We start from the raw sequence: 72089 nt of genomic DNA, 5'->3' as shown, positions 1-72089 counted from the left end.
GTTTGTCTCTTTGGATAATTCATTTCTGAGTGCTAGACAGGAGCCCATCCTTGAGGCTCGTAAGGGGTCCCCCTTCCTGCAAGAAGCGTTGAAATAGGATTAGAATTCTCTTTAAAATAAATCATTTTGGAATGAACTATTGCCTATAGATTTGATCCCCCCCCCTTTTAAATTATTTTGTTAGTACGAATTTTCAGAAAACAAGATTTTTGAAAGCAGAATTATTTGGCATTAAGTCAGAAATGCAAAAACCTTCTTAAAAATTTATAAGAAATTTTATTTGCTTGTTTCTGGCCTTAATTTCTATGCCAAAGCACTATTAAATAATAAACTACATAACAATTACCTTTAACTTTATTAGCAATAACTTTCTACATAAACAATTGACTTACATCCACAGCTACCATCTGCATCTTACTTAACATTATTGTAATGAGTTTTTCTTTGCACGTGGAAAACTTCAGTAAATTTACATAAATTTTCCTGTATATATTATTTATTTTAAAAGCAGAGGGAGAGTTGAGGTGATCTGACATGTGAATGGCCCCCTGTCACAAAAATGTCTCTGAAAAACTGAAAAAAAATTTCAAATTCTATCTGACTGAGATAATTACTGATTTACATGAATTACAAAGCACCGTTTATAATGATTTGAAGTTTAAATATTTAATAACATGTTTTGGCCCAGTTTTAACATTTTTGAAATTAGCGAATATTTCAAAGCACTTTCTTTTTCAGAAGCACATATTAGAAAGAATGTTCCTTGGAGACCTTACATTTCTCTTAGCTATAATTCTACTACTGACACTACATTTTACTGCTGTACACAGTCAATAATGAAATAAAATATAATGAAAATAATGAAATAAAAAATATGTGTTCTCTTTATCTACCTTTCTTCTGAACCTAGAATTTGCCTAGGTTTGCCTAATTTGCCTAAATGTTTGCCTATTTCCACCAGTATATTCTGCCGACTAAGAGAAGTTTTCCTTTTCTCCAATACAATTTTACCTTTTGATGTTTTTTATTTGGTGGTCATATGCTTGATTTCTCACCTAAAGGTCAGACCTCTGAGTTGTAACTGAAGTTGATTGATTGTAAGTGTCACAGCAATTAGATTTTAATCTCTGTTTGATCTGGACTTTTGAATATCCCAGTCACTTGTTCTGGCTTTGCCATCTCCATTTCACTGACTGAGCTATAATCAGGAGTGGGCCTACTTAATGAGTGCGTGCTAAGCTGCTTCAGTTGTGCCTGACTTTTTGCAACCCCATGGACTGTAGCCCTCCAGACTCCTGTCTATGGTATTTTCCAGGCAAGAATACTGCAGTGGGTTGTCATGCCCTGCTCCAGGGGATCTTCCCAACCTAGGGATCAAATCTGCATCTTTTGCATTTCAGGCAGATTATTTACTGCTGAGCCACCAGGGAAAAAGAGGTCTACTTTAGGGCCTCTTATTGCCTCAATTCCTTCTGGATTCCCCAGGGTGTTCTATCCTGCATGCTCATGGTGTCCATTTATTTGTTTAATCAACACATACCTTTGGAAAACTCTGAACCAAAAGTGTGTTTGTGATAGACTATTGTCTATCATTACAAATGATACACAAAGTGAAGGATGATTTTTATAACCAGATTTCTAGGCACCAGCATTTGCTTGACAAGGTTTCTGTCTGTGACTGGAATACCAGCCACTTCCTGGGCATGGACACACCCAATTTCATTGTCCCTGCATAGATGTGAAACCATGTAACTCAGACTGGGACTGGAATCCATGCAATCATGGCTCAGACTGGCCAAAACCCAGATTGGGAATTAAACCAATGATTTTTTAACTGAAATTACACACCCTAGTTTCAGGATTTAATGAAACTTGGGTATTTGATGTCTCATGGCAGGGAGAATTCAGTGAGAGACAAAGTGACAGGTAAAAAATGGATTTATTAAGATAGAAACACACTCCATAGATGGAGTGTGGGCCATCTCAGAGAACGAGACAGACTGTAAATATGGCACGGTTAGTTTTTATGTGGGGATTAAAAAACAAAACAAAACAAAACAAAACTATTCCCAGATATCTCAGCTCATAAAGAATTGCCTGCAATGCAACAGTTCAGTTCAGTTCAGTTGCTCAGTCATGTCCGACTCTCTGTGACCCCATGGACTGCAGCACTCCAGGCCTCCCTGTCCATCACCAACTCCTGGAGTTTACCCAAACTCATGTCCATTGAGTCGGTGATGCAAGACCCTGGTTCAATTCCTAGGTTGGGAAATTCCCCTGGAGAAGGAATAGGCTATGCACTCCAGTATTCCTGAGCTTCCCTGGTGGCTCAGATGGTAAAGAGTCTGCCTGCAATGCAAGAGACCTGGGTTTGATCCCAGGGTTGGGAAGATCCCCTAGAGGAGGGCATGGCAAGCCATTCTAGTATTCTTGCCTGGAGAATTCCTGTGGACAGAGGAGCCTGGCAGGCTACAGTCCATGGGGTCACAAAGAGTTGGACACGACAGAGAAACTAAGCACAGCACAGCACAGTTTTTATGGACTGAGTAATTTCATAAGCTAAAGAGTGAGATTACTCCAACTATTTCAGGAGAAGGGGAGATTTCCAGGAACTGGGAATTTGGTCTTTGATGCTTGGCCTCAGAACTGTCATGGCACTGGTGGATCTGTCATTTAGCTTGCTTATACAGCAAAAAGTGCATATACTGAGGCTCAGGGTCAAGTGGAAGTAGAATCATCCACCACCTTGGACTTATTTGTTGCTAATCAGTTTATATTATGTTCTCAGTCTTTGTCATTCATTAAAATAAAGGTTGTACCCTTCCCCCTTTCCTCCTGTTTCAGCTGGAGGTCATCTGATGTTTTCACATCCAAATCTTAAAGATTTTGGTTGCAATTCAAATCAGATTCAACTCAATATTCAAAAAACTAAATCATGACATACTGTCCCATCACTTCATGGCAAATAGATGGGGAAAAATATGGAAAGAGGACAGACTTTTTTTTCTTGGGATCCAAGATCACTGTGGACAGTGACTGCAGCCACGAAATTAAAAGATGCTTGTTCCTTAGAAAAAAAAGCTATGACCAACCTAAACAACAGGTTTAAAAGAAGAGACATCACTTTGCTGACAAAGTTCCGTATAGTTAAAACTATGATTTTTCTAGTAGACAAGTATGGATGTGAGATCTGGACCATAAAGAAGACAGCACCAAAGAATTTATGCGTTTGAACTGTGGTGTTGGAGAAGACTCTTGAGAGTTCCTTGGACTGCAAGGAGATCAAACCAGTCCTTGGTGAAGGACAGGGAAGTGTGGCATGCTGCAGCTCGTGGGGTTGCAAAGAGTCTGACACTACTGAGAGACTGAACAACAACAAATCAGATTCTAATCCCAGGGCACAAATCAATAGAAAATAGTGCCTTAGAAAGTGTGCTTACAAGCAGCAGCCTCATTGTGTACTCTGTTTATTCCTATGCTGTAAGTTTATCATCTTGGGTTGAAAACATAACAGAGATATCATCCTTACACATAACTCAAGGACACGAACTCAAGGACAAAAACACACAAGGAATATTGAGGAACTTTTAGGAGCTAATCATTAGGTATTATCTAGTCAAAGACCTCAGGGAGTTCTTCCAACTTCCTTTCCTCTTACTGAATTCAGAAACAATGTGCAAACATAGTAGAGATGTTTCTAATTGAGTTTCTAGCTAACACCAAACAGATCTCTTGGGAAATATAGAAGTCTGGAGGAAGGAATGAAAGTATGGGGTAAGGAATAAAACTCACAAAGAAAGAAATGGCTTGAATAAACACAATCAGGTAAATGTAAATCATTTTGCTTAGCAGGCAAAAGGTCAGTGCAAATGGAAGAAGATGTAAAGTGATTCCCTACAGCTAGCTAGAGAATGTTTCTTATATGGGAAGACACAAAGTGATGAATTTACAATCTGAAAATGAGGTTTTAGCTATTGTCTATCTGTCTTCTGGACATGAATGTTGCATTCATTCAATTACTTATTTATTTTCTTGAACATATTCTTTGAAAACCTACTAAGCATTAGACATTGTGATCAATCTTGGAAAGCAAATGAATAAGAGGTCACAATCAAGTGTTTATGTCAGAAATAAGCACAGGTTTACAATAGAGTGAGATAAATACAAGAGAGAAAAGATAAATATTGGGAAATTGGAGAAGAAAAGAGCCAAATGTTTCTTGGCAAGTCAAGGATGGTTTTGCAGCTGAGGAGATAAATAGGCTGTGTCTTAATGACTATACATGTGCATTCTATATAGAGAAAAAAATTATAGACATGTAGAGTTTGAAATTGCAGACATTTTTTGGATCATATAAAAAGTAAGATATTTCCAGAAAAAAAAAATCTACTTCTGCTTCATTAACTACACTAAAACCTTTGACTGTGTTGGAACACAACAAATTGTGGAAAATTCTTAAAGTGATGGGAATACCAAGACCACCTTAGCTGTCTCCTGAGAAACTTCTATGTAAGGTCAAGAACCAACAGAACAATGGACTGTTTCAAAATTGGGAGAGTTGTCCGTCAAGGCTGTATATTGTCACCTTGCTTATTGAACTTATACGCAAAGTACATCATGTGAAATGTTGGGCAGGATGAATGACAAGTTGGGATCAAGACTGGCAGGGGAAATATCAACACCTCAGATATGCAGATGATACCACCCTAATGCCAGAAAACAAAGGGAAACTAAAGAGACTCTGGATGAAGGTGAAAGAGGAGAGTGAAAAAGCTGGCTTAAATCTTAGAATTAAAAAAAAAAAAATACCATGGCATCTGGTTCTATCACTTCATTGCAAACAGATGGGGAAAAAACGGAAACAGTGGCAGAATTTATTTTCTTGGTCTTCAAAGTCACTGCAGACAGTGATTTCAGTCATGAAATTAAAAGTTGCTCACTACTGGAAGAAAAGCTATGACAAATCTAGACAGCATATTAAAAAGCAGAGGCATCACTTTGCTGACAAAGGTCCATATAGTCAACGTTATGACTTTTCCAGTAGTCATGTACAATGTGAGAGTTGGACCATAAAGAAGGCTGAGTGCTAAAGAGTTGTTGCTTTCGAACTGTGGTGCTGGAGAAGGCTCTTGAGAGTCACTTGGACTATAAGATCAAACCAGTTAATTCTAAAGGAAATAAACCCTGAATATTCGTTGGAAGGACTGATGCTGAAGCTGAAGCTCCAATACTTTGGCCACCTGATACAAAGAGCTGACTCATAGGAAAAGACCCTGATGCTGGGAAAGATAGAAGGAAGGAGGAGAAGGGGATGACAGAGGATGAGATGGTTGGATGGCATCACTGACTCAATGGACATGAGTTTGAGCAAACTCTAGAAGATAGTGAAGGACAGGGAAGCCTGGCATGCTGCAATCCATGAGGTCACAAAGATTTGCACATGAATTAGAAGTTAGATTGCAATAGAGTTAGAAGTTCTGTGTAACTTGTATATAATACATGTGATAGAATTTGACATGGATGAGACAAAACCTTGGGGTTCAAAAATATGTAATTTAAACTATTTAAAAGAGAAATTTTTAAACGTATAATAAAACATGTAACTGACACCTGAAACTGACTTAATGTTTTATGTCAACAATTCAAATTCAATATTATTTGCTCAGTTGTGTCTGACTCTGCGACCATGAATTGTAGCCTGCCAGGCTCCTCTGTCCGTGGAAGTTTCTAGGCAAGAATGCTGAAGTGAGTAGCCACCCCCTTCTCCATGGGATCTTCTTGACCCAAGGAATCGAAATCATGTCTCTAACATCACAGGCAGATTCTTTACCATCTGATCCACCAGGAAAACCCAAACCACAGTATACTTCAATTAAAAATAATAATAATAATAAAACAAAGCAAATACACCTGAGGAGAATAATCAGTTTGGTAAGCAAGCATTCCCAGAAAATCAAATACAGACATGTTGTAAGTTACTAAATTTTAAACATAATTATAGAAATACAAAATATGACTAGTAATTAAATATATCTCAAAATCACACTTTCTAAGGTTTTTGCTTACATTGTACCTTTTCAGAGAGATTCTACTCAGTCCATGTGAAAGTAGAAAACCACAGCCTCCTACCCTTTTAAATTATTTTATTTTTTCTTCGAAGCTTTATACAGAACTTACCACTAGTACTCATTTCATTTCATCATTATTTGTTTGGTCTTTATCCTCCCTGAAGCTCCGTGAAAACTGTATCATTTTGCTTACCACTGCATCATAACTGCAAAAATGGTGCTTATCAATTGATAAACACACCAAAAATGTTTGTTGGTGAATAAAATACATACACAAATTAAACCATCTTTTACTCATAATATTGATAAAAATTAAAAATAATGATAATGATGTCAACTGTTAAAATAAACTATTTACTCATACAATTAATGTGAGTTTAAGCTGAAATATCTGCTTTGGAGTTGAACTTTTTCTGTCAAAATTAAAATATATAACCCTCCTAAGAATCTTTCTTCAGTTATATTTGTACAAATGAGGGAAAACATACCAAAATTCTACAAATTTAAGTATCACTGTAGTATCAAAATACAACTATTCATCTGTGTGGGTAAAGAAATATAAATTAGAGTATATTTTTAAAATATTGGGAAAACATTACAAATAATGATAGCTACAAATAAAACTGTTCATGGTAATTTTTAACAAAAAATGCAAATTCAGAAATAGCATTACCATTGAAAAATGAAGTTTGCTTTATATAAATATCACAGCATATTGTGACATTTCATAACCAAAGGAAAAACAGATTCCTTCTAAGTAATGATGTGCCGATGTGTATTTGAGCCAGAACACAAAAAATATGATTTAAAAACACAACCTGGGAGCAACATTGGCAGCTCCAGCTACTTCACACTTCATCTGTGCCTTAGGATTACTAGTATTCTTGAAACTATTTGAAAAGCTTTATATTGGATAAGATGTCAGATGGTTGTAAAATTGAATTTTGTTTGACAATCTAACCCTTTTTTTGTAATCTCATATGTTTCTTCATATCCATATATAAATACTTATGCAACTGTGCATAAACTTGTGTGTGTGTGTGTGTGTGTGTGTGTGTGTGTGTGTGTGTGTATGTGAGTTTAGAATATCTTTAGAGAGATTCATGGGAAACTCTCAAAAGCGATTACCTCTAGGGGATTTGACCAGCAATGCAAATTGTGAGAAGGACATTTTGTTTTGTCTTTACTTGAGTGTGTTATATGTTTAAATGGGCTTGAATTGAATTTGCAAAAATAATAACATGGTAGCAAAGCTGAAGACAATTAAAATATATATTCTAAATTAAGAGTATATTCAGGAAAGAAATTTTTTTCAGAGGGTATAATTACATTTGAATTTTAGAAAAAAATATTTTGGAATTGAAGACTATGAAGTAAATGAGATGGTGGTAATAACATCATAATATAAAAAAAATTGGTCCAATAAACCAGGAATGAACATGAAGAAGAAATCAAGTTCTTGTAGGAGACACAGAACTATGGACTTACTGAGTTAGAAATGTAAAATATTAACTGTCTGCCTGCAGTAAATGAGAACACAGAAAATACTAAAAATGGCTTTTAAATTTCTAGAGTGAGAGATAAGAAGAATTACTTAGTAACTCAGAAAAATGTAGGCTAGTTCTGTCAGTTGTCTGGAGAAGAGGAAACCTTCCAGGTGAAAAATTACAATAGAAAAGCATCAGAGCCAAGATTAAGCTACCAGCTAAAGAAAATGGAATTAAATTGATTGTGTTCAGAGGTTATCTGAAGTCATTAAAATGATGGAAATCCTAGGTTAAATTAGATCTAGAGATATTAAACTGGCAACATTAGGTTAAGCAAACCTTATCCTTGAGCAAAAATCTTGATTTTTTTATTACTGATGATATTAATATTAGTATGCTTCTTCTTACAGTCAGGTTCATACATCTTCTATCATTTGCTGTATACAAAATTTACTTTGTAATAGGAATAGTTAAGTTATAGATGGAAAACTGAGGCCCCAACAGAATATCATGTAACATATGAAGCAAAATTACTGAGTGGTTAAACTGGAGTTTAAACTTAATCAATGAAATTGTCATCCCACACTCTTAAGCCTTGTGCTCATGATTGCATTGAGATTTAGAGTTATTTTGGATGCCTTCAAATGGTATTAGAATATTTCTATCATCTCTAAGTAAGGATAAGCCATTCATGGGTATTTACACAGTGACCTGAGCACCAAAGCCCTTTAAGGATCTCATTTAGTTCTGAACTCAAAGGGCTGGAGTGTAAAGGGAATTATTTTATTCCTGTTTCCAAATTTCATTTTTAATAGCTTTCATTCAAGGTTTAGATGCCTCCAAGAAACCTCAAGTCAACAAAGATCACTTGTGATAAGGACAATGTGACAAACCACAAAATCATTCAACAGGAAGATAAAATGAATCGTGATACTTAATAGGATTTGTTTGAAACATGCAATTTGCAGTGACAGCAAAACTTCTAGATTGTCCTTGCTAATGAGAGAAAAAGGAAACTGCATTATAAATTTTGCCCATATATTTCTTTCTGATCTAATTCTGATATTTTGTCTTGTTTTTATCCCATTTTTCAAATGTCAGTTCACAATTTTTACCCTAAGCTTTATTTTTTGTTCTCTTTCATTTTTATTTGCCTAGCTTTACCTTTAATTCATATTTATGAATAACACATAATCTGAGATATGAATGAAACAAAAGTGAAGCTTCCAGAATGTTTCATATAAATCTTCTTGAGGAAGATATGCATGTGGAAATTGAGACATCTCAGAAATTAGTTATTAATAAGTGACTAGATCTCTAAATTCAGAAAAGCTACCTGGCTCTCTACTAACAACTAAAAGAAATTGTTTTTCCACTTACAGAATAGCTTGAAAAAAATATTTTCTATTCAGAGTGTGTTTTCTTCTATGCAATATCATTTAAATTAGATTATAGACCTCCAGTTAGGGAGTTTTCCTTTTGGAATTTAGGAGTCTGAGTTTAAAAAGATGAAGATAAATCTATAAAACCTCTAGTGACAGTGCTTTAAAAAGTGGCGTGTATGCTTTGCATGCTAAGTCGCTGCAGTCTGTTTGACTCTTCGCGACCCTCTGGACTGTAGCTCACCAGGCTGCTCTGTTTATGGGATTTTCCAGGCAAACATACTGGAGTGGGTTGCCATGCCCTCCTCAAGGGGATCTTTCTTACCCAGGATCATACCCATATCTCTTAAGTCTCCTGCATTGGCAGGTGAGTCTTTACCACCTGGGAAATTCACAACCTGGGAAGCCCATAAAAGAGTGGTAGTTACTTTTAAAGATGGACTTGATAGCTAATTTGAGATTGTAAAAGAGAACAAAATTATCTAATTTCCAGAAATTTAAATTTACATTAGCTTCAGTGAACATCTGAGTTAACTAATCTAGCAATAGACTCTAGTTCAGAGGTACCCTAAGTTCTCACCAGAATATGAGTACAACATGTGATTATTCATAAAGTAGTGAAGGTAAGGGAAGGCTGTTTATTGTCATCCTGCTTATTTAACTTATTCACAGAGCACATCATGTGAAACACTGGGCTAGAAGTGTTACAAGCTGAAATCAAGATTGCTGGGAGAAATATCAACAACCTCAGATATGCAGATGATATCAGTATGATGGCAGAAAGCAAAGAGGAACTAAAAAGCTTCTTGATGAGGGTGAAGGAGGAGAGTGAAAAAGCCAGCTTAAAACTCAATATTGAAAAAAACTAAGATCATGGCATCTGGTCCAATCCACTGCATGGCAAACAGAAGGAGAAAAGATGAAAGCAGTGTCAGATTTCCTCTTCTTGGGCTCTAAAATCACTGTGGATGGTGACTGCAGCCATGAAATTAGAAGACAATTGCTTCTTGGCAAGAAAGTTATGAAAAACCTAGATAGTGTGTTAAAAAACAAAGGCATCGCTTTGCCTACAAAAGTTCAAATAGTTAAGCCTATGGTTTTTCCAGTAGTCATGTACAGATGTGAGAGCTGGACGATAAAGAAGGCAGTGCACTGATTAACTGATGCTTTCCAACTGTGATGCTGGAGAAGACTCTTGAGAGTCCCTTGGAAAGCAAGGAGATCAAACCAGTCAATCTTAAAGAAAATCAACCCTGAATACTCTTTGGAAGGACTGTTGCTGAATCTGAAGCTCCAATACTTTGGCCAACTGATGCAAACGGCTGACTCATTGGAAAAGACCCTAATACCGGGGAAGATTGAAGGCAGAAGGAGAAGACGGCAACAGAGAATGAGATGGTTGGTTGGCATCACCAATTTAATGGACATGAGTTTGAGCAAACTCTGAGCGATGGTGAAGGACAGGAAAGCCTGGTGTGCTACAGTCCATGGGGTCAAGAAGAGCCATACATGACTTGGCAACTGAACAACATCAGCAAAGTGGTGAAAGATTTGTTTTTAATAATATGCTGAAGAAGGTTATTATGATAGCTAACTATGAACTTCATTAGAAAAAAAAATATGAAGTGTTTTACTCATTCAGTTTACAATTATAAGTTAACACTCAGTTGAGTGAAAATGCAGAAGCACATAGTATTATCTTAGAATGAAAGGTTACGTTTTATTTAGAAAAAACCCAGTGAATTCAAATGTGATGGTGTCATAATTGATAAAAAATTTCCCACTTAGAGATCTTAGAGATGCTTTCCTTGTGGTTCAGAGGGGAAAGAATCCACCTGCAATGCAGGAGACCCAGATTTGATCCCTGGGTCAGGCCTATCCCCTAGGGTAGGGAATGTCAACCCACTCCAGTATTCTTGCCTGGAGAATTCCATGGACAGAGGAGCCTGGCAGGCTACAATCCATGGTGGTACAAAGAATCAGATACAACAAGCAACTAACACTTTCACTTTCAGAATGACATTTATGATAATCATGGCAATTCAAATTGTTTTTCAATGAGGCTTAGACAGTTTAATATTCAATATCTTTCCTAATTTCAGAGACATTTGAAATAGAAAAGTAATATAGTAGATGAAGAATCAAAATCTGCATATTGCTTATTTTGTGTTTTGAGTTTCACAAGTATACATAAATTTGATAGTACCAAGTGAGTATGAAACTGGTATCTTTTGGATTTAAAAAAAACTTTATCAAAAATAAGATAATAATTGCATCAGTCAAGGTGAGATATAAGTCAACTGACCTTATGTATGGAAATTTTACATCTTCTGTATATGATTATGAAGGATGGGAATATCAATTAAGGGAAGAAAATGGTTGGCATATTGCTTGACACAGAGTGTATAACACACACACTGTGTATTTAGGGTAACACTGTATTATTTATTCAAAAACATGTACAATAAATAAACCCATGTTCTTTTAGTATTATTGCCTCAACTCTATATATATTATAAAAATCTATGAAACAGATATTTTGAAGCTGTTTGATATAAAAATACATTTATTAACATGATTTACTTAATATAATTTATTAAAAGTAGATGATTTTTATATGTTTGAATATAGAGTTTATAATGTTTTTGGGAAAAAATACAGAATCATAAATCTGAGATTTGAAATTCAGGTATCTTAAATATAATAGTTTTATAGATGTTTCTGGGGATTAAAATATCAGTGCTATTAACTGAAATAAGCATTTAATACAATAACATATCTATTACATATGCAAATTATTTTGTATGGCAGAAACTGAAGAGGAATTAAAAAGCCTCTTAAATGAAAGAGGAGAGTGAAAAAGCTGGCTTAAAACTCAACATTCAAAAAACAAAGATCATGGCATCTGGTCCCATCACTTCATGGCAAATAGATGGGGAAAAAGTACAAACAGTGATAGACTTTATTTTCCTAGGCTCCAAAATCCCTGCAGATGGTGACTGCAGTCATGAAATTAAAAGACACTTGCTCCTTGGAAGAAAAGCTATGACCAACCTAGACATCATATTAAAAAGCAGAGACTTTACTTTGCCAGCAAAGGTTCATCTAGCCAAAGCTCTTGTTTTTCCAGAATCATGTATAGATGTGAGAGTTGGACTATAAAGATAACTGAGTGCCAAAGAATTGATGCTTTTGAACTGTGATATTGGACAAGACTCTTGAGAGGGCCTGGACTGCAAAGAGCTAAAACCATTCAGTCCTAAAGGAATTCATTGGAAAGACTGGAGCTGAAGCTGAAACTCCAATACTTTGGCCACCTGATGCGAAGAACTAACAGTTGAAAACATCCTGATGCTGGGAAAGACTGAAGGCAGGAGGAGAAGGGGACGACAGAGGATGAAGTGGTTGGATGGCATCATCCACTCAACTGACAAGAGTGAGCAAACTCCAGGAGTTGGTGATGGACAGCGAAGCCTGGTGTGCTGCAGTCCATGGGGTCGCAAAGAGTTGGACATAACTGAGTGACTGAACTGACTGAACATTAGCTTTTACTTGTGAAAAGATGTACCATTATTTTTCTTTTCCTCCCTATAAAAGGTACAAAAGATAAAAGCAAAAACAATGCAGTCAACTGATGAAACAAAAGTTATGCCTTTAAAATCTCAGCTTTTCCAGATTCCATCCACTCTCACTCATTTTCAACAAATCGCAGGTCCTAAAATAATGCAATAGTTTATTAAATTTCATCTTTGCTCTGCTGTCCTTCTATTTAATCCATCTTCAGTATTCTATTGTTAAAATAAATTAATACATTCTTAGAGTTGTTAGGATAAAGCCAAACCTCTTTTCTGGCTAAGTTGTTTTTTTTTTTTTTCATGTGCCAACTATCCTCTGTTCACTTTACTATTTTTGTTTCTAGTCATTAATGGATCTCATGCAACATTACACACATGCCCTGATATGTGAATTTTGTTACCCATGTCTTAGACTGTTTCTTTAATTTTGAGGTACCACTTTTCCTTCAAGGTCTTCCTTTTAAGCCATTTTAATATTCTTGGTCCAGTTATAAGCTTCTCTTCAGATAACATAACACAGGTCACTTTTCTTTTTCACATAGAATATCACTTTTAAAAAACTCAACTCTCTCTCCCCTTGTTTCTAAAGTACTTATCAAAAGCAAAGACTGCAGTTTCTTTCATCATGGTGCTTCTATTAGCTAGAACAATGATTAGCTTTTTTTTTTTTTTTTTAATAAATTTATTTATTTTAGTTGGGGGCTAATTACTTTACAATATTGTAATAGTTTTTGCCATACATTGACATGAATCAGCCATGGGTTCACATGTGTTCCCCTTCCTGGACCCCCCACCCACCTCCCTCCCCATCCCACCCCTCTGGGTCATCCCATTGCCCCGGCCCCGAGCCCCTGTCCCATGCATCGAACATGGAATGGTGTTCTGTTTCACATATGATAATATACATGTTTCAATGCTATTCTCCCAGAACGTCCCACTCTCACCTTCTCCCTCAGGGTCCACAAAATTGTTCTATGCATCTGTGTCTCTTATTCTGTCTCGCATATAAGGTTGTCGTTACCATCTTTCAAATTCCATATATATGCATTAGTATACTGTATTGTTGTTTTTCTTTCTGGCTTACTTCACTCTGTATAATGGGCTCCAGTTTCATCCATCTCAGTAGAACCGATTCAAATGTATTTTTTTTTTAATGGCTGAGTAATATTCCATTGTGTATATGTACCACAGCTTCCTTATCCATTCGTCTGCTGATGGACATCTAGGTTGCTTCCGTGTCCTGGCTATTGTAAACAGTGCTGCGATGAACATTGGGGTACACGCGTCTCTTTCAATTCTGGTTTCCTCGGTGTATATGCCCAGCAGTGGGATTGCTGGGTCATATGGCAGTTCTATTCCCAGTTTTTTAAGGAATCTCCACACTGTTCTCCATAGTGGCTGTACTAGAAAATTACTAGAGTTAATCAATGAATATAGTAAAGTTGCAGGATATAAAATTAACACACAGAAATCCCTTGCATTCCTATACTCCAATGATTAGCTTTTAAGATGTGTTTCATAAATGTTACCTGAATTAAATTAATCTTAAATAATCACAAACTTAATTTCTCTAACAAAAGTCTCATACAAATCATTTCCCCAAGAACTTATATGAAACTTGAAAAACCTCTGTATTTAATTTTCCAAATTGTGACTAATAATGACTGACGTTTGTTACAAGATGTCATGTTAATACTTCTTATAAGACTCCAGGAAAAATAACAAAAAGAAAAATATTTTTATCCTTCTGTTACACAAGTTTTTATCTTGATTAATGCTTGCTATTTGGAGACGTACACAAATGTTTACCTTGTTCATTTAAAGGAATGCATGAGGATGCCAAGATAATTTAAATAAGTACAAAATAATATGGAATATAATAATCCTTTTTTATTTCTTCAAACTTTAGTCATATTATCTGAGGATGGTGAAATGATGAAAACATATTTCCATTTTTATTCCATTGTAGTTCTCTTATAATACCAAATGTTGCACTTATATTCCTATTTCTTGATGTACAAACTTAAAACTGATATTCTGACATATAGAATGAGAGACAATGAAATATTAGCACATGCATGGCTTATTTTTGGTATTTTCTGCTTTCCATATTATTTTAAATATATAAAATAGCTATAAATATCATTAGTAATATGACTATAAAATTGTAGTCACTTAAAATGATTGGTGAAATTGGTTCTGTAGAGAAAAAAACATGATCTTGAATTATTAAACATGTACCTTCTAAAGAAGGTTTGCAAAGAATATAATTCTATCTATATACTCTATTTTCAAACATAATTCTATGAATTTTAAAGGCAAATAGTAAGACTTCCCTTGAAGTTCACTTAAGAATCTTAAGAATAAAATATGTTGGAGATGTCCCAAGTTGGGATAAAGAGCCTTCTCACTTATCCAGCAAAAGAACTTTTTTTCAGAATTCTATTTTATGAAATTATTAAATACTTTCCAAGTATGTAACATATTTAGCCACCACTCCAATCACCTTAATGCAATAATATATACCCATAATGGAAGAACAATTTTGTTTTCAAGCTTTATTTGTTGTCATTATTTGTTGATATAAAATGTTATGGGCAAGTCCTTCTAGATATGGTATACATGTGTCATAGCAAATAGAATAAAAGAGTAGATATACATCTCTATCTATGTTCTATTAAAAAATAATGTTTTAATAATTCCAAGCTAAAAGGAATGACAAATTCAAAGAAATGTGGATCTCAGAGAACACCAGTAAAGTGAACAAGAGAAAGTAGAGAAAGGCAGAATAGTTGTAAAATCTTCATATTATAATTCCACTGAATTCACCTTAAGTTTAATAAAAATTTTATTCAAGAAATCAAGTATTAAATAATATAGGATATATAAAATTCTTTGAAATATAATGAAGTTCTATTCAATACCATGAACTCTTCATCCCCCTCTTATAGATATGACTGAAGTTTTCCAACATTAGCAACAACCCCTTTAACTAGAAGTGACAAAAATGTATGTATATGTGTCTGCACATGTGCTGTTTGTTAGCGTGTATATATATATATTTGTCATTTAGTCATTTGCCTTAAACAGAGAAAATAGATAACATTAAAGGAGATTCAAATACCAGTCAAAATGGAATAATTCCACTTCAAGTTTTCTTTCTAAATGATTATTATTATTATCTGTAGAAAGATTACACAACAAACCACCATAGGACCCTAAAAAGTAAATAGTAACAGAGGATTTGTGAATGAGTTAAGTCAAAACTTGAAAACTACCAATACAGTGGTGGTGATTTTTTCTTTTCTTTCTTTCCTCTTTTCCTCCACCTTGACTCATGAATGGGTAGAGTGAGCATTTGTGTATCAAGCAAGGATATTAAAGTCTCCAAAAATGTAACTATCTTTTTGGCAAATGAAAAATGAACATCTGTAAGCTTAAGAGTTTGGAAAATATCCTCATTTTTGTGTGTACTTTTTTGTTTGTTTGTTTTTTAGTTTTTTTTTTTTTCTCGTGTTCCTGCCCCTGTTACACGAAACATAAAAACATTGCTGTCATAGTGAGAAAGACATTTAAAACTCTAAGAGAAAACATATCTATGTGGATTGGAAAAAAAAAGGAAGAAAATCATGATGAGTGTCAGGAAAATGCCTATGTTTCTTTCTTTATTTTAGCACCATTAACCTGAGAGCTACTCAGTATACAGTTTGTACATGGTTAAAACTCAAAGAACCCCATAATTGTAGCTAGATGACTCAGGAAAAGCTACTATGGAAACAGAGAGGAAGCCACTTAGGAACACAATCCCTTAAAACTGTATATGGAAAAAACACAATTTCTTTCAATTTTGCATTAACATTATATACACAAAAGAGTTTACTAAAGCCTCTGATAATAGAATTTTAACAGCTATCCAAATTTAAGAATGAACACAGAAATGGCACATAAGAGGGACAACTGCAAAAATCATAGCAAAAGATTTGGAAACTGAACTGACGTTGTAATCCATCACCCATAGTAGATGAGACACAAGTGACTGGTTGAAGTTAGGTTTGATTCCTTGTTAAAATAAACAAAAGGATTCAACATTCTCCAGATTAAGTGTAACAAAACGAAAGATCAAAACATAGTTTCAAAACTAGACAACAATCCAAATTTACTTAGTGTACCAACAACCAGGAAACCTGACCAATTCAAAAGGGAAAAGACAAAGGGAGTGGCCAAGATGGCAGAGTAGGAAGACCTTGAGCTCATCTCCTCCTAGGGACACACAAAAACTACAACTATTTACAGGACAGCATTTATAAGAGCAACCTAGAGAGTAGCAAAAATATTTTCTGCACTGAGATATAAAGAAGGAATCATGATTAGATGAGTAAGAAGGTCAGAGATGCAATGCAGTCAAGATCCACAAATGACAGGATAATTTCAAAGGCAGAGGTTCTCCCCAAGGAACAAGGGATCCAGGCCCCACATCAGGCTTCCCATCCCACAGGTCCTACATCAGGAAGATGAGTGCCCAGAATATTTAGCTTGGAAAGCCAATTAGATTTAATCTTGGGAGAGTCAGATAGCTGGGGGAAATATTGACTTCAGTTTTAAAGGGTACACACAAAATTTCACATGCTCCAAGACCCAGGGCAAACATAGTCACTAGAATGGACTCTGGAACAGACCCACCCTCACCTGCTGACCTTTGAGAGTCTCAGGGAGAGGCCAGAGACACCTGAGCCTCACCCTGAGGAACATAGATCCTGGCAACATCCTTTTGGGGGAGCTCGTCCCATGTGAGTACATTGTTTCTGGTGAGTGCCATTTTAGCATTTTCTTACCAACTTATCAGTGCCAGGACCTGGCCCAGTCATAAGCCAGTCATCACGAGTCCTGGAATACCCCAGGCCAGGCAATTAGCTGGTTAGGCAAATGGCCCCACCTACCAACAGACCAGCTCCCCTGGGAACCCCTGAATTCCCAACTGTTGGGAAACTCACGTCCACCCACCAGAGGGCAGTTAGTAGCCCTGAGAACCCCAGATCTCCTGAAGCTGGACATCAGACACAATCCAGCCCACCAGCATGCTGGCACTAGCCCAATCACTGGCTTCATACAGCAGGGGCTATGAGTTGCTGGGCCCTGGTCCCATCTACCTGCAGACCAGCACTGACTCCAGGAACCCCAGGGCCCTACAGTAAATATCCCAGGCCTGGCTCTGTACCAACACTAGCCCTGAGTCCCTCTAGGCCTCAGCACTGCTTACCAACAGGTAGACATTAGCTCCAAGACCCCCTACCCTTCTCCATAGCCAGAGAACTTAGACACAGCACAACCCATCAGTGAGCTGACACTATTTCCAGGACTCAGCTTCATCCACTACTGTGTGGACACTACCCTGGCACTTCCTGGATTCTGACCATGCTTACCAGTAGATTGCCACCAGACTCAAATTCTCAGTCCTACAACCAGCCATGTCAAGACCTGGTCAACCACTGGCCAGAAACAACCTAGCAGGTACCCTGGATTCCAGTCTGCTCAACAGCAGGAGAAATAGTTTGGGTCTGTTAGTCAGTCTTGTCAGAAATTGGCTCTGACCACTAGAAGGCCATAACCAGCTGTAGGTGACGCCAGACACCATAGCCAACCTTGTCAAGAATTGGCTCTACCTACCAAAAAGTTGGTTCAAGGCCTGGGATCCTCAGGACAGGATCCCACACAACAGCAGGCTGACACTAGCTCTGGGAACTTCAGCCTTCATAACCAGTTACCTTGCGACCTGACACTGTTCACCTGTGGACCGGCATCAGGGTCAGGACTCCCTTGGAGGTGCAGCCAACTACATCAGTGGTCTGCATTCACTGCACAATCTCTGGCAATCAACCAGACCACGGCCCAGCTACATCTGTTAGTATGCCCATAGTAGTCAGCCCACCAAAATAAACATGCAGCCTCTATAGAGGGCATATAACCTCGTAACAAAAAAGGAGTATGCTACTGGGCCCCACAGGACATTTCTTACAGAAGAGTCTTTCTGCAGGGTCAGGAAATTAACAATTTTCCAAATAAAAACAATAAATAGGCCAAACGAGGTGACAGAGAAATATACGTTCCAAAAGAAAGAATAAATAAAGCCCCAGAAGAAGAACTAAGTGAACTAGATAGGCAATCCACCCAATAACAAATTTTAAGATAATTATCCTAAAGATGCTTCAAAAACTTGGGGAAATGATGGATAAACAGAATGAGAAGGTGGAAGTTTTTAACAAACGGAAAATCTAAAGAACAACCAAATAGAACTGAAGAATACAATTACCAAAATTAAAAATATGCTAGAATAAATCACAGCAAATTAACAGAGAGGACTAAACCAGTGAACAGGAAGACAGAGTAGTGGTTTAGTAGTTCACTAAAGTAGTTCACTACTTTAGTAGTTCACTAAAAGGAAAAAGAATGCAATGAAGGCAGTTTAAGAGACCTTTAAGAGAACATCAAACATACTAACCATTGCTTTATAAGAGTCCTGCAAACAGAAGAGAGAGAAAATATTTGAAGATATAATAGCTGGAAACTTCCCTAACCTGGGAAGAAGCACAGAGTCTAAATGGTGTCATCTTAAAGAAAAAACAAAGGCAAAACGAAAAAACACCAAGACACATTGTAGTTAACATGACAAAAAATAAAGGTAAAGATAGAACATCAAAAGCAGCAAGGGAAAAACACATTACATTCAAGGGGATTTCCTTAAGGCTATCAGCTGACTTTTCAGCAGAAACTTTGCAGACCAGAAGGGAGTGACGTGGTATATTTAAAATGATGAAAGAAAATATAACTTACAAGTAAGAGTACTCTACCTGGCAAGGCTTTCATTAAGATTTAATGAAAAGATCAAAAATTTTAAGACAAGCAAAAGCTAAAAGAGTTCAACACCACAAAAGCAGCTTTAAAAGAAACAAACAACAAAAAAGGAAATATTAAAGGCATTCTTTAGCTCTTTTTTATTTCTATTTCAGTGCAAATTAATTTCAGTCGCTCTACTGAGAGTATAATCTGACAATTCCAGTAATACTATGTGGAATAGGGGTGGCAGAATGCCAAGGAATTGATGCCTTTGAACGGTCATGCTATGCAGCCATCTCATCCTCAGATGCCCTCTCCTCCTTCTGCCCTCGATGTTTCCCAAATCAGGGACTTTTCCAATGAGTCATCTGTTCACATCAGATGATCAAAATACTGGAGCTTCACTTCAGCATCAGTCCTTCCAGTGAATACTCAGGGTTGATCTCCCTTAACATTGACAGGTTTGATATCCTTGCTGTCCAAGGGACTTCAGGAGTCTACTCCAGCATCACAGTTCAAAGGCATCAATTCCTTGGCATTCTACCATCCCTATTCCATATAGTACTACTAGAATTGTCAGATTATACTCTCAATAGAGAATCTGAAATTAATTTGCACTGAAATAGAAATAAAAAAGAGCCAAAGAATGTCCATCCTGTGTAGAAATTCTGATTACTTCTTACTGTTGTTTCAAGTGTTACTCATTATATACATTTTATTTAAGATAGTTAATAGGAAATAAAGTCCCTGAACCCTTTAGAAATCATTTGATTTTAGAGATAAACTGAGATGATTCCAGTAGACTATTTCAGCTTTATTTTTACATCCTTAAGCTCTTTCTTTTCTCCTCATATTTCCCAATTTATTAAAGATATAGAAGGACACATACAAGTTAGAATCAAATCATAACTTAGCTGTGGATGTCAAAGCATTTGATATTTTTAAAATGCTTGTTCCTAGAAAGACAACAATCTTGATAACGAGTGTTGATCCTCAAAAGAGAAGCAGAGAATCTATTGATCAAACAGAGTTAAGCCTTTAAGCCTTACTGTAGTACAGGAGAAAAATCCCTTAGTAGAGAATTAGTAGAATTCTTCCTAGAAGGAGAAAATCAGGAGAGGATATCATTAGAGTTTAAGTTAAGATAGAAGGGAATTTGTAAAACAATACTTTTGGATTGTGAGCCCAGGGCGGCTAATGTCTTGAAGCTGTGTGTATTATTAAGCTGTTCATCTTGGCACATCAGTAGTTTAGATACTTCATACTCTTATCTTTCAGAAGCAAGTGTTAAACTTGCTTAAATGTAGCAACCTTTTTTTTTTTTTTTTTCAATCCTCTGTGCTGTTTAGCATAGAGACAGGAAAGGATGCCTAGTCCCAGCAATAGGAAAATATGTTGGTTTCAGTTTCCACAAGGCTTTCTTGAGAGATAAAAAATTATATGAATTCTCTGCTTTCCTTTTCATATGTCAAATGACAGACCAGAGGACTCTATCAATATGATTATTATAATTCAATGGACAAAAACTCAAGATAAAGTTTTTTTTAAAAATCCAGATTATTTTGAACAGGATAAGGGAAAATTAAGTAGGAAAAATAGACAATGGAGTTTATTTTGTTTGTTTTCTTGGTTTCCTCTGCATTCCCCTTGGATATGACAAAATCCTGTATGGGATTTCTTAGAAGTGAGGAGCAATTCTTTCAGTATGCATAACAGATTTATTCAATCCCCAATTGAAGAATATTTGAGTTGTTCCCGATTTTGAGTGATTATAAACATAACGTTCATGGGTTGAATAGTATCCTCCAAAAATTCATGTTCACTGAGAAACTATAAATGTGACCTTATTTGAAAAGAGGACCTTTGTGTTATGTAATCAAGATAAACGAGGTCATGCTGGATTATGGTAGAGTTCTACATCTAATGGATGGTTTCTATGTCAGGGGCAGGAGATTTATATATGCAGAGACACAAAAGACTGAAGGGATACAAGCTCATGTGACAACAGATACAAGTTAGAGTGATGCAGCTATAAGCCAAGGAAAGCAAAGGACTGTTGGCAACCAGCAGAAGCTAGGAGGAGACAGGAAGGAATCTTTCCTAGAACCTACAAAGAAGGATTTCTTGTCTATTGAACTTAGAATTCCCAAGGGAATAAAAGTTTACCCCCATCTCTTAAAAAACAGTGTGTGAAAAAAATTTAAATGTGTTTCAAAATCATCATGGAGGTTAAGTGTCTCAAGAACAATGACTGAGGATGATGAAATCGATCATGACTCAGGGAATGAAATTTTATTCATATTACATGTAAGTTTATACCTTACTATCATGGGTATGCAGTCCATATATATGCATTGTCTACATCGTTATAAAATACAAGTTAATTTCAAAGAGAATGTATTTTTATTTTTTAAACTTTTTAATAAAAATGAAGCCATTTATTACAAACACAATTAAAAGAGTTAGGTTTCTGACTCAGAATTACCAATTAGAACAAAACTGATGAAAATAATACATCTCAATTAAACTAAATTATAATTAATTCAAACCTGTTTGAGTATAAACACCTAAAGTATAAACTGAAGAAATTATACTATATATCTTCCTTTTTTGTTGTTGGTGCAGCAATAAATGGATTATCATTGTAAGACAAGTAAGTCAGACAAAGAAGACAAACTTTATATAATATGACTTATATGTGAAATCTAAAATTGTGATTCACATGAACTTATTTACAGAACAAAACAGACTCATAGACATAGAAAATAAATAAGCCAAAGGAGAAAGGTGGGTGGGTAAGGGATAAATTAGGAGGTCGGGACTAAAATATAACATTACTATACATGAAATAGATAATCAAGGATCTATTGTACAGTACAGGGAACTCTACATAATACCGTGAAATAACTTAAATGGCAAAAAATCTGGAAAAAAATAATATAGGTATATGTATGACTGAATCATGTTGCTGTATACCTGAAACTAGCACAACACTGTAAATCAAATATACTCCAATATACAATAAATTTTTAAATAGGAAATGCACTTTTAAATGTTTATATTTTATCATAAATTTCTCATTAATCTCCACCTTAATATATATATAAGTAATTTTGGAGAAAAAAAACAAAAAACAAAAACTAGACCTGGGGTGCTAGAAAAGATGGTGGGTTAAATACATACATTAAACTCTGACCTTTCCCAAAACTCCATTATCACAATATTAAAAGCATTAAATGACATAAATTCACTAAGTGAAGATGAGAGGACAAGAAAAATACAATTTAGGAAGTGGGGAAAAGAAAAATAAGTATAAAAAGATATAATCCAGACATCTAGATAACAATATTAAAAATGCTCAACATAAAAAATGCTCAACATCATTAGTTATTGCATGTTAAGTCACTTCAGTTGTGTCTGACTCTTTGCGACCTCATGGACTGTGGCCCACCAGGCTCCTCTGCCCATGGAATTCTTCAGACAAGAATACTGGAATGAGTGCCATTTCCTTCTCCAGGGGACCTTCCCAACCCAGGGATTGAACTCCTGTCTCTTTAGTCTCCTGCATTGGCAGGCGTGTTCTATACCACCGGCACCACTTGACTCATTAGTCATTAAGGAACTGCAAAATTGAAACCACAATTATAGGCATTGACATATCCATAACAACTGCTAAAACTGAAAAGCTGATAACACTAAGTGTTGCACAGGATAAAGAAAAACTTTCAATTTTTTTTTTTTTTTGGTGCAAATGCGAAATAAGCCATTTGACAATCTACAAAAGTTAAATACATAATTATATGACCTAAGGCAGCAGCTATGTTGCAGATTTGTAGGGTTGTTGTAATAAATTACTATAAACTAGGTGGTTAAAACAACAGAAATGTGTTTTCTCATTGTTCAGTAGACTAGAAGTCCTTCTCTGTAGGTTCTAGGAAAGATTCCTTCCTGTCTCCTCCTAGCTTCTGCTGGTTGCCAACAGTCCTTTGCTTTCCTTGGCTTGTAGCTGCGTCACTCTAACTTGTATCTGTTATCACGTGAGCTTGTGTCCCTTCAGTCTTTTGTGTCTCTGCATATATAAATCTCTTGCCCCTGACATAGAAACCATCCATTAGATGTAGAACTCTACCATAATCCAGCATGACCTCGTTTATTTTGATTACATAACACAAAGGTCCTCTTTTCAAATAAGGTCACATTTACAGTTTCTCAGTGAACATGAATTTTTGGAGGATACTATTCAACCCATGAAAGTTCTATTTATAATCACTAAAAATTGGGAACAACTCAAATATTCTTCAATTGGGGATTGAATAAATCTGCTCTGCATACTGAAAGAATTGCTCCTCACTTCTAAGAAATCCCATACAGGATTAATATTAAAATACTAAAATTGCCTTTCAACAACTATGATTATCTTGTGTGTGTGCATGCTCACTTGTGTCAACTTTTGCGGCCCCATGGACTATAACCCACCAAGCTCTTCTGTCCACAGAATTTTCCAGGCAAGGATACTGGAGTGATTATCACTTCCTACTCCAGGGGATCTTCCCAACCAAGGGACTGAACCCGCGCCTCTTATGTTTCCTGCATCGGCAGGCAGATTCTTTACCGCTAGCAACACCTGAAAAGTCTCTATGATTATTATTTAATGACAATTTATTTTGTAATTATTACCAAATGGAGAGCACTGAGAGAGAAACTAGAGGATAACATCTAAGAAAGGCGAACATCCTTGTTTTCAAAGGAGCTTAAAAGATAGATAAGGTGGATTTTTTTTTTTCCCATTTTTTTGGGGGGGAAGAAAAAGAGTGAAACTGGTCTTTGCAAAAAAGTCTTATAATGGGGTATATATAGAAATCTATGCTTTCAAGGTTCCAAGTTAATATTTGTATTTCTGCACATAATACCGCTACCTCAATTCTAAACTCCATCGCCTGTCTTTTAAAAACTCCTTTGAAAGGTTGTACCTTTCTGTCCCATTGTTCATTAACAAGGAGTTCCTGAACTAGTTGACTTCTTTAAATCCTGTGGATACTTCTGGCTGCTTCTACTTCCATGATTTTGTTATTTCTTTTTCCTAAATTATCCTCTGTGCTCTAAACTACTGTCTAAGTCCCATTTGAATCACATTTCCTTTGCACAACTCCCATTTTGATATATAATAATCTCTCCTTTCTTAAAAAAATTAACATAATAGAATATTACACTTCCTTTAGGCCTGTCATTAAATGTTGTGGAGTACAGGAAGGAATATATGAAGAGGTACATCTGAATTTAAACCATAAATCTAAATGTTCAAAGACATAAATTTAGCTCATAAATCATTAAGTGTACTATATTCTAGCTTCTTATTTAAAAACTAGTTTCACATTGGCACAATTGAAAAAATTGTGTAAAGCTTTAGTTTTATGAGTAAAATAAGCAAAGTCTCAAAGACAAAGCATTTAACTATTTTTAAGTCGTTTTGAACATATCTGTATGCCTTCATCCTGAACACTGTTAAAGGTTGGATTAGTACCCTTATAAGGTGAAAGTTGCTCAGTCATGTCTGACTCTTCGCGACCCCATGGACTGCAGCCTATCAGGCTCCTCTGTCTATGGAATTGTCCAGACAAGAGTACTGGAATGGGGTGCCATTGCCTTCTCCAATAACCGTGACTAGACGGACCTTTGTTGGTAAAGTAATGTCTCTACTTTTTAATATACTATCTAGGTTGATCATAACTTTCCTTCCAAGGAGTAAGCGTCTTTTAATTTCATGGCTGCACTCAACATCTATAGTGATTTTGGAGCCCAGAAAAATAAAGCCTGACACTGTTTCCACTGTCTTCTCATCTATATCCCATGAAGTGATGGGACCAGATGCCATGATCTTAGTTTTCTGAATGTTGAGCTTTAAGTCAACTTTTTCACTCTCCTCTTTCACTTTCATCAAGAGGCTTTTCACTTTCTGCCATAAGGGTGGTGTCATCCGCATATCTGAGGTTATTGATATTTCTCCCGGCAATCTTGATTCCAGCTTGTGCTTCCTCCAGCTCAGTGTTTCTCATGATGTACTCTGCATATAAGTTAAATAAGCAGGGTGACAATATACAGCCTTGATGTACTCCTTTTCCTATTTGGAATCAGTCTCTTGTTCCATGTCCAGTTCTAACTGTTACTTCCTGACCTGCATACAGGTTTCTCAAGAGGCAGGTCAAGTGGTCTGGTATTCCCATCTCCTTCAGAATTTTCCACAGTTTATTGTGATCCACACAGTCAAAGGCTTTGACATAGTCAATAAAGCAGAAATAGATATTTTTCTGGAAATCTCTTGGTTTTTCGATGATCCATCGGATGTTGGCAATTTGATCTCTGGTTCCTTTGCCTTTTCTAAAACCAACTTGAACATCTGGAAGTTCACGGTTCATGTATTGCTGAAGCCTGGCTTGGAGAATTTTGAGCATTACTGTACTAGCATGTGAGATGAGTGCAATTGTGTGGTAGTTTGAGCATTCTTTGGCATTGCCTTTCTTTGGGATTGGGATGAAAACTGACATTTTCCAGTCCTGTGGCCACTGCTGAGTTCTCCAAATTTGCTGACATATTGAGTGCAGCACTTTCACAGCATCATCTTTCAGGATTTGAAATAGATCAACTGGAATTCCATCACCTCCACTAGCTTTGTTCGTAGTGATGCTTTTTAAGGCCCACTTGACTTCGCATTCCAGGATGTCTGGCTCTAGGTGGGTAATCACACCATTGTGATTATCTGGGTCATGAAGATCTTTTTTGTAGAGTTCTTCTGAGTATTCTTGCCACCTCTTCTTAATATCTTCTGCTTCTGTTAGGTCCTTACCATTTCTGTCCTTTATGGAGCCCATCTGCATGAAATATTCCCTTGGTATCTCTAATTTTCTTGAAGAGATCTCTAGTCTTTCCCATTCTGTTGTTTTCCTCTATTTCTTTGCATTGATTACTGAGGAAGGCTTTCTTATCTCTCCTTGCTACTCTTTGGAACTCTGCATTCATATGGGAATATCTTTCCTTTTCTCCTTTGCTTTTCTCTTCTCTTCTTTTCACAGCTATTTGTAAGGCCTCCTCAGACAACCATTTTGCTTTTTTGCATTTCTTTTCCATGGGGATGGTCTTGATCCCTGTCTCCTGTACAATGTCATGAACCTCTGTCCATAGTTCATCAGGCATTCTGTCTATCAGATCTAGTCCCTTAAATCTATTTCTCATTTCTACTGTATAATCATAAGGGATTTGATTTAGATCATACCTGAATGGTCTAGTGGATTTCCCTACTTTCTTCAATTAAATCTGAATTTGGCAATAAGGAGTTCATGATCTGAGCCACAGTCATCTCCCGGTCTTGTTTTTGCTGACTGTATAGAACTTCTCCATCTTTAGATGCAAAGAATATAATCCATCTGATTTTGGTGTTGGCCATCTGGTGATATCCATGTGTAGAGTCTTCTCTTGTGTTGTTGGGAGAGAGTGTTTGCTATGACCAGTGCACTCTCTTGGCAAAACTCTACTAGTCTTTGTCCTGCTTCATTCTGTACTCCAAGGCCAAATTTGCCTGTTACTCCAGGTGTTTCTTGACTTCCTACTTTTGCCTTCCCTATAATTAAAAGGACATCTTTTTTGGGTCTTCCCCATTGTAGGCAGATGCTTTACTGTCCAAGCTACCAGGGAAGCCCTTACTCATTTTATAGGGAGGGGTTCATATATATGAAGCTGAATTTAACATTTGGCAGTACTGTTCACAAAAATGATTCCTTAAAATCATGTATGACTAACTGACATGTGAATTAACAGAAAAGTTGAAAAATATATAAATAGTGCCTTTGTTGGTAATAGAGGGCTTCCCTGATAGCTCAGTTGGTAAAGAATCCACCTGCAATACAGGAGACCCTGGATCGATTCCTGGGTCAGGAAGATTCTCTGGAGAAGGATTAGGCTACCCACTCCAGTATTCTTGGGCTTCCCTTGCGGCTCAGCTGGATAAGAATCTGCCTGCAATGTGGGAGACCTCGCTTTGATTCCTGGGTTAGGAAGATCCCCTGGAGAAGGGAAAGGCCACCCACTCTAGGATTCTGGCCTGGAGAATTCTATGGACTGTAGAGTCGACAGGGTCCCAAAGAGTCAGACACAGCTGAGCGACTTTCACTTTGTTGGCAACAGAGAACATATTAATAATGTATCACTTTTGGATATTTCCTACTAGAATATATTTCTTATTTTATCATCAAATACTCTAATCACTCTCATTCTTAAAACTAATGAAAATTTTAGCAAAATACACATGGTTGAGAAAAAGTACTTTAGCTAATATATCTCACTTTCTTGCTTTAAAGAAATGGAAAAATGTATACCATTAAATTATATGCTTTCTTTTTTCTTTCTGTTTGTTTTAACTAAAAACAAATAAAATAAAATAAATTTTTTGGCCACACTGTTCTGCATGTGGAGCTTAGTTCCTGACCAGTGATCAACCCTGAGCCTTCTGCAGTGGAAATGCTGTCTTAACCACTGGACTGCCAGGCAAGTCCCTATATATGTTTTCTGATTTTATGCATACATAAATGAGAAATATGGGTTAAATGTACCAATCAAGTTGGTAGTAGCCATTACTAAGAAAGAAACATAGGAGAAATTTGTTGCATGGTGCTGCTGTTAAAGTACATTATCATTTAAAAAAAATAAAATAAATAAAAGTTGGTAAATTTAGTGGGAAGGAAATTTCTCTTTTTCTATAATGATGAAAAATAAAAATCTAAAGAATCCAGTTTTCCCATTATTAAGAAATTAACATACAAAGAGTAAATAAAATGTCATGTAAAATGTTATTTTTCATTTTTATTTTACTAATCTCTTTTTATGGAACACTAGTGCATAAAACAGTGCTAACTGGACATTGGTAAATCTGTGGTGAATTCTAAAAAAAATCCTACCATCACCATATGAAAGGCTCAAATATTAAAGAAACAGTTTTGAATTTTGTTCCTAATGATCCAAACTTCCCCTTCAAAGCTATTTGTGAAATAAGCTAAAAATCAGTTGTGAGAATTAACTCTCACCAATATTGGATCTTCATACATTCTCAAGTCTAACGTGTAGAAAGAAGACACTAAAGAAAAATAAATCATATTTGTGTCCTGGGAAACTGATAAGAATCATTACTTATTCATAGTAAATGGCAGAAAACCCAGCAAAGCTAACTTAGATGGTGGAAAACATTGTTCACATAACTAAAAAATTCAGGAGACTGGATTCAGGCTTCATCTTATTCTGATGCTCAAACACACTCCTGTGGACTTTGTTTCTTGTCCTATGATTTTGACATTCTTTTAAAATTTTACAGCATTTCTCATTTTCAGAAAGTTTTTGTCTTGTATTCACCAGTTAGATATAGCAGTCTTGGCCTACCATCATCCCAATTTTAAGTTGCAAAGACTAAAAAAAGTCTGGTTCATTTAGACCAAACAGCTCAGATAAAGCATAATTTTGAATAGGTTGATATAAAAGATTTATATACAAATGATATTATCGTATGTGAAACAGAACACCATTCCATGTTCGATGCATGAGACAAGGGCTCAGGGCCGGGGCAATGGGATGACCCAGAGGGATGGGATGGGGAGGGAGGTGGGTGGGGGGTCCAGGAAGGGGAACACATGTAAACCCATGGCTGATTCATGTCAATGTATGGCAAAAACTATTACAATATTGTAAAGTAATTAGCCCCCAACTAAAATAAATAAATTTATTAAAAAAAAAAAAGATTTATATACAAATGAAAATTAAACTTTTTTGTAATTCTATGAAAAATACATGAAAACTTTTCCACTTTTAAACTGATAAGTTTGGCCAACTCCAAATCTATTTGCTAACAGATGACTATAAGTATATCCTCATGTGGTGATAATCAAATGCACGTGTGTTCTCAGTCATGTCAGACTCTTTGGGACCCCATGGACTGTAGCCCACCAGGCTCCTCTGTCCATGGGATGTTCCAGGCAAGAATACTGGAATGGGTTACCATTTCCTCCTCTAGGGGGTCTTCCTGACCCAGGGATGGAAATTGTGTCTCCTGTGTCTCCTGCATGGCAGGAAGATTCTTTACTGCTTGAGCCGCTGGGGAAGCCCCATAAGGTGATGGATATGTGCATTTATGTGTGTTACAAAATACATGGATAATATTTGTCAAAATTTGGAATCTTTTATTCATTAGTAATTTCTCATAAAATGTGTTTCCTAATCTCTCCATTTCAATAATTACACTCATATGAATTATTATGGAAATTGTTCCTGAGGTCTTGGGGAATAGTAGGGAATTAAGATACTTAGGATATTGAAAGACTGAAGTTAGACAAAAAATGCAAAGTAGGAGATCATTTATACTAAAAAAAAAATTGCCTACTTTTCTGATTTTCCATGAAGCTATCTTTTGCTGGTGATAATTTATTTTCTTCATGCCTAGGGCTGCTCACACATGAAGAGAATTTTGCTATGGCATCTGCTCCTTGTGGAAAATTAAATCAGTGTACAGATTTTATATTAATTATGCAATTATACCATTATAATGTATTGAGAATTGAGAATTTTAACCAGTTTAAATCATAACTAACCACATATTCTTATTTTATTTTGTGTTACAATAAAGCATATATATCAAAGGGGAGAATGCTCTGTATAAGGTAGAGAGCCAAGGCTAACACTGTTAATAAACCATGTTGGGTGATACTCTGTCAAATACCAGCATGACAGACAGAGAGTTTTAAAGTATTGACACAGAACACCATTCCAGGTTTGATGCATGAGACAAATGCTCAGGGCTGGGGCAATGGGATGACACAGAGGGATAGGATGGGGAGGGAGGTGGAAGGGGGTTTCAGGATGGGGAACACATGTAAACCCATGGCTGATTCATGTCAATGTATGGCAAAAACCACTACAACATTGTAAAGTAATTAGCCCCCAACTAAAATAAATAAATCAAAAAAAAATAAAGTATTGACACAAAAAAATGAAATTTTGAACATTCGTCACTTTTCTTGTTTTTGTTACATTCAAAGCACAAATATTTCAAGGAGCAAACATGAATAGGGCAAAAACGGTTTGATGTAAAATTTATAAAAAGCTGAGGCATTTCTAAGGGGAAGGTAACCTACTGAAAATGAAATATGTATATATTTATTTAACCAACTTAAATTTATATACTAGAACTACTGTGTCCAAGATGAAAACAATTGATCACGTTACTAAGGAGCATTTGACGTTAGTGTCACCTAAGGGCTAAATTTTATTTAAAATTAAATTTAAATGTATAAGCTGTTAATTCAGTTACCAAAAACTAAGTGTGCTCAGAACAACTCAAACGTGTTAATCTACATTTTTAATATTCAATTTTATAAAATCTGAAAGCAAATCATCATGTATTCTGATGAAAATTTAGTATAAAACTTAAAATATGTAAAGATTTCAAATAGTACAAAAAGACTTTGTACTTAGAAAACAATTTAAAACATCATAAATAATTTTATATTTATTACATATTGAAACAATATTTTGAATATATTGGAGTAATTGAGATTCTATTAGAATAGATATCTGTTATGGATATCTGAATATGCAATAATAAAATTAGATATATGTATTATATGTTATTTAAGTGAACTTTGTTTTTTTCACTCATTTAACATAGGTACAAAAAAACCTTAAAAGTGCATATGTTTCTTATATTTTTATTGGACAGCAATATCTCAAAATGATGAATGGTACCTACATGTACTTGCAACTAATTTTTCTCTCCCTGCCTTTTCTCCTTCTTCTTCCTCCCTTTTTCTTTTTTTCTAAATGTGATTTCCTAGACAGCATATTAAAAAGCAGAGACATTACTTTTTTGACCAAGGTCCATCTAGTCAAAGCTATGGTTTTTCCAGTAGTCCTGTATGGATGTGAGAGTTGGACCATAAAGAAAGCTGAGTGCTGAAGAATTGATGTTTTTGAACTGTGGTGTTGAAGAAGACTCTTGAGAGTCCCTTGGACTGCAAGGAGATCAAACCAGTCAATCCTAAAGGAAATCAATCCTGAGTATGCATTGGACGGACTGATGCTGAAGCTGAAGCTCCAGTACTTTGGCCACCTGATGTGAAGGAATGACTCATTGGAAAAGATCCGGATACTGGGAAAGATTGAAGTCAGGAGGAGAAGGGGACGACAGAGGATGAGATGGTTGAATGGCACCAACGACTCAATGGACATGAGTTTGGACAAACTCTGGGAGCTGGTGATGGATAGGGATGCCTGGCGTGCTGCAGTCCACGGGATTGCAAAGAGTCAGAAACGACTGAGCAACTGAACTGAACTGAACTGAGAGATAGTGGAGGACAGAGGAGCCTGATGTGCTAGAGTTCTCAGGGTCCCGAAGAGTTGAACACAATTTACCAACTGAACAACAACACAGATTTATACCTTTCACTAAACTTTGCAAGTTTTTAACTATTATTTCTTCAGTTCAGTCTCTCAGTCATATCTGACTCTTTGCGATCCCATGGACTGTAACACGCCAGGCTTCCCTGTCCATCACCAACTCCCGGAGCCTACACTTACTCATTGTTATTATTTCTTCAAGTACATTTAAGTACATTCAAGTACATTTCTTCAAGCTCATTCTTTCTTCAAGTATATTTTAATCATGGCTCTCTTTCTCCTTTCCTTCTGGAAACTCTGTTAACACAAGTATCAGAAGTTTTGTGTTTGTCTCATAGATTCCTGGAGCTCTGTTCATTTCTTTAAATTTTCTCTTTATTGTTCCTATGGAATTATTTCTTTTGACATATTTTCAAGTTCACTCTTTATTCTACCATTTTTATTTTACCATTTGTCTTAGTGAGGTTTTCATACCTATCATTATATTCTCTCTTCTAAAATTTCTATTTTGTTCTTTCTTATAATCTTTGTTTCTTTGTTGATATGTTGAATGTGTTCACTTTTTCAAGTGTCTGTGACTTTTAGAGAATTTCTGTAACAGCTAAACACTTTTTCCTAAAATTACAATATCGGTGCCATTTCATTACTGAACCAGCTGATTGACTATTCCCATCTTAGTTGAAATTTTGCTGAACAATTTTGGATTATATTCTGAACACTGATTATTATGTAATAGAATGCTGAGTTATTTCAAGCCACAAGTTTTTACCACCCTTCTATGAGTTGTGATTTCAATATAAGTTCATTTTTCATATATTTTGCATTGTTTTTTCAGATCTGCCCTGGTTTAACACCACATGTGTTCACCCTGGGTCATTGATGTTGGTCAGTTATCACAGTATTTGTTATGGTTATTAAGATAATATCAATGCATGCGAAAGTTGGGATGAATCCGGTGTTTCATACACAACTTCATGGGCTTGATTTCTTGAGCTCCTCCCTCAGTGGGATCTCTTAAGAACTTGATGACTCCCTGTGACTCCCTTTTATAAATACAAAAGGATAAAGTTTTTTTTTTTTTGAAGTGATGGGTTGGAGTGGAGTTGCTGATTTAAACAAAAAGCTCCCCACTCTCAGAGTTTTGGTTCTTGTGCCCTACCTCACTACCTGACATGTCACTATTACTTGACATTTAATTGAAAGCTGAGTGTGAGAGAATATAGAGAAATAAAAGGTGGGAGGGAGGAGAATCCCACCCTGTTGCTGAGAGTCAAGAATTTCTTGCTTAACTCCTTGATTTAGAATTAGAGAAATTCTGCTGGATCTCTCTATGATTGTTCGTTGTTGCTCACCTCCAGGTTTCATGCTGCATTCTGATTAAGAGGCATTCAAGAAAAATAAATGGCAAACTAATTACTTAGCTACTTCTGGCAACTTAAAAAAATCACTGCTGATATCCTTCTTTAATCTTTTGCTACTACTTCTAATTTAGAGCTCTAAAATGTTTCTTAATGCATTGATATCTCCTTGCTTGGACATAATCGATAGAAGATGCTTAGTCTATCTTATCCAGAACAGGAATTGAACAATTTCTGATGACACAAAATTTTAATCTCTGTCCTCTCAGATTCTGTGCCTTCCTTGTACCCCAAGATAGATGACATTTTCAGCTTCTCTCTGATTTCAGGCACCCTACTTTAACATCATTTTTTGCTGGTTTAAGTCCTATACCTACTAAATCTTCTTTTACATAAAATAAATCTGACATGATATTTGATCATGGAAACTTCAAATTTATTAAATATTCTTCTCTATCAAATATCATTCTTCAAGTCTCTGTGGAAAATAGATGACAATTATGGCCTGAAAGTGGAAAAATGTGACTACATTGGGCTTGAATTCAACCCCAAATTGAAACCCTATTCTGGGAAGCTAGATTGGCTATTGTATGTTTAAAAAGGCAGGATTCAATACTATTTCTCCCAGACGTTGCTCTCATTTACTTGATTTTCAATAAGCTGTGATTTTCTATCAATATGAGAGCTATGCAGAGCAGTTTCTTACTTGAAGAGTATAGAATGGGCACTACTTAAACTAAACTTGGACTTATTACTACACAGATAACAAGCATTAAGAAGGATTTTTTTCTATTATTGTCTCTTAATTAGATTATTCAGCATCTTTCAGATTTTGAAACTCAATGAACAAAGAAATGAGTGATTCCCCATCTGCATGGAAATAATTTTAAATGCTTGCTTCACTGAAGAGGATATGCAGAAATTGATCTTCAAACAGAATATTGTAGAAAGTAAACTTTATTTGAAGGCAGTTTTCCATATTCCATTTTTACTGACAAACATTTGTCTAAACAAATGTTAAGTCTTACTTCCTATTTTACCCTTACTTACTTCAGGGTTAAAATGTACTGTAATACTTTATTGTAATAGAGACATTTTGGGGAGATCCAAACATCACAGAGAAAGTCAACTTGATTGCTTTTTTGATGGCATATCACAATTAAAGTCGTTGCAGTCTGCCAGGGGTAGATTAAGGATGTTTTAAGTCCAGAGAAGTAATAGCCTTAAAGAATTTAGTCATTAAATAGCAGAATTTGGGTCTCAGAAGTGTAGAATTTGGGTTGGACTTTGATTAAAAAGAAGGAAGTTGAAATAGTGCAAGAGAGTAAAGTTGAACATCTATTTTTCTAAAAAAAATTGAATGCAATTACAGTATTTATATCCCTTTCCTTTATATGAAGAATATGCAAATAAATATCACTACTTTGCATTTTTGAAATCTTTATTTTTATCTTCCTCAAATGCCTTCTTTCCACAGTTAAAGGTAGCAGCTGAATTAGACAGGTGTCCCCTCATGCAAGACATTCTGAGTCATGAATCAAAATACTGATGGCCTTTCTGACTCTCCTCCAGTTTTTTTTTAAAGTGCTGACTCTTAGAGGAGTTACTTTCCTACTCAGCAATGGGATAGAGTTTTTAATGAATAACTTATACAGCATTCTCCACATTTCAATTACATTTGGAGAGCTGATGCATAAACTCATTATTGACTCAGGATCCCTGGGTTTTAAACTGGTTTGCAAGGTATTTTTAAATAATGTTTAAATTGTACCTCTTTGATGTCAATGCAATTATTTTCAAAGTGCCCATATTTTACCTGCATTTCTGCTCTAATTTCTTTTTCTGCATTTCCAAACAGCTGTTCCTTCCTCTTTCAATTGCTCTTGTTTCATAAGTACCATTAATGAGCCACTGAGAAGTCTACTAAATCCCCCCAAGCTGTAACAAATGTGAAGACAGAACTTGAAAACTTGCTTTATTTGTACACCATTTAAATTCTAATGTCAAAATTAAACATACACATGCAGATTTCTGAAGCTGATTTTCCTCTTTTTCCTCTTATGCATGAAAGGTAATACTTGGTTTCTCTACGAACATGTAAGCATACACTATTTTGGAAAGATTAATAAATACACAGGCTCCTCTGTCCATGAAATTCTCCAGGCAAGAATACTGGAAAGGGTTGCCATTCCCTCCTCCAGGGGACCTTCCTGACCCAGGGATCAAACCAAGTCTCTTATGTCTCCTGCACTGGCAGGCAGATAGATTCCTTAACAACTAGTGTCACCTAGAATGCCCAATAAATACACAAATTTATATTGACTCAATTGTAAAGTTTCATGTGTACATAGAAATATCACACTGATGAGTGTATCAATAAAAAGTAGGCAGTTGACTACATATAATGATTCAAGAGCTTATAGTCTGTATGGGTCCAGATATACACTTCCCAGGTGTGCTCATGGTAAAGAATCCAGCTACCAATGCAGGAGCCACAAGGAGATGTGGGTTTGATCCTTGGTCAAGGAAATCCCGTGGAGAAGAAAATGGCAACCCACTCCAGTATTCTTGCCTGGGAAACCCCGTGAACAGAAGAGCCTGGCAGGCTACATTCCATAGTGTTACAGAGAGTCAGACCCGAATAAGCACGACACAATGTGACATTCAAAGGAGCAAAAGACTGATAACTTTAAGTTAAAAATATGAGAGTTACTGGACACAGCTCTAATAATATCTTCCCTATTCACATTTTTAAAAAAATTGAGTGGGAGAGAAATATGGAATTATTGCTAACAATCAGAGCGTTGTGGATGGTTCTCATCAAAAAAATTTTGAAACTCTTTTGTTGTTCAGCGAGGTTTTAATCCATGTTAGCCAACGGAGATACAATAGAAACTGTAGGTACCAACAATTCCACTTGCCGTGAGGAGACTTTTTTTTTTTAATAAATGTGGTAAAAATTGATTCTTACACTTTATATCTGACTAGCATTTTTAGGATCACTTTTAAATTTAGGACATCAAAATCATGTCTAAATCCCCTGTGTTGGTCTGTAGAGATTATACATGATTATACATAAAAACTAAAACCCCTTGGAAACTTGAAAATTTGTTCCGTAACTTTATATATGCTGTTTTACAAACCTGTGAGTTTTTTTTTTTTTAATATTTGTACAAGTTTAATAACACTGCTGGTACTAAGTTGAATATTATAAGATTATTGTATTTCCTGATATTGATACTCACATAGTTCAATATTCCATTGTTTAATTATAAGCGTGTTTTATGAAAGATCTTTGGAAAATCATGGTTTTATTCATTTGAATAATTCTCATTATTCAAGATTATTCACATTTCAGCACATTTTTTACGTGTCTTTTAAAATGGAAATTTCTTGGTAATGCTGGAAATCTGTAGCAGACTTCATTATCCATACTGGTTAAATGTTTGAAACTCAGTTCTTACAACTTACCATTTTATCAATATTTGGAAAATATTAATGATTTGGCTTGGAATCACTATAATCACTGCTGGATTAGATTAAATGAAGCATGCACACATACACACACAGCCATTGACCTGTCTAATACAAATCAGGATGTATGTGCACATATGTGCAAGACCATTTGTATCTGACCCTTTGTGACTTCATGGACTGTTAGCCTGCCTGATTCTTCTGTGCATTGGATTTCCCAGACAAGAATACTGAAGTAGGTTGCCATTTCCTTCTCCAGGAGATGTTCCCGACCCAGGGATCGAACCTGTGTCTCTCGTGTCTCCTGCATAGGCAGGTGGGCTCTTTACCAGCTGAGCCACCAGGGAAGCCCCTACAAATCAGGATCAATTACTTCATCTGACTCTAATTAAATATTACTCTGAGATTAGGAGCTCATCTAATAGTTTAGGGTTCAAAGTTACTATGATGGGTGGGAGATTTGGAAATATATAAAAACTATCTTCAGAAAAAGAAGTAAAGTTGTTAGGTACTTTAAAAATATCACATCATTTACCATAGCATCTGAGATATATGTCTCTTGATGTCTCTTTTTACAGATTAGGCAAATCAGGCTGGGAAGTGATTTTAACGTTATCCTGAATCAAGCAAATTCATGAGGGAGTTGGGAGTTCATTAAGGGAGTTGTGATTTGAACTCTTGACAGAAAAAGCACTCATACAAATTTGAGATCCACAAAATGATTTCCATTTTCTATTTTACCTATGAAATTATATATTTCATGAGAAATACCAGATGCTACACTCATTGTTATGCCTCTGAGAAATATATATTATGGACACTGGAAACTGATAGATTAGGCAAGGAGAACTTTGAATTATCTGGAAGATTAAACATTAAAAAAGAAAACTTGAATGCCAGTGAGACAAAAGAAATGAATAGGGACAATAAATTTAACAATGCTCTGCAAATAACTACAGCCCACATAAGAAAACCATAAGGAGGCTATGGATTTGTGAGTGGGGAGTAGAATAAAAGATAAAAAAGTAAATTTTGTTATTAAATTTTGATGTGTTATAATAATAGCCATAGCTAAGAGTTGTCACTTTTGCAGTACCTCTAATTTTCTCCTCCCAATATTTATGTACACTGACATAGAATGCTTTATAGAAACAAACAAAAAAAGAAATTTGAGTAATAAAGTGCAGTCTCAGTGCATGAGTTAAAGGCATGGTTGTTTAGAGGAAAATGTTTACTGTGGAGCTGTATTTAATGTACAGTTCTGTAATTTTAGCAGGTCAGTTTTTCATTTTCTTTCTTCTTCCTCATTTATCTTACTAGTTTAGAGAAGCAGGGAGAAAAATGGTTTCAAGAAAGAGTAGAAACTACATGTTAAAGAGCTCTACTGTCAAACCCGCATGCATAAAATATGACTGAGTCTCATTTCCTCAAACTCCCCATGTACATGTAACTAAGTCAGTATCAGGTCCCCAAATTACTGTTAATATGTCTAGTAATTTTGATTTTTTTAAATAGTAATTATTCCATGTATTTTAACATCAAAGTTTCCTCCTTTGTTTTAATGTCTTCATTTAACATTTAATGTCTCTGTTTTACCAATGACCAAAATGTGTTTGGAGTGCAAATGGACACTATCTATAGCACTGAATTTAATTGAGTTGAATTACTTTCATGTTGGGGCCATGATGTTGTTGAAGTTGCTACTCTCTTTTATTGGGGTTTTTGTGAGTTTTATTAAATTTATGATACCACAAATTTGAAGAATGTTTCAAATTTTCTGAATCGGTAAGAATTATAAAGGCTTCAAATTACATCATGATTCAATGCTGTTTCAAAATACTTTAGCATTTTTATATTTATTAAATGAACAATTTTATAGTTATTTAGACATTGTCATCATACACCACTCTTATGCATAAACAAAAATAAATTCTCAGCAAAAGAATGCACTTCAGTGTTTCTTAAACCTCCTCACATTCAAAATCCAAATCTCCTGACTGCGGACACTTGTCATTCTTATCTTGTTCATGATCACATTCTCTGTTCCATCAGTACTATTAGAGATACAGCCTTTGTTAATATCACTATTTTTGAGACATTATTCTTCCCTATAAAATAGGGTCATTTGTAGTTAACCAGGAATCTGAATAATTCCCACTATCATATGCTAGATCTAAAGGAGTAAATTTCACCTGAGAAACTGAAAATCTAGAGTTACCTAAAGATGTGTAGAATTACGTCTCTTAATTCTCCTGTTGTCCTACTGAGAGGAGAATCAGTGGCATGCTCTTCTGCTAGACATGGAGGAGAGGATTGCAACCTAATGGAGATAACCTGGTCCATTTTATTATTTCCATTTTTCATAGGACAATAGTGACAAACAGCCTTGCTAGTGGGAATACGAACAAACTGCTTCAGGACTAGACAGTCAACTTGGATGTTATCTCAAATATTGTCTGAGAAGGCCACCTGTCCATCATCTCGGAATAAGAAGCAACAAAAACTACAGGAAGCTTGCCGTGTCTAAACTCATTGCATTGAGATAAAAGGGAGTCCCATGCCTCAGCTAACTAATTTTCCAAATCACCAAACTGGGCAATTTTTCAGAAGGATTTTAGCGTACTCTGCTCTCTGTATCATACCTTTCAGCACAGTTTCGGTGCTGATGTCTAAAGGTTATGGATAAAAATTAGCACTCAGATTCCATTCTCAAGGGACCCTTAAATGGTTTGTTGACTAATGCATTGATGGGATGTAGTTGTCCTGTCTTGTCACCAGGAATATCAACCAAATGCAGCCAACTATATCAGGGCTGCTTCCTGGCCCTCAGCAATTGTAATAAGCCATATATTGTTTGATTCCTGGGTAGGGAAGATCCTCTGGAGAAGGTAATTACAACCCACTCCAGTATTCTTGCCTGGAAAATTTCATGGTCAGAGGAACCTGGTGAACTACAGTCCATGGGATTGCAAAGAGTCGGACACGACTAAGCAACTAACATTTTCACTTTCATATATTGTAAGATACAGACCAATTTCAATCATGACAAAATGTGAATAATAGAAGTATTTTAGGATCTTGAAAGTATTTGCTCTTCATGCACTCTTCCTTTTCTCTTCTCATTCAAACCGAGAAAAGAAAAAAAAACTATCGTCTCACTTATATTCGTGCATCAGAGACTTAATATGTTCTAAAACCAGTGGCCTAGTAAAATTTGAAAGGAGAAAGTAATATTTTTCTCTAAGAATTATTCATTAATTTTGCTATTTTGAGGTAGTAGAGGACATGGGTATTTTGACTCTTCCTAAAATTTTGAGGATTTCAATGGGAAAAATTTCTCTAGAATTTCATGTCTACCCTGCTAATTAGCATTTACAAAGTTTTACATTGCCAATGAGAGTGATAATCACCTAATATCGTTCCTTCAAAAATCCATCATGTGGGTAGCTTATAAGCTGGGTTTCTTCTCAGATATGATTTAGATGAATCATGCTATCTTCATTCTGTAGACAAAGATATAGAGGTTCAAAGAGATTAATTTCACAAGGACATGCAGATATTAAAAGGTCAGATTAGCTTACAACCCATGTCTGGCTAACAATGTCATATCATCACAGGTGCACAATCTCCAGCTTCTAAATTAACTTTATTGAGAAAGGTTAAAGATTTGTCCAGGATCACAGACAGAAACTGTTGGAGTTTGAATGCCAATCTAGGTTCTGTCAGTACAAAGTGTAGGCTTGTTTTATATTTTTCCATCTATTCTAAGCTACCTCTACGCTATGCCTGAATCTGTTCAGCCATCATTTTTATATGGAGGGGCTTTCCCACCTTGTGATTTTTGTACATAAATCATAGATAAATCTGATAGCTCCTTTATTCCTAAAATCCATGTCTATTTGTCCTCTGTCTATTTGTCCTCTGTTCATGTCCTACTTGGACATGACAGTTTATAAAAGCCATACTGTTAAGTTGATTTTAAATTTATTACTAATCTAAGTAGTTTAATTATGGCCATGGTGATTATGTGCATTATTGTGAGATATATGATATACAGGGGACATGAAATTTCTCTATTGATTAGTTTTATTATATTAACTACTTTCATTTTTTTCTCTCAAATATTCCTTTTTAGCTGAAATGCTATAATTAGATATTTCTTCTAGGTTTAAAATTTTATTTGCAATTAAAATTTAAGATTCCCTTGAGTGTAATTATGTGACAATTGAAGGTGACAGTCTCTTAAGAAGCTTATATCTCTAGTAGAAAGAAGTTCACCAGCTCCATTCCACACAAAATTTTGAGACTGAGAAGCTGATGAGACCCAAAAGGACTAAGAGTCCTTCATCAGTGAGTATGGAGTCAGTGTTGAGAACATAGAGAAGAGGTCTGCTGCTGCTGCTGCTATGTCACTTCAGTCGTGTCCGACTCTGTGCGATCCCATAGACGGCAGCCCACCAGGCTCCGCCATCCCTGGGATTCTCCAGGCAAGAACACTGGAGTGGGTTGCCATTTCCTTCTCCAATGCATGAAAGTGAAAAGTGAAAGCGAAGTCGCTCAGTCGTGTCCGACTCTTCACGACCCCATAGACTGTAGCCTACCAGGCTTGTCCGTCCATGGGATTTTCCAGGCAAGAGTACTGGAGTGGGTTGCCATTGCCTTCTCTGAAGAGACCTGGGGATATTACATATTACATATTACATCACTGCTGTATTCTGAATAGGTTCTGTGGATAAGCACCAATTTACAATGAAGAAAGCTCTAATGTTATGTCACAGTCATGTATATTATTAAGCCCTGTAAAGAGTAAAAATCATGTATTCTGATTCCTTTCATTTGTACCTTCCATGCAAATATTTCATTAAAGTTTTAATGTGCAACCAGATTTTAAAATACTACTTTTTTGTTAAGATTCTTTTGTTTGAATTACATCTAGAAAAATAAAAAATATTGAGTTCAATAAAATGCTGCATTGAAAATTAATTTAATTTGAGGGAGTGGAAGAGTCCAGGTGAAATACCAGGGTTCATAATTAGCTATACTTTTTGTTGTAACTGGCTGTGACAGTCTTAGTCTTCTCATATATAAACGAGTCTTCCTACAATTATTACAATTAGATGGTCATCTTTGGATTTGAGAAAGCTGACTTATATTTTATGACTTTTTTATTTTCTGTTTCAGAGCAAGACTATCCATTGCGCACAGATTTAACATGGACAAAAATGATAGGGGTGAATATGATCTTGATTTTTGTATGCATAGTAATTTGTATTATAATATAAAAGCCCCAGATGAAAGAATATAGGGAAATTAATCAATGAGAACAAAGGGGAATTTCTGCATTTGAATGAAAGCTTATATCACAGAGTATAGCTAAACTTTGCCTCCTTTCAGAGTATTTACTATGTCTCCTAAACATAAATAATTCTTAAGGAGACACATCACACAACAGGCACCCCAGAACACAGAAGATTATCCAGTATAAGAAAGATCTTAAGAATATCAAACATACCAATGGTTGAAAGTGATCATGAGGGAGGGAGAATGCGAGGCAAGCAGAGCATGTGATAGATATGAGTCTTCATTTCTGAGAATGATTTATGCTAAGCACAGTTATTTTCAGTAATGAGCTTTTATATTCAATTATATTCATTTTAAATATGGTGATTATGTAAAGCACATTTATGTTGGCTTACTCCAAGCTCTTTAAATCCCCTGAACCTATTTAATACCATTCTTGTCCTTAGATACAAAGAAAAAACTGTGTCTGCCCCTACTAAGCAATCACACACCCAGTATCCTACCTCCCTGAATTCAGTCCTTTTACTTTTAAATGTACTGTATTTAAAAACATAATAATGCTAATCAATTTTGCCAAATTATTCATTATTATGGTTAACTCCCCTAGCAGTGCATACATGTTTCTACTGCTCTATACTCTCACTGATATTTGTTAATGCCAGATATTTTTTCTCAATATATTGGGTAATAATAAAATGATCTATCTTTATTTTTCAGTTTTTTGATTGCTAAAAATATAGAGAAATATTTTTATGTGTTATTGGCCATTGCAGATTCAAATGCTTTTTGTCCAGTTGGCCACATTCTAATAAGTTCTTTGCCTTTTATCTATTGATTATGAGGCCCTCATCAGATACAGAATTGTATCTTTTATTATTAATATGTTCACAAACATATGCCTCAAATTTGAGTCCTTTTTCCCTTTTTTCTCTTCATCTTTTTCTGTGCTTTGAAGTGTGGATTAAAGTCATGTCTATAAACATAGACATTTACTCTATACACAAATTTTACTATTTGTGTCCTAACTAAGGCACTCTTCTCTACTTTCTTGTCATAAAGATACATGCTTATATTGCTGTCTCTTCTTTTTAAAGTCTAGTTTTTAGTTTAATATAGGAGTTTAATCCACATGAATTTATTTTTTATTTTTCTAGGTGGTTGACATTTGAGATAGTCTTTATCACAGGCAAATAACCATCCACAGCATTGTTTTCTTATATCTCATCCTTTTATTCAGTTACCAATGATGGTTGATATCATTTGTATCATATTTTATTTTAAATAATTGTACTGTGTGACTGATACCTATCAATACCTAGACATGTATGAGATTCTACTTAAATTATTTGTTTGCCACTGTGCTGATACTTCATTTTATTGATTTCTCTAGCTAATATCAGGTAAGGCAAATTCTCTAACTCTTAGTTCAGTTCAGTTGCTCAGTTGTGTCTGACTATTTGTTACCCTATGGACTGCAGAACACCAGGCTTCCCTGTCCATCACCAACTTCCGGAGCTTACTCTAACTCATGTCCATAGAGTCAGTGATGACATCCAACCATCGCAACCTCTGTCCTTCTCTTCTCCTCTCACCTTCAATCTTTCCCAGCATCAGGTTCTTTTCAAATGAGTTGGTTCTTCGCATCAGGTGACCAAAGTATTGGAGTTTCAGCTTCAATATTAGTCCTTGCAATGCATACTCAGGACTAATTTCCTTTAGGATGGACTGGTTCAATCTCTTCACAGTCCAAGGGACTCTCAAGAGTCTTCTGCAACACCACAGTTCAAAAGCATCAATTCTTTGGTACTCAGTTTTCTTCATAGTCCAACTCTCACATCCATACATGACTACTGGAAATCCTATTTTTTTTCGAAGCATTCTTGCTACCATGGACATTGTGCTCTTTCATATAAAATTTAGAATAGGCTCATTAGGCTCCATAAATAATAGTTATAATAATGATATATATTTTTGACAGTAATTATTTTATACATTTAACTATATATTATTTAATAATTATAATATTATTATTATAAGCTTTTTTGAATATTTTAAACTAGGATTAAAATAGGAAATTTACATAATTAAATGCTATCTTCTCATATATAGACAATGTATTGCTTTATTTATTTCAGTGGTTTTTTTTTTAAGCTATGAACATTTTGTAATGTTTAATCCTAGCTATCATCTTTTGGGTTTTTGGTCATTTATTTATTACCTATTAAAAAACATTTTCTAAGTCATCTCTGGATTTGTAAAAATTACAAGTGACTTTGCTTTTATACTTATCATGTATCCAAGTATTGCTGCTATATTTTCTTATTATTTCTAACCAATTGTCTTTAGATTATCTCAGTGTTGATTTTGTAGGCAATTAAATCTCTAATTAAATACTTTTCTCCCTGCTTAAAATCAGCAGTATAATAAATAAAATCAATGATAGCTGACATATTTTTTCATATTTCTATTTTAAATAAACGTTTCTATTATTTTACTGCTCAGGGTGATATTTGTTTTATCTTTTTCTTTTTAAATATACATTATCATATTAAGGTTATCTTCTTCCACACCTAATTTTCTATTATATATTTAGATCAACTTCTATTAGCTTATTTTTTTGATTTGCATAGTTGACCTAAAAAAAAAAATGTAGACTGTCATTTATTTCTCCAGCAAAGATAGGTTTACTCAGGATCACCAGATAATTCCAATTTGGGGTTTGCAACCATAGTGAGCCAAAGGCATGTTCCTACACAGAAAGGGAAGGATAATGTTTTTATAGAAGGGAAAATGAGGTTTGGATAGCTACAGTAAATGAAGAGTCTATGGTTTTTTAATGGTTGATTCCTTTCCAGGGAAGAAGATAATTATCTCTTCTTCCTATTAAGGGTTCTACTATTATCAAAGGGCAAGTGAGCTCCCCGGTCTGTTATTCTGATTGTATTTAACTGAGGCTTCTGTTTGTTAAATTTTTACATTTCCCCCTTTTGATGAAGATGTTTCTCTGAAAGCATTGCTGATTAGGAATCAGGCTTAGAAGTTTTGGTGCCTTTTTGTCTTTCAATGCCAGGAAGGACCTTTCTTGAGACTCGTGTCTCACATTGGTGGGAGAGTGCACAGATTGGAAGCATAGTAAGCTTATATGCAAGTAACAAGAAGGAGTAGGAAGGAGAACTCTCTGGGAATTTTTATCTAAACTCCATATTATATCAAGATTATGCATATTGGAGATCGTTTGAAGCTTTATGTCATCATCAAAGGTTTGTATAAGAGATGGGAAAGAAGGTGGGAGGGGGGTTCAGGATGGGGGACACATGTACACCCATGGCTGATTCATGTCAATGTAAGGCAAAACCACTACAATATTGTAAAGTAATTAGGCTCCAATTAAATTAAATAAATAAATTAAAAAATAAAAACAAAACAAAAAACCAAAAACAGCCTACAGGTCTGATCTAGATACCTTGGGAAAACTATCTTCTTCTTCAGCTCCAGGATAGTTTTACTTTGGGATTACTAGATGATGTTCAGGTGCAGTCAGAATTTGGTGCTTATTTTAGGTGTGTCATGTGAATCTAAGAATCCCTTCCTTAGTTTTTGGTGGTAAAAAAGTTGGCTAGCAGTACTTGATAGAGGTCTTTCCAGAGAAGTTAGAGTTCTTCTAGACATATAGTTCCTCTTTTCCAATAGACAAAATCTCCAAGTTGCAGGATGTGAGGTTTAAGGTCTTTATCTCCCAAAAGAACACTGTGGAAAAACATTTTATGCTAAAATGTGGTTACTTTTAATAGAAGCAATTAGGCTTTTGCAATACTGGATTACCTCTTCTTTTATCAGGTGTAGATCAAAAGAGACAGGAACAAAGTACACTGGGCATTCTGTGACTATCTCAAAGAGTGAGTTTATGAATTATAAAAAGGATGGACCTGAGATTTAGAAGATCAACAGCAATGCTTTTGGTCAGGGTATTTGGAGGACCTTTACAAATTTTGCCAATTAAGTCTTAATAATTTCATTAGCACATATAAACCAGAGGATGAAAGATATAACAAGCACAGTAAAAGTGTTGTAAAACTGGCTAAACAGCTCAGACTTGTGAAAATATCTAGAGAGTAAATGGGGGTCCTTGATCATTATAAAATTCAAAAAGAGATCCTCAGGTAGGGATAATCTTTTCCAACAAGATTTGGAGGGTAGCTTGTCTGAAAAGAAAGACTTTGGTATATTGTGAAAACATACAGATTAAAACATTTATATCCATTAGAAAAATGAAGTTGTATGAAATCTATTTGCCTTAACTCAAGTGGTCGATTATGCCTTTTAAAATGTCCAGGGCAACATGAACAGGCTTCTCTTGGTTGTACTTCAGACAAGTGGAACAAGTTGGGTATGGCCTCTTTGGAGTCTTGTTAACATGTCCTCAATAATATTGATTTATGAATGCTATCATCTGGTCAATAGATCAATAGTTTAATGGATGTACAGTGGTGAAGAGTGGAGATTTTACACACTCTGGTAAGATTGGACTGTCTTTTGGTCTAAACTGGAACTTTCCGTCTTTATCAAACCAATAATTATTGACTTTCCAATCTTATTTTTACTTTTCTGAGGCCGAATGTTGAGCTTTGCTAACTAGTTTTCTAAGTTATCATTTAGAAAATTATCCTTTTGGGTAGTGAAAGAGGTTTGAAAGTTATTGTTTCCCTTAAGGGCAGCCTTTATTGTGGAAGGGTTCAGAAGATAATTTCCCTTTGTTTCCAGAGAGTCAAGTTTAGAATGCCCTGGAATCTTAATAATAATTAAAGTGGCAGGTAAAAAATATTACATCCAATAATTTCTGAACATACGGGCCATTTAAAATTTTATTTCTGTTAAAAGTAAGGAAGACACATGGCTTCCACAACATTTCAAAATATGAACTATTCAAAACCATAACTACTATCAGTATAAATGTTGTAGTTTTGACCTTGATAACAGCACAAGCCCATGTAAAAGCATATATTTAAGCCTGTTGGGCAGAAGGAACCATAGACGAATATGCTGCCTCAACACCATCAACAAGAGTTGCAATAGCATACTCAGCACAATATTTGCCATTTTCACCCTTTAAATAAGAACCATCAGTGAATGATGAGAAATCAGTCCTGTCAAGGAAAACTTCCTGTAAATCATCACAGGGTCAGGAGGTGGTCCATCAACATTAAACAGTTGCAAGAAATTTCATATGTGACCAAGGAAACAAAACTAGTTGGATTCAGGTTATTAAAATGTAAGAGTTGTGTGAGGAGCAGTTAACAAAAGGAGTTCATTAGAGATAAGGTGGCTCACTGAGAAATGAGTGTGATGGGAATTCAGGAGAACTTTTACTGCATGAGTTACAAGGATAGTTAAAGGAGACCCACAAATATTTTCTCTACGGCCTTAAACCTAAAAGGCAGTGTGTGCAGTGGCTCTAAGACCAGGGGTTTATTCTCCTGCCACAGGGCCCAGTTGTTGGCTATAATACTGTTTGGATTGATGGAGGTCTCTGTGTTTCAGGGTGAATACTCCTAGAGCTTCCCTTTCTTTTCATGTGCAAAACGAGCAAAGGTAATCTGATAATTCAGATGCTCAAGAGCCGATGTGCTCTATGTGCTCATCAAACTCTCCTTTAAGATCTTGAAAGTTATGTCCTTGGGTTCTTCCAATAAAATCATGTTTGGGTTGTTATTATTTAGTAAAACACAAAAGTTTAGCCATAGCAGAAATTTGGAATCCAATTTAGTCTGAGGAAGCCTCACAGTTGGTGCTTAGTACTGTTTTAGGAAACTCAAGACACCATAAATTCTATCTATTCTATCTATTCTAATTTGATTAATGTGTGTCTTGGGATGTTTCACCTTGGGTTTATTCTGTTTGGGACCCTTTGGGTTTCTTTGACTTGGGTGGTTATTTCCTTCCCCATTTAGGGGAGTTTTCAACTATTATCTCCTCAAGTATTTTCTCATGGCCTTTTGTTTTGTCTTCTTCTGGGACTCCTATGATTCGAATGGTGGGGTGTTTAACATTGTCCCAGAGGTCTCTGAGGTTGTCCTCATTTCTTTTCACTCTTTTTTCCTCACTGCTTTATTTGTTTCAACCATTCTATCTTCCACCTCACTTATCCTATCTTCTGCCTCAGTTAGTCTACTGTTGGTTCCCTCCAGAGTGCTTTTGATCTCAGTTATTGCATTATTCATTATTGACTCATTTTTATTTCTTCTAGGTCCTTGTTAAACATTTCTTGCATCCTCTCAATCCTTGTCTGTAGTCTATATATATGTAATTCCATTTTATTTTCAAGATTTTGAATCATCTTTACTATCATTATTCTGAATTCTTTTTCAGGCAGATTGCCTACCTCCTCCTCTTTTGTTTGGTTTGATGGGCAATTATCATGTTCCTTTACCTGATGGATATTTCTCTGCCTTTTCATTTTGTTAGATTGCTATGTTGGGTGTGGCCTTTCTGTATGCTGGAAGTTTGTGGTTCCTCTTTATTGTGGAGTTTGCTCCCTATGGGTGGGGTTGGACTAGTGGCTCGTCAAGGTTTCCTGGTTAGGGAAACTTGCATCTGTGTTCTGGTGGGTGGCGCTGGATCTCTTCTCTCTGGAGTGCAATGAAATGTCCAGTAGTGAGTTTTGGGGTGTCTATGGGTTCAATGTGTCTTTGGGCAACATGTATTTTAATGCTCAGGGCTATGTTCCTGCGTTGCTGGAGAATTAGTGTGGTACGTCTTGCCCTGGCACTTGTTGGCTCTTGGGTGGAGGTTGGTTTCAGTGTATGTATGGAGGCTTTTGGATGAGTTCTTGTCGATTAATGAAAGTAATTAAGTTCTTGTTGAGTCAGGAGTTCTCTGATGTTCTCAAGTTTTGGATTTAAGCCTCCTGCCTCTGGCTTTCATTCTTATCCTTCCAGTAGCCTCAAGACTTCTCTGTCTATACAGCACTGATGATAAAACATCTAGGTTAATGGCCAAAAGATTCTCCACAGTGAGGGAGACCCCAAGAGGTTCACAGAGTTACATGGAGAAGAGAAGAGGGAGGAGGGAGATAGAGGTTACCAGGAGGAGATGAGAGGAAATCAAAATGGGAGAGAGAGAAATCTAGCCAGTAATCAGTTCCCTATGTGCTCTCAACAGTCTGGAACACCCAGAGAGGTTCAGGAGTTACATAGAGAAGAGAAGAGGGAGAAAGGAGATAGAGGTGTCCAGGAGGAGAAGGGAGAGACCAATCTAGCTAGTGATCAGTCCCCCAAGTGTTCTTCACAGCCCAGAACACCCAGAGAGAGTCAGAGTTAAGTAGAGAAGAGAAGGGGGAGGGGGGATATAGAGGTAGCCTGGGAGGAAAAGGGAGAGTCAAAAGGGGAGAGAACAATCAAGCCAGTAATCACATCCCTAAGTCAACATGGGTACTGAAGATTAGATTCTTAAAGGTACAAAAGTGATAACAAATACCAAAAAGCAAAGATTAAAAATCTAGAGTAGAAGTTAGACTCTCAAAAATACAATATTAAATATACAAAACAAAATCAATCACAAAAATTATAAAATAATATATATATACATAAAATTTACTTTAAAAATAGGATCTTTTTTTGCAAGGTAATAGTAGGTTATAAAAATGGAAATTAAAGGAGTAACAAAGAACCTAAAAATAAAAAAAACTAATAAATGATAATAGTAAAACTATATCTAGGAATTTCTCTGGAGCTGTTGAGGGCAGTGTGGGGTCAGTTCAGTTTCAGATAGCTCCTTGTTCCAGCTTGTACGTCTTCTGAAGGTCTGTAGGCCCGTTCCAATGCTTAGTCAATGCTAACTACGGGGTTTTAATCTGTTGCACCTGACACTTCCAAAGCAGCTCCCTCTTCTTTGTTTATTTTGGCTTCCTCTGTTTATAAGTTTCTTCAGTGTCTAATTTTCTCCCTGACACAAGGGGGCAAAGATGGTCACTTATTTATGCTCATTTGTTCAGTTGTGCTGTTAAGAGGGAGGAACACTGCAAACAAATATCACTGGCATGTATGGGGAGTGCTGACAGTGTCTGGGCCACATTGGGTTTGTCCCAGCTCATGGCTCCTGTGCTTTCCTTGTCTACACTGCTCAGGCTCCAGGTTGCTCAGAAGGGGAACTTTCCAAAGCGGGCCCTGGGTTGCATGCACTTCCCAGGTCTAAGCTCCTCAGGTTCAGGTTCTTGGGTACTCCACAAAGGCACAGTCTTTGTTGGGCCTGTGTTTTGTGCCCTTCCCATGTCCAAGGAGCTCAGGCAACCAGGTGCTTGGTGAGCACAATATCCAAGGTGTGCAGTGTGTCTTATCACCTCCCCAGTCCCAGCCGCTTGGTTTCCTTGGTGCTCTGCAAGAATGCCATCTCAGGTGTGCCATGTGTCTCTCCTGGGGGGCTGATCTCAGGCTGCGACCCTCCTGGCAGATGCCAACCATCCAGGATTCCAGAAAAACTTGATTAGCAACTGGGAGCCTGCTCACAGTTTGGTAGAGGATGCTGTGTCTGGGGCCAAGATTGTCCCTTGCATTCCAGCTCTGGTTGTCTACCACCTGCCTCTCTGCCTCCAGCAGGGGATGGGCTCGTCCATAGCCAGCTAGCTTAGAACTTTTTGTGGGAAAGTTCTCTCTCTCTCTCTCTCTCTCTCTCTTTCTCTGTTGATCCCACAGTTTGGGTTGCTATCTCACGTTAGGGCATGAGCTTGGATTCAGAAGAAACATATACCGTCAAGCTTCACCATCAGGGAGAAAATCAAGGAGCTCTATGGACTCACTTGTGGATATCGCACCTGTTTTCTCTTAAGCCCCAGAACCTTCAGAAGTTTCTCTCTGCTTCCCGTATGAATAAGCAAGATGTTGACGAAAAGCGACTAGATGCAGTTATCTCTCTAGTAAAGATGGTTTCACTCAGGATCAGCAGGAAATTGTACTATCGGTTCTGCAACCATGGAGAGTCATCAGCAAGTTCCTGCACAGCAAGGAACCACTTTTATAGAGGGGGAAAGGAAGTTGAGAGGACTACAGTAAACAAAGAGTCCATGGCTTTTTATTGGTTGAGTTCTTGACAGGAAAAATGTTGGTTCTTTCTTATTCCTGTTGGGCTCTGGTATTATCACAGGATTTAACAGCTCCCCTTTCTGGTCTCCTGACTATTTAATTAAGGCCTCTGTTTATTAATTATTGGTGTATTTTAATTACTTTCTCTATTAATCTTTATGCTTTTCTTTTGGTTTAGTTTGAGTTTTTTCATCTATATTTTGTTCCTTTCCTAAATTGATAATTGACTATTGCTTGCTTTATCTTTTTATTGTTTACCCTTAAATTAAGATGCCACTTTAAAAGTCTAAATATATCCATTGCTTTCACTCAACTTCCAAACACTTCAAGGACTTTAGGATGCTTAATAACCCCCTCCCCCGAATCCTTCACCTGGATTTCATGATGTTATCATTCTCTACTTTCATTCACTTTGTTCTGTCATATGGTTGTGCTGTTAAGAAAATGTCTTGATGTTCATTTTCCAGTCACTTGCCTTTTCCTCCTTCTTAGTTTTTTTTTTTCCTATGTTGATATGCTTATATGGGTGTTTTTGTTTATTTTTCTTTGTTAATATTCATTGGACTTCTTGAATTTGAGATATGATATCTTATATTGTTTCTTTGCTGTCTGTGCTTAGTTACTCAGTCATGTCTGACTCTTTGCAATCCCATGGACGGTAGCCCACCAGGTTCCTCTGTCCATGGGGATTCTCCAGGCAAGAATACTGGAGTAGATTGCCATGCCCTCTTCCAAGAGGTCTTCCCAACCCAAGGATCGAACCTGTCTCTTGCATTGTAGTTGGATTCTTTACCATCTGAGCCACCAAGAAAGCCCATGAGTACTCGAGTGGGTAGCCTATCCCTTCTCCAGGGCATTTTCCTGACCCAGGAATTGAACTGGGTTCTCCTGCATTGCAGGAGAATTCTTTACCAGCTGAGTTACCAGGTGAGCTACCAGGGAAGCCCTAGTAGAAGCCTTGTTTCTAGTATATCCAAAATAAACATTTATTTAAAAATTGCCTCTCCCTATGAGATTTTTTTTTCAGTTTAAATGCCAGTTGTTTTACAGCATTCTATCCTACCCAGACCCTTAAATTCCCCATCCTACTTAACCTGTGATTTGTATTGTAACACTTATCATCCAATTTTTAATTTGTTCTTTATTTGCCTCTGATTATTTGCTTTTTTTTTCAGAGTCCTTTTATTTGTTTATTTATTTTTCATTCTAGACAATCTAGTAATAAATTTATTTTGATATGTTTTCCCATTTTTGATGGTTTCTTGCTTCTTGAACACATGTTCAATCCCATATGTTTGTTCTCCTCAAATATGTGTGATATTATTCTTTATGTTTCAAAATTTGCAGATTTTGAGGATTGAGTCTGAAGCTTATTCATTTATTACTCCTAAGTCCCCATCATAATAGCAAATTTGCATGTGTTTGTAAGTGTGTATGTATGAATTTAAGCAAACTCCAGGAGAGGGTGGAGGACAGAGGAGCCTGGCATGCTACCATACATAGGGTCACAGAATTGCACATGACTTAGCAAATAAACAACACTAGCATGTGATAATACAAAATACAAATATAATAATGTACTATGACACAATACAAATATATGTCATGTATGTATATACGTTTTGATTAAGTTAACCAGTCGGCCTCTCGAGGAATCTATTTTAGGGTTATTTTATGCATAGGTGATGATTTACATTGTCTTATGCACAAAGTTCAAAGGCTGCCAAGCTAAGCACAATTAATTAACTTATTAACTTGGAATATTTCTGATAATTCAAGTGTTGTAAATTGGAGCACCAAATCCAGATGAGGGAATAGCAATATTTTTAATTCTGTGGACTGACTTTAATAAATTTTCCACTTGACCTGTAGGTCAAAAAGAAGTTCTTTGATTGCCTTCTTTTGCCATCAGGGTGTATTTTCCTATCTTACTCAGTCACAGCAGGAAGAGCTTTCTGACATCTGTCTTTAGGTGTAGTGCTTTGAAGAGCTCAAGGGATTATTTATATTCCTCCTGTGGTAGTTAAAACCAAGTTTCTACTTCTCTGATATTGGCAAATCCCCTCAGATTTACCACTCAGATTTTCATTTTTCTCTTTTTATGTATTCTTTAAGTTTTCCCTCTGGAAGTTATTTTATTTTCTCTTTTTGCTTAGCTATGCATTTATAATGATTTTTAAAATTACTATCTAGCATATTTTGTCCCTTCAGTCTTATCTGACTGTTTGCATGTTATATATTTCTCAGAAGGGATCCCTTCCCAGAACACTCAGTCTACCTTCTTCCAGAAATGGGAGTCTCCTGGTTTAGTCCCCATTTGCTTTCACTTTATCTTGTACCTCTATTCTGACCATGAGCTAACATCTATAACTCCAATTGTATTTCTCATGTGTCTAAGTGCTTATAAATCTCTATGCTTATTCCTTAGTTCACATATGGTACTTGTTTTTGCACTCTTCTTGAGATCAAAAGTTGTTTTGTGCTTTCTAGACCTTGAGTCCAAATTAATCAAGTTCAGATAATCTCAGGTTCTTACTTTCTAAATGTGATGAATTCAACTATTCTATTCTTAACTGTTAACAAAACGCTTTTTCTGACCAGTTAAAATGCTAGACACAAAATAAAAAGGTACACAAAATTGTCCATAGCTACTCAATTTGTTTGACACAATGTGTTATGCAAATGAAAATATTTCAGTAGGAAGTTTAAGTTATAAAATAGATGAATAATAATAGTTACTGTGTATATAACCCTTTTATGTATAAATTAGTCATTTATTTCTCAAAACAATCCAGAAATTGGCATTGATGATTTTATTTTCAAATCTCTTTTTACAGATGAGTTAAAGAACAAAATGGATACAAGAATTTCCCCTATTCATACAGTCTGTAAATTTCAAGCCAAGATTTAAATCCAATCAATACAGCTCCAGAATCTGAATCCTTATGTCATGCTGGCACAACTTGAATTAAAAAAAAAAAGAATAAAATAAACTATATAAAATAAATAAATCAAAACCATATGTTCATTTGATTAGTAAACTTGAATACATTATCTATGACCCTGAACCTATCTTCTCTTTACCTTTCTGACTTATCCATATTTTTCTTTAAGTGATCTTACCATCTATTTAATCACCAATATCAGACATCTTGTAAAATTGTGTTTTTCTCTCCTCAACCACTTTTTACACTCAATCAAAAGTCTCTCATTTCTGTAAGGTTTAGAACTGATTTTTTTCTACCATTTCAGACTTGAATAGAGTCTCCATCTTCTCTTCCTTGGATTTTCACAATAGAGTCCTAAATGACCTTCTAGTTTCCATTTTCATACACTCTTTCGGTCAAGGGAACCATCATAATTGCACCTCTTATCTTCATCTCCCTTACTATCGTCCAATGGCTTTGTAAGATAATGCAAACTAAGCCAAACCTCTGTATTATTGTATATAAATTTATTCCTTTTTCACTATTATCCTCTCCAATAGTAATTATGTTCTTGACAAATATGAGGAGAAAACTATTTATAAGCTTTTGGCTATGAAGAGTTATGAATACATAAGCTTCAAGCATTGCATTGGAACTACCCTCTGCACATTACATCCTTTTCCAACCATACTGTGTTGCCTGTGACATTTCATTTTTAAGAAATCTACCCGATAGACACTGTCAGATGCTAGATGATTTCATTATTTGTTAAATATATGATGAAATAAATAACTGCATGAGGAAGGTTAAAAGGATGAAGAAGAGAAGAAAGAAAGGAGATGAGAAGAAGAAAGGAAGAGATGGAAGAAGAATGGATAAACTTCAGAGAAAAAGATGTGTCAAAAGTGAGGAAAAAATGACTTCCAAGAACTTTAAGAAGACAGCTTAAAACTAAGTCTGTTTTAAGAGATTCTTAGTAAAGGCATCAGAAAGACCAAATATCTTCAGATGCTGTTTATCCTGCAATAGGAGCAATACTGTGACTTTCTTTCAGGGATTACCCAGAAAGGAAGATTCTCCTATTTACTTCTGTATTGACATAGAAAGTCAGCTTACACGTAGTTGGAATAGGGCTGCCTGAAAAACATAAAATAAAATCCAAACTTCAGTATTCAACTGAAATGTTGAATACTTTACCAAATATGGACAATTAAAAATTATCTACTTCCATATAATTGGTTGCTGGACATTTCTTACCTGGAATATTTTTTGTGGTCCTCACAAAGTGGTTACATAAATTACTATTTGCATATCAGACATTTAGAATATGCATTTCCTCATTTATACTATAAAAATTATCCTGTAGGATTTCACTTAAAGTTTTAACCTAAAATGAGGTACTATCCAGCTTCTGTTTTTAGAAACTTGAAAAAAAGTTCATCATATTTAAGAAAGATATATAGACTCTGTATTCACAGATTCACTCTTTAAATTATTCATTTACCAAATTAGATTACCCCAAACCTGTTTTTGTGGACATCAACAGTTTATGCAGAATTTCATTTTTGTTTCAGCAGAATTCTTCCAGATTTTTATTGAACATACATATAAGAAACAGCTATGTGAAGCATAGTGTTTTATAGTAGGAAAGACCTATTTGAAGACACTGTTAAATATGTTTTTCGATGCTTTATAATGATACACACAATAAATTTAATTTTACCAAGGAAATTCATACTTCTCTTGAAGATTTTTGATATTTTCTTTCATTATGTACTGGTATTGAAATATTTGACCTTTAAACAGGAAGATCAGAGTCCAATTTAACCAATACTCAGTGCAAATAGCTATAATTTCATTAGTACATATTGGGCTTCCCTGGTGGCTCAGAAAATAAAGAATTTGCCTGTAATGCAGCCAGACACAGGTTTGATCCCTGGTGCAGAAAGATCCCCTGGAGAAGGGAGTGGCTATCCACTCCAGTATTCTCGCCTGGAGAATCCCATGGATAGAGGAGCCTGGAGGTCTACAGTCCATGGAGCTGCAAAGAGTCAGACATGACTGAGCCACTAACACTTTCACTTTTCAAATAGTGTGAACCTCCTAAAATCTAGGGTAAAAATGTAACCATTAATACAAGGATTGAAAAGTGTCAATTTTTTAGGACTTTTGGATCCCATCTTGTTACACATGGACCAGAAAGGTTTCAAACTTCTTGTCAAGAGCACTGGATTTCAAGTAAGAGTTTGTTTAAGGTAACATTTGTACAATTAAAATTCTGTTATTAAAAAATAAGTTTGAAAATCACTCCTTTTGATGATTTTTTTCCCCTCTATCCACTAGTTTTGACACTCTATTTTCTATTAAGGGCCTCACTAAACTTGTACCTATTATTATAAATCATTCTCTCAAGTGCTCTATGGGAGTTAGTGCAATCACATAATTTAAGATCATTGTCCTAAGAAACAACCTCCTTTGAATGTTGTGATTATAAAAAAAAAAAAAAAAAAAAAAGTGGTAAATGGTGGGATGGTTCTGAGGTTCTGATTTTTTTTTTTTTTCATTTTTTCAGGGGTCAGAACAAATGATGACATAGCCAGTGAAATTATATCATTTAAACCCAGTCAGGATAGTTATGTTCAGGAAATGATAAGTTGAACTAAAACAAATCAAGAGATATTTCACTCAATAAGAGTGCAAACTAAGGTCATACACTTTTGTAACCCATAAAGGAAGCATAAAAGCATGAATTCTTGCAAGAATTGTCTGGTCCATCTTACAAGACTTACTTGGTCATATATATATATATACATATACAGAAATCATAAATCTAGCATAAATTTTTTGTCTTGAAACTGAATGGGGTTAGATAGAACTGAAGGAGAAAATTTGCAGGAATAATAAACATAGAAATAGGAGCAGAAAATATTACATGGCCTAATCTAAAGTCAGCAAGTACGCTAATTTTGTTTGCATATAGATTTTATGTTGAATGCTGGAGGAGGAGAGGAAAATGGAAAAGTAATATGAAGCTGCATTTCCAAAACCATTTTTCATAAAGAAGTAGATGGAGTATGTCTTATTGTACACTAATTGTTTTAATTATCAAGATAACTTATAGTAACAGAGGAAAACTACTCGGGAATGCCAAAACCACATATATGTATATATATATGTGTGTGTGTATACACACACACATATGTATTTGCATACATTACACATAGATCACCCATAAATCATAAATACTGTCTTAATTTTGTCACAAGCTTTTCTATTATATATGTGTGGGCCCAGATGTGCACACACAAACACAAACACACAGAGTAAATAGAAATAAAGGGTGATGGTGCTTTGGCCATATAATGCCATTGTCTATCTTGATAAGGAAGCTTAAGTTTGACATGTTTTTAACACAGCTTATTATTATGAATCATTAACAAATATCAGCATGTTTGATGGTCATCACAATTCAGTGACTTAAGAAAAATAGGATTATCATGATTGCTTTTCAAAGAGAGGCATCAAAATGTGTTGCGATATTTCACTCACATCTGGTAGTTTGTAAATACCAGACTAGGGGTTGACCTTGTGAAAACTCCTTGTTTGTTTCTTTTTCTTATTCTCCTTGAAATTCTGAAATAAATTACAAAAGTCTGGATTTAAAAAAAGCAATAATAGTATATATTTGACCAAAAAAATCACCCAACTGGTCTTTTCATGACGTGATTAAATACAAATGAGGATCCCAGAGAAGGCTTGACCAGACAATGGTAATGGCCATGGTAGTATGTCTATCTTTCTCCTTTTGGGAGATCCTGAGAAACATGTGGATTGCACTAGAGAAGAGGGTGGGTGAAACACCCTTCAGCAATGCTGAAAATGCTGAATTTGAACTTATGAGTCTACATTGCCAGAATCTTCCTTTCTCTAAAATTACTTCTTATCCTTTTCTCCCCCTTACTCTGGAGGCTCTGGTCATTGAAATTCTTTTAGTTTCTGAAACACAGCATCCTATCCTTCAGGCATTTATCCTTCTAATTGGAATATTTTCCCTTCTCTCTTAACAACTTAAAAAAAAAAAACTACATCTTATATAAAAATAATATTCTAATTTAAAAATCATATAGCTATAGATACACATAAGGTATATTTACATAAATGATCTAATAAAGTGGACAGCTTTTAACAATGACTAGATTAATAATTAGAACATCACAAGCATGTGAGAAATTCCGTAGTGGCCCTCTCTGACTCCATCCCATTTCCCTTCCCTCGGAGATACCCACTGTTTTGGCATTTGTGATAATAATTCCTTTACTTTGCTTTATCATTTAGTGGCTTTACAGACATTGCTTGCTTTTCTAGTTTTGAACTTTAAATGAGTTGAAACATACTGTAGACACTCTTGAATGACTTTTTTCTTTGACTTAATATAAACTTAAACAATATTGCTGAAAACAAATTTTGGAAACATGTCTTTTTTTCTATTCTTTTAATTGAGACATAAATGCATATTTCCCAGCATCAGGGTCTTTTTTAATGAGTCAGCTCTTTGCATCAGGTCGCCAAAGCTTCAGCTTCAGCCTCTGTCCTTGCAATGAATATTCAGGACTAATCTCCTTTAGGATTGACTGGCTTAATCTCCTTGCAGTCCAAGACACTCTCAAGAGTCTTCTCCAACACCACAGTTCAAGAGCATCAATTTTTCGGTGCTCAGCTTTCTTCACCGTCCAACTCTCACATCCATACATGACTACTGGAAAAACCATAGCCTTGACTAGATGGACCTTTGTTGACAAAGTAATGTCTCTGCTTTTTAATATGCTATCTAGGTTGGTCATAACTTTACTTCCAAGGAGTAAGCGTCTTCTAATTTTCCATTAGCAAGTATGTAAAAGACCAGCTGGTAAGATATTTGTCATAATTTGACAGGCTTGAATCTTCAAGGCAAATTATCTAGAGCAAGAATGGAAAAACCTGAGTAAAAATGGACAAAAGCTAAACCAGGAATAAAATATTGCAAGCACACACATACTGCTCTAAATTTTTAAGATTGCACAACCCTGCTTAAAAAAACATGCATTTCTTTTGAACCTCTGAATAATTCATTTGAAAATAATAATTCATATTCTCTGTATTCCTCTCCTTTGTTTGGAGATTTTAGTGGAAGAAACGTGTTGATATATTGCTTAGTGACATGAAGCTTACACATTATCTCTTGCACCCAGGGTATGTTCTGTACACAGCTCAAATGTAAAAACATTATATCAAGATATCACTATTTCAAGGCTTTCTTGGCTTAATAATGATCTCAAAGCTTCTACCATTTTATACACACAAACGTATATCCAGAGAATCTTTTCACTTAGCTCTGTATACAATATGAAAATAAAAGAACCCTGAGGCACCACTTGCTGCATGGTGTACTCAAATATATTTATAATATATATATTTATTACATATATATATACTCTACTTAACTAGAGCCTATAAAAGACAATTCTATGAGATGACCATCTCAGAGCAATTAAAGACCTTGATACACACAGTAAGAAACAGTGCTGAGCTTTGCTCCTGGATATTTTATCCATAATACCAGGTTCTGTGTCAAAAATGTTAAATCTTTTTGATTAATAGAATTCTTTTACTTCAAGATATTTTACTTCTTTGATTCATCCTTAAAATTGAAACACTAAATGACATCAGTATTAGTTATTATTGTACGCAATGTTTAAAATCTTTCATTTATTTTAATCGAAACTTTCTGTACTTTGATAAGAAATTATTGGTTACAGTTAAGTCAATAGAAATAGCATAAGCTACACAAGAAATCTGGCTGACTTTATCTTTTGGGGGGCTCCAAAATCACTGCAGATGGTGATTGCAGCCATGAAATTAAAAGATGCTTACTCTTTGGAAGGAAAGTTATGGCCAAACTAGACAGCATATTAAAAAGCAGAGACATTACTTTGTCAACAAAAGTCCACTTAGTCAAGGTTATGGTTTTTCCAGTGGTCCTATATGAATGTAAGAGTTGGACTATAAAGAAAGCTGAGAGCCGAAGAATTGATGCTTTTGAACTGTGGTGTTGGAGAGACTCTTGAGAGTCCCTTGGACTGCAAGGAGATCCAACCAGTCCATTCTAAAGGAGATCAGTCCTGGATGTTCATTGGAAGGACTAATGTTGAAGGTGAAACTCCAATGTTTTGGCCACCTTATGCGAAGAGCTGACTCATTGGAAAAAGACCCTGATGTTGAGAAAGATCAAAGACAGGAGGAGAAGGGGACAACAGAGGATAAGACTGTTGGATGGCATCACCGACTCAATGGACATGTATTTGGGTAAACTCCAGGAGTTGGTGATGGACAGGGAGGCCTAGCGAGCTGTGGTTCATGGAGTAGCAAAGAGTCAGACACCACTGAGCAACTGAAATGACTGACACAAAAAAACATCTTGTCTTCCAGAAAAACATCTACTTCTGTTTTATTGACTATGCCAAAGCCTTTGACTGTGTGGATCACAACAAACTGTGGAAAATTCTAAAAGAGATGGGAATACTAGACCACCTGACCTGCCTCCTGAGAAATCTGTTTGCAGGTCAAGAAACAGCAGTTAGAACTGGACATGGAACAACAGACTGGTTCCAAATAGAGAAAGGAGTATGTCAAGGGTGTATATTGTCATCATGCTTACTTAACTTATATGTAGAGTACATCATGAGAAATGCTGGGATGGTTCAAGCACAAGATGGAATCAAGATTGTTTGGAAAAATATCGATAACCTGAGTTACACAGATGACACCACCCTTATGGCAGAAAGTGAAGAAGAACTAAAGAGCCTCTGGATGAAAGTGAAGGAAGATAGTGAAAAAGTTTGCTTAAAGCTCAACATTCAGAAAACAAAGATCATGACATACAGTTCCGTCACTTCATGGCAAATAAATGGGAAACAATGAAAATAGTGACAGAATTATTTTGGGGGGGTCTCCAAAATCACTTCAGATGGTGACTACAGCTGTGAAATTAACAGTTGCTTCCTCCTTGGGAGAAAAGTTATGACCAACCTAGACAGCATATTCAAATAAAGAGACTTTACTTTGCCAACAAAGGTCCACCTAGTCAAGTCTATGGTTTTTCCAATAGCCATGTATGGATTTGTTAGTTGGACTATAAAGAAAGCTGACCACCAAAAAATTGATGCTTTTGAATTGTGATGTTGGAAGAGACTCTTCAGAGTCCCTTGGACTGCAAGGAGATACAACTAGTCCATCTTAAAGGAAATCAGTCCTGAATATTCATTGGAAGGACTCATTGAAGCTGTATCTCCAGTACTTTGGCTACTTGATGTGAAAAACTGATTCTTTTGCAAAGACCCTGATGCTGAGAAAGATGGAAGGCAGGAGGAGAAGGGGATGACAGAGGGTGAGATGGTTGGATGGCATCACCAACTCAATGGACATGAGTTCGAGTAACCACCGGGTGTTGGTGATAAACAGGGAGGCCTGGCATGCTGCAGTCCATGGGGTCACAAAGAGTAGGACACGGCTGAGCGACTGAACTGAACACAAGAATAGGTGTTTCCCAGGTCGTGCTAGCGGCAAGAATTCTGCCTGCTAATGCAGGAGATGCTAATTTGATCCTTGTGTTGGGAAGATCCCCTGGAGGTCATGGTAACCCGTTCCTTGCCTGGAGAATCCCGTGTGCAGAGGAGACTGGTGGGCTACAGTCCAGAGGGTCACAAAGAATCATATACAACTGAAGCAACTTAGCATATATGCACACACAAGAATAAATCAAAATAGCATAGAAATAACAAAGTGGAAACGAGATATTTTATAAGATATTGAGCAAACATCACACAGAAAAGAAAACATCTTCTTTTAAATCAGCTTATGCAAATTTATTTTTCCTTTCTTGGACTGAATATTGGTCGGTTCACCATGAGCTATCCCTTCTGAGCCAGGTTAGCTAAGATTATATTTGAAAACCAGCAAGTAGAACACTAAGATGTTTGTTCAAAAGATTGATTTTACTTAAGTAAGAAGATACTTTATGCAGGAGTAGAGGCTAAAAGAAAATTTAGAATCTAGTTAATCTTTGAACAAAAGGTCTTAATAAATTAAATAATGCAGGATCTCATACAGCTCAATATCAGAAAAATAAACAATTCGATCAAAAAAGACCTTAGTAGAAGACCTTAATGGATAGAAGACCTTAATAGACATTTCTCTAAAGAAGACTTACCGATGACCAAGAGGCACAAGAAAAGATGCCAAATATCATTAATTATTGTGTGTGTGTGCTCAGTCACTCAGTTGTGTCTGACTCTATACGACTCTATGGACTGTAGCCAGCCAGACTCTTCTGTCCCTGGGATTCCCCAGGCAAGAATACTGGAATGGATTTTCGTTTCCTCCACCAGGGAATCTTTTGGACCCAGGGCTTGAACTCAAGTATCCTGTGTCTCCAGCATTGCAGGCAGATTCTTTCCTGCTGAACCATCATTAATTATTAGATGAATGTGAATCAAAACTACTGTGATGTATCACATATATATGTGATACATCACACACACACACATATATATATATATATATGCATGTGTGCATAAGTATAACTGAATCATTTTACTGTACACTAGAAACTAACACAACATTTTAAATCAAGTATATTTCAATAACATTTTTTTGAAAAAATTCAGAGCATATTTATAGTGGAATCTCTTTAAGGTGTAATAATCAACCTTGGGTAGATATTTATGTATGTTTTAGAGGTGTAACAGAATGGCCATGTTGTAGAGAATGCCACTGTGAAAGTATTGCCTTTTTCTGTCACCCTTACAGCAAAGACTATCAATCATATTGACAGCCACTTTCAAAAATTCTGATAGAGAATAATACACAAATTTTCATGGAATATTCTTACTTTCTTCCTCCATCATGATATAATTTTCAGTAAAGAACACAAGATGTGGTGTCTAAATGCAAGAAGAAAAATGTACATTTATAATTTAAAGTTAGTAATCTTCTCATGATTATTTTTCCTGTTTTTATTTAAAATTTTAGGTCACATCATTCCTGCCTATCTCTTTTGAAAATGAAGAAATTTTCCTTATTTATAAACTCTGATATCTCCTTTGTCCTTTTAAATACCATTTGCTCCTATCCTATGATAATTATATATTTCGGTGGGTTCCTGGGAGTCTCATTGTGCATTTAATGAACTCGAATTTCCTGCACAGTCAGACGGCATACATGGAAGATGATCGTTTAGGAAGACAGAAAGAAGCCCTATTATGTAATCCTTACTATATCTATATCTATATATATCTATATCTATCTATATCTATCTATCTATCTATCTATATATAGTGACAGTCACTCAGTCGTGCCTGACTGTTTGTGACACCATGGACTGTACAGTCCATGGAATTCTCCAGGCCAGAATACTGGAGTGGCTAGCCTTTCCCTTCTCTAGAGGATCTTCCCAACCTAGGGATCTAACCCAGGTCTCCCACAATGCAGACGTATTCTTTACCATCTTAACTACAAGGGAAGCCCAAGAATACTGGAGTGAGTAGCTTACCTGTTCTCCAGTGGATCTTCCCAGATCAGGAATCAAACCGAGGTCTCCTGCATTGCAGGTGGATTCTTTACCAACTGAGCTATGAGGGAAGCCCATACATATATATATATATATACATATACATATATATATACATATACATATATATATGTGTGTGTGTGTGTATATATATATATATATATTGCTATACATAATGTGCTTGTGTGCTCAGTCACTTCAGTTGTGTCCAACCCTGCAACCATGGACTGTAGCCAACCAGGCTGCTCTGTCCTTGGGATTCTCCAGGCAAGAATACTGGATTGGGTTGCCATTTCCTCCTCCAGTGGATCTTCCCAACCCAGGGATCAAACCTGCGTCTCTCATGTCTCCTGCATTGGCAGGTGGATTCTTTACCACTACCACCATCTGGGAAGCCCATTATACATAATATATATATATATACATATATATATATATATATATAAAACAATTTTATTCCATTGAGTTTGATAATTAAAAAGAAAGCTACCATGGTACTAGGCTTTTGCCTGAATATCCTGATCACATCGACTTTTGTAAGGTTGCTGTCTGAGGCAGTAAGGGCATTAAGAAAGTTCTATTTGTGCCAGACTTTAGATTGTATCAAGGACATCAATTTTGGGTTGTTTTCTTTTAATATGTGATATGTGTTTAATATTTCCTTCTGGCTGTGATGAATGGTTGACTTATACACTCTCTTGGTAATTTTTTTGCTAAAATCAATAGTCACTACTGCTTGCATAGTTTTGCTTTCTCTGAAGAACAGAAAACCCTTAGCACACTGTAATCATACAACCTAAATCATACTCTTAGATCAGAGTAAAGAATAGAAAGCTGCCCATGCTATATATTGTTCCTGTGTTCATCTCTTTAACAGAGTTGCACTGTGTTCTCCACCCTGAAGAATCGGTTGGGTGAAAACCCTGAAATCAGTTTCTCTTGTGGAGGCCAAACCCCATGCCAGTTTTGACCAGAATCAATGCTGGCCCTTTAGATGCTGCCACACTGATCGCTGATCGCTACACCTTTCCCTCAGCATCTTTAATTTACACTCTGGCCTGACATACCTATCCTCTTAGTAATTCAAATATTTTCTATCCTCAAGTTTCAACTCAAATCGAGTTTTACTTTTTTTTATTTCATGAGGACGTTCTGAATACCTTAGCTAGCAAGCAACCCCAAAACCTTTGTGACTTAATAAAACAAAAAACTTTTTTATTAACTCAAAATTCCCTGCAGATTTGGTGACTCATGAAAGTCATAGTACTCCATATAATGACTCAGTAATTCAGGCTACTTGATATCTTGGCTTAATATTTTAGCACCAGACTGCCTCTACTTTGGCTGTAGAGGAAAAGAGGAGGCTAGAGAATTTGGGTGAGTATTAAATGCTTAAAGCCTAACGTAACCCGTATCACCTCTACTAGCTTGTCGAACAGAATTAGTTGTGTAAGTTCTACTCATAACTCCATACTCCATGTCTCTGGAAACTGAGGAAACAGGACATCTGTAAATATAATCTTATCATAAAAATATAATAATAGACAAGATCTAAATGATGCAAAAGGAAAATTTTACACACACATACACAATACACATTCTTTTGAAATCCCTATGAAACTAATAACTAAGCAAATCATTTATATGACCAGTTTAAAAGTCAAAATCAGTTCAGTTCTGTCACTCAGTCTTGTCTGACTCTTTGTAACCCCATGGACTGCAGCATGCCAGGCATCCCTGTCCATCACCAACACCCAGAGTTTATTCAAACTCATGTCCATTGAGTCAGTGATGCCATCCAACCATCTCACCCTCTGCTGTCCCCTTCTCCTCCTGTCTTCCATCTTTCCCAGCATCAGGGTCTTTTCAAATGAGTCAGCTCTTGGCATCAGGTGGCCAAAGTATTGGAGTTTCAGCTTCAATATCAGTCCTTCCAATGAACACCCAGGACTGATCTCCTTTAGGATGGACTGGTTGGTTCTCCTTGCAGTCCAAGCGACTCTCAAGAGTCTTCTCCAACACCACAGTTCAAAAGCATCAATTCTTCGGCACTCAGCTTTCTTTTTAGTCCAACTCTCACATCCATACGTAACTACTGAAAAAATCATAGCCTTGACTAAATGGACCTTTGTGGGCAAATAAATGTCTTTACTTTTTAAAATACTGTCTAGATTGGTCATAATTTTTCTTCCAAGGAGTAAGTGTCTTTTAATTTCATGGCTGCAGTCACCATCTGCAGTGATTTTGGAGTCCAAAAGGTAAAGTCTCTCACTGTTTCCATTGTTTCCCTATTTGTTTGCCGTGAAGTGATGGGACCAAATGCCATGATCTTGGTTTTCTGAATGTTGAGCTTTAAGCCAACTTTTTCACCTCATTCACTTTCTTCAAGAGGCTCTTTAGTTCTTCACTTTCTACCATAAGGGAGGTGTCATCTGCATATCTGAGGTTAATGATATTTCTCCTGGCCATCTTGATTCCAGCTTGTGATGGAGTCAAAATAAATAGCTATAAAGAATAGACTAGAAATACTTTTATAATTATAATGCAATTAACATTGCAATTAATAGCAAAAATAGAAAATACTAAAGCTGAACCATTGATAGTTACTTAAAAGATTCCCATCATGAGTGAATGAAAGTTATCTATAATAACGCCAATAACAATAGTAACAATAAAATTTATTATTTTTACAGACTTTATTGCTTGACAGACATTAGTTACAGTTTTTACTTCATTGATCCTAACAACTTCCCTATTAGTTATTTTTTTTTAATCAGTCTTACTTTACATAAGAGTAAACTGAGGTACAGAGAAGTAACATGACAAAGATCACAAAACAGTAAGTGGAGAAGAAAAGGCAGGATTTGCATTGCCACTTAGATGATAATGATCCTATCAAAAATTACATAGCACGACTTTCAGGAATGCTCAGAAAAAGTAATTTAGCTTGTTCAAACAAGATATTTGGAAAGTGAGCAAAACTATGCCTGGAGATGAAGAAGGAAGAGAGGAGAAAGAAGAACTGGCAATCAAAACCTAGAATTATTTCTTTAGATAGATAAATGTCTAGCCAGTTCAATCAAAAATGCTCTAAAAATCCCCCAAAATACCTTAAAATTATCTTAAGGATAGAAACTGGATTTCCACCAGCAAACTATCAGTCTGCATTCACTCCACAATGGTGCACTGTATCAGATCAGGCTCTCAGGGAGGCGCTGGGATATATAGGAGTTTTTGCAACAAAGACAAGGTTAGTTAGAACATGAAAAGATTGCCATTAACTAAAGAAAAATAGATATTGCAAACTAAGGAATTTAGTGCTTTTCTATGTATGGAAAGATGCAAAAGCCTGGGCTCATTGAAATCATTCCTTTGATGTGCACCACAGCTATCTCTGGGGCCAGTGTCCTGTGCTTTCTCATCCTGAGTTTCCTCCAGGTGCACAATTGTGGGAGTGGCTGCAGTGGTTGATAGCTTGGTGGCAGACGTCGTGTTTCTATCATGAGTCCCCTCAGAGCTCACCATTAAGGAAGTTGTAATGTGATGATTTGATGGGTGTAACATCTTTACTCAATACAAGTTACCTGCCATATGAGTAAATATGTGAGCGGATTTTTTTTTCACTTACAAGATCTATGAAATGGAACTAGATTACTTAGTACATAATATTACTAATCACTTTAAATAAAGCCTGTGTAGTTGGTGATAGGATCTCCTTGATTAGTTTGAGGGAGAAATATAGTCAACTTCTGTCTCTGTCTCTGCCTCTCTTTCTCTTTTCAAGCCAGAGTAATTTATCAAAGTCCCCTCACATGTTTCTATCAGAAGAGAACTCTTAAAAGAGCCTCCAACCTTCCATTAAACCTTATCGCAAATTGTTCCAGTATTCCAGGTTCTTCCAAAGCTGTCAGTTTACATCGTGTGTCCCAGGAGGTACAGGCAAATAAATAAGATTTTTCAGGGTTTAGTTGTTTCAATTTACCTTTGTTTTTTTACAGACAAATGTATTTGATATATTGCTGAAAGCTTTCTGTTCAGTGTATTATTTTCTTAATATGACCCATTTACACAAGTGACTAGGTGTCATGCTAAATTATAACCACCAGCACACAATGTCAGAAATGAGCCATTTTCCTGGTTTCTGAACTTCCAAACCACAATTTCCTCAGGATGAATTTAACTTTGTAGTGAGACTTTCGTTCCAAATCAGCTTCAATTATAATTATCTCAACCCATCACATAGTTTCTAAAACTGCTATTTTTCCCAAAACGCAGTCACTCATATGCAAATGTATTCAATTAGCTCTCAGATATCAGCATATAGGGGAGTATTGGAAAGTCGAAGATGTTCTTTCCCTGAAGCATTGGGTCCCATCTCATCTTAGGTTAAATGCTTTATGCTCAATTTACTGTTAGCAAACTGGAAGCTAGTACATTATAATTTTAATTTTAGGCTTCCATTGCATCTCAGCCTATTGCATATTTAGCCCACACATTAAAAAAAGAAAGAAAGAAAAGGAAACACAGGCATCCATACTGAAAAGTGAAATTAGTAATTCAGTAATGTCTGATTCTTTGAGACCTCATGAACTGTAGCTCTCCAGGCTTTTCTGTCCATGGGATTTCCAAGCAAGAATACTGGAGTGGGTAGCCATTCTCCTTTCCAGGGGATCTTCCTGACCCAGGGTTTTAACCCGAGTTTCCTGAATTGCAGGTAGATTCTTTACTGTCTGAGCCATCCATACTTAAACTGAACACCGATTTGTGTATATAATTTTAATGCACTGAACATACACATTTTTTCTTAAATTTTACACAACATTTTCTTTTTTTCTTTGTAGGTGACTGGCATTATTTTTCCTTTAGAAAGACACTATATAATGCTCATGAAAGAGATTTAAGTTAATCATTGTTTTAAAGTTAACTTTTTTGTTTAATTTTCTTCTTGAGTAAAGATAAATGTGGTTACTTCCAAGGCTGGATTTTTCTTCTCACTGATGCTCATTGCTCTTCCTTTTAGAAACACAAAAACAATTTTCTTCAGGAACAATATACCTGCCGTAGTGTATTGATTGCTTTTTGGTTTGAGGAATTAGAATGTGCAACTGTATTTCTTCCTACTGGGAAACATTAAACTGTACTAGTATTGCATTTTAGTGGGAGGAAGATGAAGGAGCTAGAGTAGAATGGGAAAAAAGATAAATGAGATCAATTTCATAGAAGTAGGCCTTTTTTTTCTGCCTCACAATACTTGTACCTTTCTCTCATGTTAATTCTTCCTTTTACACATGCACACACACACGTACAATTGCACCTTAATCTTCTTTGACTAAAGCGAGCAATTACATAAATAGACCATGAATATACAAATGGTTCGTTTATCAGTTGAATCAAAACAAACTGCATCCAAGTGATTTGGTAAAAATGACTGGCTAACAAATGGAAAATTAGCAAAGATCTAGACTGTAAAGTGTGTACATAGTAGTATGAGGAGCTTAGAAGATTAGATTTAACACTAAAAATGAGAAAAAAGAGACAAATTTCTCTCAATTATCCATTGAGAATTAATAGTCTAATTATAATCTTGATTCAGCATTATTTATGGCACTACTATGATCCAATTATTTTATTTTTTTATTTTAAAATTTGTAAAAAGAATAAAATAATTCATTACTTATTTCTGGCCTTATAAGAGTATGGGGAAAGATACTTAAAATGCTTAGAAGGAAGTGAACAGAGTAATATTCCCAATCAGAAAGAACTTTGTTGTTTATATCTGCCAAGTTCTCATATTCTACTTTGGAAAAGTGAGCCCTTATGGGTATTAAATGATTAACCCAAATCCATTCAACATGGTTTGTATATATTGTGTGTTGATATAAATAGTTTGTATAACGGTGATAGCAAAATCCTATTGTCTATAATTCCAGTGTTATTTATTTTATCAAATATACTTTCTAACAATGTATTTATGTATATATATAATTTTAAATAGTGGATTATTCATTGAATAAATGCAAATCTGAAGGGAAAAAAAAGATCCTTGAGAAGTTTATAAATTGCTAAGAGAAAAGCTAAGAAGTTAACTTCATATCTTACTTCAGTTTCTACTAAAAACTCCTTTTGTTGTAGAATGAACATCAAATTGGATTTAAGACAGTTCATTATTTTTCTGAGGTACTGTCTTAACTCTCCACATAAGTGTAGATTCTTAAGCACTGTTCTGTCCAGTAACTCTCAATCAGAAATTCTCATCCATCACAGGGAGCATTCACAGTACATCAGGCTACCCTCAAGGTCAGAAAAGTATGATTAGCCTTATCCCCATCAGGGAGTCGAGTAGTAGTCAAAAGGAGCCTCAACTTTCAAAACCTTCCATCTTCTCTTCATAAAGCTTTCTTTAATGCATCAGTAATTTTGCTTATATGGATCAGATAACTACTTAGTTAACTGAGAAGAAAGTTGAAGCTATCTCAGTCCTCATCAATGTATATCATAAAATAAACTGAACTCTACTCAAAATACCAATCAATACAGCAATGTTTTAAGTATGATTTGTAATATAATAGAATGCATTTTCAATAATATTTTATAATATTAAGGGAAATGTGAATATATTTTCAATCTTTTCCTCTTAAAATCTACTTGGTATAGAATAGTTAACCTATTGTAACTTATTTGTGATTCAACTGAATATACAATTCCACTTGATTAATCTTTTAATATTGATTTTCATTTCATAAATATGATTTATCATATTGCCAATAAGTTCAATTATGTAAAATAAGCACAGAATATAAAGAACTGAATGGGCTAAGAATCATTCTAAGAAAAATGTATAAGATATCCGAGCTAAAATATTATTGAGATAAATTAAAAAGACAAAAATCAATAAAGTAAATTATAGAGATACAGATATATTCTGCCTGAAATCAAGACTTATTGTATAATTGAGACAGTAAGACATGTTTAAGATAAATAAAAAGAATAACAGCATATAATGGAATTCAAAAAAATTGAGAGTGAATTTATGAAAAAGCTGGCACTGAGGAGTAATTGTGTAAAAAGTTTCTTCTGGATAAACTTCTTTCTAGAAACACACACACACACACAAACAAAGACAAAAACAAAAATAAATAAAAATAATAGGAAAGGGCAGTTTAGTAGGAGAAATACTATTAGAAAATAACTGCTGTATTTCAGACAAACCTCATGAAAAAAGAAAAAACTTATGACCCCACCCCAAGTCTTGCCAACAATGGCTGAGAGGAGAGTGCAGACTTCCAAATTTGAGAGGCTGTAATGAAGCAACCCATTTCCTTGACCAGGGTACTGTCAGAGATGACCAAGTAGAGAACTCGGACTTTCAATCACGCTGGCAGTAAAATAAGGTTCCTTCCCATTGTGTCAGTGGAGACCAGTTAGGGAGCTTGAGCTTCTACCTTCTTTGAGGGAAATGAAGCAGCCTTCCACGCCTTGCTGAAGAGTTTCAGAGGAGGTCTAGTGGAGAGTCAGAATTCTTACCACTGTTCAGTTCTAATGAGGCTGCTATGGTGACTCATTATAAAAGACCCTGATGCTGGGAAAGATTGAAGGCAGGAGGAGAACGGGATGACAGAGGATGAGATGGTTAGATGGCATCACTGACTCAATGGACATGAGTTTGAGCAAACTCTGGGAGATAGTGAAGAAAGGGAAGCCTGATGTGCTGCAGTCCATGGGGTCACAAAGAGTCAGACAGGACTGAATAACAATAGCAACTATTATGCACTTATAATTCTTTCAGTTTATGTTATTGTATCTTGATGGGAAACAATATGAATATCTTCTAACTTTTTCAGAGTCAGGACTTTCCGAATAAAAACTAATAGCAATTTGAGATAAAGGACGAACCTTGGAAGTCAAAGGAAGACTTAAAAGAGTGCAATTATATGATAGTGATGGATTTTGGGAAGATTTTCATCTTCCAGAGATGAGCCTTTATTTCAAAGGAGGGTAACCTAAAGCCATACATTTGTCCTCTGAAGGACTGTAAGATATTAAGTAACACAAGATTCTCTTCCTCTTTTCCGGGAGAAGGGGGAAGTGACCAGAATCTATATATGCTTCTAGAGTCATATTTTCTGTGTACTTTTCCTGTGTTCCTCTTACCACGGGAAGAGTGAGATGTACTGTCATCTCATTTCCATGAAGCTAAACATATGAGGCATGAGAAAATGATGCATGCATTGCTGTAAGGAAAAATAACTTTCCCTTTCATCCAGAAACATCATGTTTTCTTTCATGACAATAACTAAAAATAAGCACACATGTTAAAAACCTATCTGAAGACTTCTTTATCATATTATTTATAGTAAACAAAAGAATGAAGAATATTATTTTTATTTCAGCTTCTAGTTTTTTCTTTAATGTACTTATTAATATTGTAAATATTTATGTGATTTATTTATGACAGTAGGTTTAAAACAATTATTGTTTTGGATTTTCAATCTCCACAAGTAGGTTTCTCATCTACAGTGTCAGCATATCAGTTGAAGCTGAAACTCCAATACTTTGGCCACCTCATGCGAAGAGTTGACTCA

Source organism: Giraffa tippelskirchi, chromosome 4 (genome assembly GCF_054371585.1).
Source record: "Giraffa tippelskirchi isolate mGirTip1 chromosome 4, T2T-mGirTip1v1.2.pri, whole genome shotgun sequence".
NCBI lineage: Eukaryota > Metazoa > Chordata > Mammalia > Artiodactyla > Giraffidae > Giraffa > Giraffa tippelskirchi.
Note: the sequence above shows the minus strand (reverse complement) of the source record.